Source organism: Thalassophryne amazonica, chromosome 8 (genome assembly GCF_902500255.1).
Source record: "Thalassophryne amazonica chromosome 8, fThaAma1.1, whole genome shotgun sequence".
Lineage (NCBI taxonomy): Eukaryota > Metazoa > Chordata > Actinopteri > Batrachoidiformes > Batrachoididae > Thalassophryne > Thalassophryne amazonica.
This window is the reverse complement of record NC_047110.1, coordinates 109,380,477-109,452,565: the sequence shown is the minus strand read 5'-3', so window position 1 is coordinate 109,452,565 and position 72,089 is coordinate 109,380,477. Positions and strand designations below refer to the sequence as shown.

Here is a 72,089-nt window from a genome sequence, read left to right as displayed (position 1 = left end):
CAGCAATATCAGTACTATTAAAGTCGATGTCCATGGAGGAAAAAACTGTACAACGTGTTGCTCCAGGGAGTGAGTTTCTTCTGCGTGTCCTCTACGAACAGGCTGAGCGTATGTCCGATTCTTAATGTTCAGTCCTGAAACAATTACTTCCTCCATCCTCATTTGTTTATCCAATAAAAATTGGAATTCTGAACGGTTAGGGAAAAAAGGCTTTCCCTTACAGGCAGTAACTACACCGACCGACCTCGGGGGGATCGTCCCCGATGTTACATCGCCGCTGGATAGTGGCTGAACAGGCCGCCGCCACCACCTTCATTCTCCAGTGCCTCCGATGCTCGTCAGCCTGTTGTCGAGGCCCATCTGCCCCGCGGCTGCTGCTGGAAACTCCGTTGGCACTAATTACTTAATTACATAATTACTTAAATCGTTATATTCTTAGGTTGGTATATTTTTAGGCTGTTATTTGCCTAAACGTGCATATTGAACTGGGCAGAAATAGTTTGTACTTTGTAAGGACAATATTACAATAAAACCGGGTGAAATTAACATAAGTAAAATGGGTACAACATAAAATACTTTGCACGCCACTCTGGTAAGTTAGCAAAAGTTTAAATGACAACTATCAGCTGAACCAACTATCAAAGGTGAACCATTTCCAACACAAAATCCAAGTGTAAATTTAATAGCAACCCCTGAGGGGATAGCAACCTTCAAGGAAGGCAACTGGTCGATCCCTACTTCTCAAATGCCCTCATCTACAGTCACCGGCCACTTTATTAGGTATGATTGTTCAATTGCTTGTTAACCCAATCAGCTAATCAAATGGCAATGCATTTAGGCATCTAGATGTGCTGAAGACGACTCGCTGAATTGCAAACTGAGCATCAGAATGGGGAAGAAAGGGGATTTAAGTGACTTTGAAGGTGGTGTGGTTGTTGGTGCCAGACAGGCTTATTTCAGAAACTGCTGATCTACTGGGATTTTCACACACAACCATCTCTAGGTTTTACAGCGAATGGTCCAAAAAGGAGATGATGTCCAGTGAGTGGCAGATGTGTGGATGAAAATACCTGGTTAATGTCAGAGGAGAATGGACAGACTGGTTGAATGGGTGACTGTTTGATGTCATCATGTCAATATGGACCAACATCTTTGAGGAATGTTTCCAACACCTTGTTGAATCTATACCATGAAGAATTAAAGCAGTTCTGAAGGCAAAAAGGGGTCTAACCCGGTACTAGCAAGGTGTACCTAATAAAGTGGCCAGTGCTTGTATGTTGTGTTAGTCCATGTAAAAAGAACACATTAAGAACTACACGATGTAATTTTAAGGTTTGGAAAAACATAGTTTCATATCATTGAGGTCTACTGCAGGTACCCACATATTTCATTTTCAGATATTTTTGAAAATGCTAATTTTCTAACAAACAGAAAAGGTGAGCAGAGCACTCACAAGTCTGATTACCAACAATGTTTTAATAACTAAGTAAAAAATAATTAACTTGTCCTTTAAATCAATTATTTTGCTGTACGCACACACAATCACAAAATCCCCTAACAGAATTCTGACTGACAGGGGCCACTATCATGAAACTAAACCCACTGAGTACTCTGAGAAACGCTGCAGATGCGACATCTGTACTACTGTCTATTGAGATTCTGTCTACTTATAAGAATAAAAGACTTTTAGTGATTGGTATGTATTAGGCGTGGCACAAACCGGGTGGACACAAATGCAATCTCACATGACTGATAGAATTCAAAAGGTTTAATAAGAGAAACAGGCGGGAGGTCGGTACATGGGGAATTCCGCAGCGAAGCAAAGGTATCAGAATGGTGAGAGGCTGAGACATAGTTCAACAACAGGCACAGGTCAAAAACATGGTGTATGGGCAAGGCAGGAACAAGGTCAAAAAAACGAGGCAGAGTCAAAATACAGGTAAGCAAAAACTGAGCGAGGAACAGGGCTGGAAAGTGTACAAAGACAACAATCTGGCGAGGGACTGTGAGAGTGTGAAGGTTTAAATGCTGGTGGACTAATCAGTGTGAAACAAGGAACAGGTGGTGTTAAGGAGGTGCATGTGTGAAGTAATCTAGAAAGGGGGTGTGGCTAGTGGGCAAAGATTAAACACAGTGCAAGCTAGTGAAGGATGGAAAACACAGAGTGGAGTGATGTAATAGACAAAGACATGTGAGCTGGTGCCAAAAGTGTGAGGGAAGATACGAGACAGGTGCAGTGAAGTGAATCAAATCAGGTGGGCATGAGGGCAAACTGAGAACAGAGGTCAAACGGAACAGAGACTATGAACAGAGCATGAACAGCAACTGAGAACAGAATAAAATACTACAGTGAACAAGATCTGAACTAAGCATGAACATGAGAACAAAAAGCGAACCATCAGATAATAAACACAAGATAAATTACATAAGAACTGAATAGGAAAATAAACACTAAGACAAAACTGAACTGGAACTGACTGTGACTGAAGAATACAACCAGATGACAAAACAAAGACTAATAATTAACAGAAAACAAAACCCGATAACCACCCGATAATAACAAAACCGCATAACTGATAACACAACTGAGATTAGAAACACAGAATAAACAAACCCAGTGAGTACAGAATAAATGATAACCAAAGAATGAATCAGTGCCGAAAGTGTAACACAAAGAAAAGCAATGAATAACTGAATGACTAACTAAATGATAAGGTAAAGAATGAAAACAGTAACTAAATAGTAAACAAAGCAAAGCAATAAACACAACCAAACAGACTAACATGATAAAGTGCAAACTAATGAAAGGAAAAACCAGAAAGTCCACACAAAGAACGAAGCCCTGACCCTGAGCCGGGGCTGAGCATGACAGTATGTTAGGTTTGAGAAGTAAAGATGGACCACAGTTGGTCTGCAATCAACCAAAGTACAGTTCTCAAACCTCAACCTGTCTCAGACTGTAAAATGTGAAGATCACATAGATTTCTCAAAGCTTCTGATGGAGAAAGGCCTCTCAGTGGAGATTCCTGTTTACATTTCTGACGAACCGGCTTGGGCTGTTGATCTAAACGTTTTACCCCAAACAGAAGGATGCTGTTGCAGTTAGAAGCTGCTTTCTTCAGCCTGTGTGGTGCAGACAAAACATCAGGGGAATGTTTGTTTGTCAGTGGACAGAAAATGGACGGAAGTCACATGAATATCCCAAGACCTGTGTGACCTGTTTTGACTGGAAGTCTTAAGAAGCCCTCGAGCAAGAAAGTCGTGTTTAACTTTTTGATCTTTACAAAACACTGATTTTAAACATTTGTGTTAAGTCAGAAGCTAAATGTTCCTGACAAAAACTGGACAGTAACAAGATCAGACTGTCTACAAATCTGATCAAACGTTAATCTAATTCAATTGGAAAAAGCAGAGTTTCAAAGGGAACTGGTCACAGTCCAGTTGCAGATGAAGACTCTGGACAAGGGCCTGCAGGAGAATCACCAGGGCATCAGGAACCAAAACGACAGCCCCAGCTGATGACAGTGATATTGAGGGTTTCCTCAAGTCCATCTTTGGCTTTGAGGACAATGGAGATACACTGAAAGGAGTTGGCTGAGGTGGTTTGGTCCTTCTGTTGTAACAGACTTTGGACTAAATCTCAGGGTATTTCAGCAGATACCCTCATGGATAAGTTCAACTTTGTATTGCGCAACCTGTTGGATTTGGTTGCACCAGCCAATCGTAATTACAGATTTATTTGATACTGTGGCAATACTAACCCGGCACCAGTAGTCTGGTGGATACAAGTCTCACAGGAGATGATTTTATGGTTTTTAACAAATAAGACTGATAATAGCGGGTTACCACAGTGTTTTGAGGACGTGTTGTGTGGTTATGATGACTGTTCTGATAGTTGTGTTAATGGCAGACAGGCATTGACTGATTTTGTGCCTGTTTCTGTTGCTGATCTTTCCAGGATAGTCATGAATGCCACAAGTGCTACCTGTATTCTTGATCTGTTGCCAGCTTTGGTATATTTTAGCAGCTGTTTTTCTTAATATGGGTTAATCTGACACTCTCCACGGGAGTATTTTTCCAGCCACCTTTTAATCCAGCAGTTGTTAAACCTCTTCTTAAGAAACTGGGCCTGAACTGAGAGAGTCTAGAAAATTACACTGGCCAACACGATTTTTCTTGCATGGAGTTTTTCAATGGATTTTGAGTAATTCGGAGGTGCAGAATCTGAATCAGGTGTTAGTTTTTGCCAATCACATCACATTTTTGAGATATGAAAACATTTCTCGTATCAAGCATTGAAGCCAAAGCTGCAGTCTCGCACACCTCTTCAGTGCCATAAACAATATTATGGCTCTTTGTTCACATTTCACAAACCTGGTTTAAAAATGATGCTTTTGAAGCTGCTTTGTGCGATTAGTAGTGTAAAACCCATGAGTGAATGAACAACCTTTGCATAATCCATCAATACGAAACATGCAGATTGCAAAAAATGTGATGTGATAGAGGAAATCTGAGCTCAGATTCAGATTCAGCACCCCAAAATTACCCTAAATCAGCTCTCAAAGTCCATGCAAGAATTTATTTATTTATTTATTTTGACCAGTGTTATAGACCTGTGTCTACGTTATCATTTGTAATAAAAAAAATTTTGAGCTTATGGTTTCAAATCAAATGTTAAAATGTCTGAAAACAACTTATTTGAGCCACAACAGCCTGCTTTCATAGTGTTTCACTCTGCTGAAACTGCACTCTCTGAAGTGGCAAATGATCTGTTCATTAATATGGACTCAAACTCTGCTATGGTGTTATTGTTGCTGGACCTCAGTTTCCTATGGAGGCTACAGGATTATTTGGGTTTCTGGGAAAGTGATCTCCTGATTGAGGTCATGTTTTTAGGGTCAGTCCCAGTGTGTTTTCCAAAAATATGTCATCTGGATTTGCCACTGTTATGCATGGAGTCCCTCAGGGTTTGGTTCTTGGCCCATTGTTATTTTCAGTTGTATTTGCCAGTGTTTGTCGGAGATGGGTCTAATTTTGCTATGATCAACACTGAGGCCTGTGTGGTTGAGGTGAGGAGTTGATCTCAACTAATCGACTTTTCAACTTAAACAAAACAGAAAAGATGGTCACTGAGGAAGCGAAGTTGAGAAACCTGTTGGATCGGTTCACTATTTCATTTCGCAATTGCTGATTTGGCACAGTGGGCATGTCGGTGTTACTCTTTATGAGTCTTTATCGTTTGATGCACATCATTTTGTCATTGATTTGTAAGGTTTTGCATGGCAGTGTGCCATCCTGGCCGATTTGATTTGGCCATATGTGCCGGTGCATGCCTTGTGATTGGGGGGGGGGGGGCTGGCCTGTGTGTGTTCCTATGGTTACCAAGAAATCAGCTGCTGGCTGATAGTAGGTAGTCGAGTTTTATTGACATTTTCACATCCACACTAAAAACCCACTTTTTCTCAGCTGCCTGCACTTGTTGATGGTGGGAAATATTTATTGTTAAGTGCAAGATTGTTTTGTTTTTTAATGAATTTTCCTAACTATTAAAATTTTTATGAACGAGTCCTGGTGCATATTTGTGAAGCACATTGTGGGTGTTAAAGTGCTATATAAATTAAATTATACTCTACCAGATAGAGTGTTTTTGAGAGCAATAACTGGGTTAAATGTCTTTGCCTTTGGACATTTTTTTGCACGGTTTAAACAATGACAGATCAGACCTGAAGTATTACATTTTTTTAAATAGCAGCAAGAAAATCAGGTTATCAGCATACGGATTAGTTTATGTGGTTAAAACAACTTTGTTAATGTTTCCTTCTGCTTAACGAGACATGGAGGTTAGATACATGTTAATTACTTTCTAATACCACAGTTAACTTGCTTTAAAAACTGTTTTATCTCATATGTGGGAGTTTGTTTACAGCCACACGGAGCTCCAACAGGCTTAAAACAGTTTAAAAATGTTTGATTCATGATGTTTTTCATTCAGAATTTAACATTCAATGGACAGATTTAAAAACGAAATGGTCTTGGAGCCAATAAGATTTTTTTAAAGGGGTCGCCTTGTGCAAAATCACCTTTTGCAGAACATCTCATGACAAGTCTCACAATTCCAAGTGTTTTCACAGACGTTCTCCTGATTTAAGATGAATTTATGTCACAGCTTGTTTAACATCGCTGTGACATATGTAACAGAAATAACTCAGGTCATCTCATTTTACCCGAGAATATTACACACAAATCTATACAGCACATTTCCATCTGAAACTCACTTGGGGCCTTTGGGCAAGATCCTTAATCCTCAGTTGCTCCCACTGTGAATAAATGGGTTCATTTATCGTGAGGCCATTTCATTTCAATTAACATTTTGCTTGTAAATATTCCTGGATGCAACTTTCTTCCACAGCTTTCCACCTGTAATTTATGTAGCCAGAGGGAAAATCTTTCTGTTGTATGCTGCCATCTAGTGGAGGTATTGCGGTATGAGTTAATCAGCTAACAGAAAATTGAAATGATTGTCTTGCTTAATGTATTTACAGAATGGGTCTCCTTAATTATCAGAAAAATTGCCCCTCCTGAGAAGTTTCTCAAGAGTTGCCACTACTTCTAGCAGAGATGCCAGTCTTTGCCTGGGTGAAACACTCACGAACCTCTCTTGTTCAGTCTTTTAAAAATGCCGAGAGATTGTAAGAAAGCTCCAACTTGTGCTGTTTCCAGTGTTGTTTTGTGTATTTTTATGCTAGTGTGTCACTTTCTGTATTGTATTGGCTTAGAATAATTTATAGCATAAGTTATACCAGGTTTTGGAATAATTGCAGCTGTGCAGGAGTGGTGAACTTCAGCGGCTCCGATTGGACAGACAGACGGTGCATACGTCAGCCTTGTCGTCTCGTCATAACAGAAGTGGCATAAAATTAAAAATGAAGACGTGTAAATCTCGTCTCGTTTTAACCTGAAGGCACATGGAAGATGAAAACATAGTAAAACGTGCAGTTGTGTGGACACACTGAACCAACAATCCTTGACCTTCTGCGAGCTCAGGGCTCTCCAGTCGGTCCGTTCAAGTCCATACAATCAGGGGAAGCCCAGGACAGACTGACTGGTGTTTGTCCCCTGCAGAACAGGACAATAAACACCCCCAGAGGTATGCCTGTATTGGCTTTGATTTGAATCAAGCGGAGGTCCAACCGTATAAACACCACACCCTTCTGACCCCAGGTGTCTCCAAACATCAAAAGGTTCAAAGGTATCACAGAGACAGGACCGGACACTGTCTTTATTTTTAAAGGAGTTCCTCTCCTGCTTCAAGCAGGACTTTGGTCAACTGGAAGAACAATGGTGACCGATTCATCTTCTCAACGGTTTGTACAAGAGCAGCTTTGAGAGATTACAGTTTTGTACTCCTGGACTGAGTTGGGTAGGTTTGTGGAAACCTACGGCTTCAGTGAGGACAGGTTTACAGATGATGCTATGATCTTTGTGGAATCAATGGAAACCCTAATTGCAGTGCCTGAGAAGCTGAGCGATGACTTGAAGTGTCAGATTAGCTCAGTTCCATGACTGAGCTAATCTGTTCTGATTAGTTCAGGGACAAATGGAAAATGTGCAGTGCTTTGGGTCCCAAGGTCCAGGATTGGGAATCACTGACCTAATGCAATCCGGCAGCCAGGAGACATTCACACTGCAGCAATAAAGGCTGCAAAGTAACTAATCCCTTAAATCAATGGGCATGCGAACGCAGAAGGCAAAATCCCAGGAGTTAAACTAACTCGAGTGAACATGAGGAACTTCATAACAAGAACACAAAACAGTGACTACCGAATGGCACAGAGGGAAACTACCAAAAAAAAACACCCAAGATGAAAATACTAAATGTCTCAGAGAAAATTACTACAAATGACTCAGAATAAGTCACACAGAAAATCAAAACAGAACCAAAGCCAAAAACAAGGTCTGCAAAAATGGTTGTGAGACTTGGATGTTAACCAGTGACCCATAGCAATGACTGGCGGCCAAAACGGCCATCTTATTGACTCACAATACAACGTGACGACAACTATGAAATGTGTAACCAGGTACATATCACAAACATGAAAGTCGTATACACAGAGCTGCCAAGCGAGTAAACGAAAAGAAAATTTATACACCTCAGTGATTTTACAGTAGACACCTGATACTTATACTGCAAAGATGTATCATTTGTGGAATAGAAGTTACATTTCTTTGTTTTTGTAATTCACAATGCGGTTTATTTATGTTTGGGGGCAGTGACATGAATGTCAGGAAATTTATTTGCTGATAATTTAACACATTATTGGTTTATTTTTATTCCACGTTCCAACAGCCAGGAGCTGAGACTGTGGAGTGGGCCGCCGGGCCACCCGCCCTCGACTGCCACCCAATCCTCTCTGCACCCAATCCCCATGGCCCCCCTCTGAAATAAATATTTTTATTGGTAATTTTTGAGTTGTGACATTTCGCCGGTGAACATAAAATGGTCAACAAACACCTGAATAATTTACTACCTCGAAATGGTTAAACATGAGGTTTTATATCTCAGCACAGCCGATAAATTCCACCGCGCGGACAATAAAATATCGTACTTTCTAGAAGGAAAGAAAGAAAGCACGTAAATCACAGCTTCAACATTCTGTAACTTTATTATTCATCACTTAGAAATATGTCCAAGTCAGATTTACATCGACATCTCCGTTTTGAACATTAAAACACGTGGACGTACAGCTGGATGAGGCAAATGAGAAAGGCATTATGGGAAAGACGAAGAGTTTAACAGAGCCCCGTGAGGCAGGAATGTCTGCTTCCCACCAGAAAAATAAACCCATAAAATATGACACTTTAATGTGCAACAAGACATTCAGTTAGAATGAGCTCCAGAAGACAGAGATAAAGCACAACAACGACGACATTATACAACAGTTTCCAGTTTGTAAAAACCAGAAAAATCTCATCCATGATGCAAAAGAGATTTTAAAAGTCACAAGATTTCTTCCACCCGTCATTACCATCAAATTCAAAAGAATCCAATTACACAACATCATCATTCCTGCAGAGTTCCAACTATAATCTGAACAAAGGATCTGAAAGGAGGAAGCTGCCAACGGAGACATGAAAGTCATGAAATTTCCAAATGATCTTCTGAATTAAGCAGCTTCATCAGTAACACCACTTCCTCAGTGGTGTTACATTTGTAACATTAACACTTTGTAACACTTTGTAATCTTCAGATTTTAAATTGTTTTTGCATGAAGCTGTAGCAAACTATTTTACACCCTTTCTAATATTAATATACATATATAGACAGGCGTGCACACAACTGGTACTCATGGTGCTTGTGTGTGCTAAAAAAAAAAAAAAAAAAAAAAAAAAAAAAAAATCAATGATGCGCAGCAGAAAACACAAAGGAAGCCCCGCACAGGAGGAAAGCAATGACAGATTGCAGGAAAAGTGTTTCCCTCTGCCTGCTGTGCATCAATGAGTTTTAGCACACGAGTACCAGTTATGTGCACCCCTGTGTATAGAGAGTGAGTTGCTAAACAGTGACTGCAGCTGGAATTAAAAAACAAATAATATAAAATTCAAGTGTCAGATTTTCCCCACACTCAAAAAAAATTTAAAATAAAAAGCATGAAAAATGTGAAGGCAGACAGTTGTGCAAAGGAATCAAGGCAACAAACATCCGTCATAATCTGATTCATTACATGTAAAGAAAAAAAAAAAAAATCCCAACACCAAAATTCACTATAAATCCTCAGAATCACTCACATATTTCAACACTTACTCGCCAGCTACAACAACATACTTGAGATGAAAACAACATACAAAGTCACTGTGTAACCTGTTGGCAATCTGAGAGTAATTACATCAAAAATCAAGTAGACAAATTATTAACCCATTTTTAAGGCGTCAGTAACTTGCAATCTGATGAATGTGTGATTGGTGAAGCAACAGTCAAAATAATGTGTCTTTGTGCTCCGCTTCAACAGCGAGGGGAGGTACTGTGGAGCTGGAGGGCGGGCTACATCTGATCTCTGCATGGGGGGAGGGGCCAGGGCTTTGGAAAAGGGGGCGGGGTATATGGGCAGGTGCATAGTTATTGAAGGATTACAAAAACAAGTGCGACCTTTCAGCCCCGTCATGACCTAACTGTATACACAGACGGGTGCTAACAATATACACGGACACTTTGATGTTGGTTCCAACACGCTGTAGTTACAAAAAATAAATAAATAAAAAATTTAAATAATAATAATAAAGATTTTATAACTGTCCATTTAGGACTTTTTTTCCCATTTCAGATGACTAAAGCACCATAGAATCTGTCTTCTGCCTCATTTTCCTTCCACGTATACACACAGAGGTTTGTTTGTTTGTTTGTGGTGATGCAACGTAGCGTGTGCTGGTATTTTACCAACATCCTCAGTGGTTCCTTGGTATCATTTCTGTATCGTATTACAAATGTTACTGTTAGGGTTTCTGGAAATCCATGAAAAGTGAGGTGATCCTCTAGTGGTTAAAGCGTTGGGCTTTAATCACTAGAGGAGCCTCGGTTCAAATCCCAGCCTGACCGGAAAATCACTAAGGGCCCTTGGGCAAGGTCCTTAATCCCGTATTTGGTCTCAGTGCGTGTTGAGCACAATGTATGGCAGCAGCCTCACATTGGGCTGAATGTGAGCCATTATTTGTAAAGCGCTTTGAGTGGCTGATGTAGATGGAAAAGCGCTATATAAATCCATTTAAGTGAAACAAAGATGGGAAAATATCCCATTTGAGACTGACAGGGAACACGGCAGGATGTCGCTCATCTTTTGCAGATTGTTGTTTAGCAAAACAATAACACTGAATGTGTATTTTGCCGACAATCATCTTCTAGCAAATAAAGAGATAAACATAGAAGACAGACTAATCAATAACCCAAATCAATACGCTGATTGAATCTCATTGGCTGAGACGCGTTGGCCTTTGTTCCGTTTCAAACGACTGATTGTATCGACTTCATTCCAAAGAATGATCAATGAACAGAAGAAATGACCTAATGCAAAACAGACTTTTCATACAGAGATGAAAAGAGAAAAAAGTTAAGGTACCTTACATTTATGAAAAATAACTTGCTTATTTTAATCAGACACTTTACGAGGGTGCATTAATTACCGCAGTAATGAACATTAATTAACGTAACACCATTAATAAATATTTACTAAACACACTCTTAATGCACTGTTAAATAATGTAGTAATAAGCATTAATTATAGTTAATTACATGAATTAAAGGTCATTAAGACTTAACTGTGCTTAGTAATTATTAATGGTGTTCATGTTAATGTGTATTAATTAAAGGGCATTAAGACTTAGTGTTTAATGAATACTTAAGTTGTTCATGTTTGTTAATGATTACTGCATTAATTTACAATTAGGACCGTTTAAGTGTGTTCATGTTAAGGTATTAATTCATTTAATAATTCTTAAAGATACTGAACAACATTACTAAATGATTAATAAGGTGCTAACTCTGAATTAACTTTTAGTTAATACTTATGACAGACAGAATTAACAAATGTTAACGTACCCCTGAGTGAAATTACGAATCATGATCAATCTCTATCTAAGTCAGCATTTGTTCCATGTTGGTGATGAAAGTTTCTGGGTAGAGAGCATCACTACTTACGCTGTACATCGCCTACAGTTGCGTTTCAGCATGGTGGGCGCGCTAAATAGTTACCATGGTTAGTCTGGGTGATCACCACAACCATCAAACACAGTCAACATCAACACAATAATGCTAATAATAACCGCGAACGTGCAGCCACATACACACAACCCCGGTTAACATTTTAATACTGCCGTTGGCGAACAACACCGGAACAGCAGCACACTCCTCCCTGAAAACCTTTATCATGGTATGTAGATTTGTAGTCAAACTCTAAATGTTAGATGTTGAAAAGCAGAACGGAAGGAAGATTTTAAAATAATTATCTCAGCCTGTAGCGTAGTATTACTGCAAAAAATTGAACAAAAACGCATATTTGTCACGTATAAATGACCCAAATTAAGATGTTCACAACGTGGTACAAAAAGTTGATTTTGATACTTGTATCGTGGGGTCTGTATTGAATCGTATCGATTTTTGATATTCGTATCGTGATGCTAGGAAAAGTCAACTACTGCCATGCAGAAATCATCTCTTGCAGGCCCCCCCTCAAATGACTCATAAATATACGCATCAAGATAGTTAACATCAATGATAATTGCAGTTCAGAATAATTTCTTTCTTTAACATCCACAGATTTCTTTCTACATGATTAGTGTGAATATCCTAATGATTTATTGTGTTATGTATTGAACTGAGATAGGCGGATCGTATCGTTGTTCCACCCTGAGTATGAAACCATCTGCAGCACCTGCCTGCAGACAAGGATTAAACAAACAAACAAACAAACCTGAGAACCAGATCAGACTCTGCCTTGCAGGGAAAAAAGTTTAAAAGGAAAAAAAAATCCCAATACCCAGTAACATGTTTTACAAATGTTGTTCAACCCTTGACATTATCTGTGAAAAACAGCTGTACTGTACTGATATTTTCCACAAATACTGGAAATAATTAAAAATGTAAAAATGTAGATGTTTTGCCACATATAAAAAAATTTAGATTTTCTGTTCCAAAGGAATGAAATAGTTTTCAGTACAATATTTGTGTTGCGGTCACCAGGTGTGTGTGTGTGTGTGGGTCGGGCAGTGTCAGTGAGCGTGCTGGTCGCCTGCAGCTGGTGGCGCCTCCTGCAGGAAGGGAGTGAAAGACGATCGAACTGTGCGACCTCGCAGAGGCTGCTGCACACGGAAGTTGTTCACCATACTCTTCTGCACTTCCTCCTCCGCCGAGGTGAAGAGGAGGCTCCGGAAGACCGCCAGCTGAGGTGGACACAGAAAGAGAGAGAGAGAGAGGAGTCAACGGGCTGCGAGCTTTAAAGGCAGCAACCCGTATCACTTTGGAAACACAAAGACATGAACAACAATGAAGTCCTATCACCATCAGTCCCATCAGTTTATTTCTGTGTAGGCTCTCAGTTGTCCAGGTGGTTTTCCATAGTAGAGCAGTCGAAGATTCAAGCTTCTCTACTCCCATCAGTTTAGATTAAATTAGATAGAATTTCACTGATCTGTTGGAAAGACTCCCTCAGGGAAATTGAGGCTCCAGCAGCATTGTGTAGCTGCACACAGGGTAAGAAGCACACAGAGTATCAAAAGTGAAAGTAAAAAAAAAAAAACGACAGGCGTAAAAAAAAGCAGCTAATTTATCTCTATCTATCTATCTATCTATCAGAACTCAGATCTGTGGTGACGGCAGAGATTCATTTGGATTGAAGCTCTATGTAAATGTTGTCAAATTAGTCTGATGCCTTCAAAAAGGTCTAAAATATTATTCGACAGCCTGAAATGATCGTGAAGAACGCCACCTTCCGGCATCATGAACCTGTTTTGCCACTTAAGAAACCTGATGGGTGCACACTTATTTAAAGAAACAGCTTCTCACTGTGGTCCTGCTGATTTACAGCTGCTGCATATTTTTATTTTTCTCTGCTCTGCACAACTTTTATTCGCTAACTCAGGCGTTTCAAGCCAAAACAAAGACAATATTTTCCCCATTTCTTGACTGGTTGGAGTCACATAATGCAAATAATCTAGGTTGTGCAGAAGCAACAGCAGAATTGCAATTTTGTTCTACTTTTTATATAATTACAATAGAGATTTCTGAAATGCTGTGCTGAATATGCAACAGAAGCCCTCTAGTGGCAGGGCAGAGAATTACATTAGTACAACATTCAAATCAGAGCTTCATAAACAACCTTTTTGTTTTAATCAGGACTGCGCATGAATTTTTGTAAAACACTATGTGGTTTCTGGTTGTACAAGAGTGAACATAAAATTCCCCTAACTTCAATGTTTCTGAAAAATTTTCGAAATGGTAAAACTACTGAAGATTTTTTTTTTTTAACTTTCTTTGTTTTGTTTTTAAACAGCTATAAAACAACATTCAGAATTTTATTTATTTAAAAAACCCCACACACAAAACAAGGGAAAATATTTCAAGTCACAATCATTTGCTCCAGTGTTGTCTTTTCAGTGTCATTAGACGCGTCTCCTCTCAGTTCTCAGTGCCGCTGCTCTTATTTCTTTATATCGTCCATTTCTCCCATTTATCTTCCAGCTGGGCTTTCTGTAGTCTCACCATATATGTCAGTCTCTCCACCAGATATAATCTCTTCAATAAATTGTTGTGTAGTTTTTTGGTGCCATTTCCTTATTATTTATTTTTTTACATGACACTGTCAAAATTTTCACCAAATATTTCCCTTTTCCTTGTATGTATTTGGCTGAAAAGTTACGCAAGTACAGTATAATAGCATTCAATGACAAATTATATCCCAAGTTTTTGTTGTTGTTTTCCCAGTAATTATTATTTTTGAACATTTCCAGAATAGATGACTATGATTAACATCTACTGATCCAGTCTCTCCAGCATGTTAGCAGTTAGTTAAAATACTATTTGCCCCTAATGAAGACGTGAAGCAGGTTTTTCCACGTTTGAGAACCAGTGGTTTTTTGGTGGTTTGTCCATGTTTAGCCAAGTCATTACTCCTTATTTCAGTAGTTAATTCCTTTTCCCACTTTGTCTTTATGTGTTCTGTTGAATGTTTAGTGTTAATTATAAGTGCATGCTAAAATTTAGATACGATCCCTGAGGGAATTTCCCTGAGGGACTCTTCCCAAGGCATCAATAAAGTTCTATCTAATCTAATCATCTTTCACTGTGTTCTCTTCCATGCAGGGAATCTTCTTTATTTCCCTGTTATAATAATCTCTTACTTGCAAATAATGTAAGAAATCATATTTGCAAAGACCAAATTTGTCTTTCATCTCTTCAAAACTCATTAGTTCCTCTTCCTTTTCCAACACTTTCCATGTCGTGATTCCTTTTATTAACCACTGCTTAAATCCCAGCTCTTGTTGAACAGGTTTGAAACTGGTATCATATACTATCCATTTTAATGTGTTAATATATTTCTGTTGTTTATATTTTTTATAACTTTGTACCATATTTCTAGTGTGAAACTTGTTACTGCATTTTGTGATATATGCAGCATTAATCAGAGTCATGAATCAGACTACGCTTTAGAAAATATAAACAGAATATTCTATAAACAACACAAAACCATAATGAAATACAGTCTTATTTGGAATCTGTTTATTAAAAGCCAAGTGGCCTCTGTGTACTTTGATCACATAGAAACCGGGGAGAGCTGACATTTGCCGTTTGGTATGTTTATGTATTTTGGGTCATGGATGAACGCCGTGAAAACCAAAGGTTGATAGAACTAATATTTTTGGAGAAATCAGAGATACTAGGTAACAACAGTGAACAATGGACGTTGATCTTTCCCTTAATCAGTCCCTGTAACCAGACAAGCTCTGAACAAAGGAAATATCTCAACCTCGCCAGTGTAAAACACAACTAATGTTGTTGAAACTAAATGTGCCAAATAAATAAATACAATTATTCACAAAACTTTCTCATTTTAAATTCCTGCACTTTCAGTTCAAATCATTGTAGAAATTTTGCATAATTTTTACCACCTTGAAAAATGTCCAGCTACCTATTTTATAAACATGGCCCAATCTAGAGCCCGTGGATCCCCATGGACAATGCGCTGTAAGATCAATAATTGGATTATTGCTGTCTAGTCATTGATCGCGTTAAGCGAAGATTTACCTGGTCATGGCTGACTTCTATGTGCTGCTTCATAATGATCCAGGTGACGGACTCCGTCAGAGGAGGCGTGGTCAAAGAACCGTGGTAGGTCCAGTAGTCGTCTTTGTTGGTGGGTAATAGACAGGCCGGGTCAAATCTGTTAAACTCAACCACACTGCCCTAAAGAACACACAAACAGCACAACACACCTGTCACATCACAGTTTTAGATTTTTTTTTTTTTGGGGGGGGGGAGCAGTGTTAAACAAACCACTTAAAATTTAGAATTCCTTAGTAAAGTTTGTAATGTAAATATGACAAATGCACAATGCAGCTAGCACTTTTTTTTTTAAACCAAAAGTCTCCTCCGGGGTATGTGAGCAACACCTGGGTGTGACATTTCTAGACATGGATGAGCATTTCACCTCTGACAATCGAGGTTTGTAGATGACAGGTCCATGAATTCAACAATGTAACAACAACAGGTTGGTGGGGGGGATAGGCGGACACATCCGCACACCAATTTTTGTCTACAACATGAATTTAAACCACATTAAATAATTACAATTTAGGAAACTATGAATTATCGCAGTTATAAAATCATCTAGTGATTGTTGAGTGTGTGTAGAAAATGTCTGAAAATAGCAAAAACTACATAACAGACTGTCCAAATTCACCAACTTTGCTTAATGTTGAAATACAGTTGTTTAAAGTTCACAATGTGTTGGATGGAACTGAGAATTCCCGACTTACGACTAGGAAAAACGTAATAAAGTGATAAGAAAACATTACACTACCAACTGACTCATTTTGCCAAACCAAGAAGTAACATTTAATTGTAGCTAATACAAGCAAATGTGTGAGATGCATCCAGATTTTATCCAGAGTTTTCCCTAACGGGAATGCTGTTTACCACAGTGTCATCACTTTCTTTCAGATTTAACTTTAGATTTGTTTTCACTTTATTAACCCTTGTTATCAGACATCACTGGTGATAAGAAGTGATGCCACACTGTGCAAATCTACAGTCGTGTGTCCACGTGGACCTGAACAATCAGGAGCATCTGATGTAAAAATTATCTCTGGGAAGAAAAAATATCCCCCATATGCAATAAAATGCCGACGGATCGATGCTACAAGAACAGTGTCATCATAACTGTGAAACAAACGGTGAGAAAAAGTGTTCAGCTACAACAAAGTCTGAATCCGGTGTCGCCAACCAAACGGTCCCCCTGCCTTCACTGCACGTGTCATTAGCCGCGGTTCACCGATCATCACCTCGTTTCTGCTTCAAACTGCTTCCAGTCATCATCTATCTCAGTGACAGATATCTGAAGCTTTTGGTACAACAAATTATTCCACATAAATTCAGCATTATGTCATAATAAAAGATGGAGGACGCGATCGGAGCACCGCGGCTACACGAGCTGCTGCTGCTGCGTTCACTGCGCCTACCGTCATTTCAAAGTGTCGGTAGCGACTCCACCAATTATCGCATCGTTTCTGCTTTAAACTGACTTTAGAATGATTAAGAGGTTTTACTTTGTCATCTGATGGTTAATAATCACATTCATTCCTTTGGGTGAAGAGAGTCAGACTCAGATGAGCTGCTGTGGCCCCCAAATGATGGATACACAGTGAAAGCAGGGCAGACCAATTTTAGGGGGGAAACTGTTCGGGGTCTAAATGCTGTGAGGAGTAGAGGGCGGTGCTCTATGATGTCATCCAACAGGGACACAACAATGCACCACATTAATGCACCCCCCCCCCCCCAAAAAAAACCCCAATAATAAATAAAAATGAATAAAAGTACCAGTATGCCAAGGCATGTACCAGGACAATTCCACGGTAACAGAATGACAAAATCTAGCCATATTTTATCTCATTATTCCAAATTTGCAGATTGTAATTCTGTTACCAAAGAATCACTCACCTGTGAATCCATCATTTATAATGAAGACACAGATTTTTGATACACCAGATGATCTTGTCACATGTATGACAGAGATCAGGAGCAGGTGTAGTTGAAGTGATTTTTTGTAATGCTGAAATGAGCTTGTTTCAGTTTTGGTATGGACTAAATTTTAATCGATACCGAGCAAAATAATAAAATACCTCAACACACTGTAGAAGAGTGAGATTATGAATCTACCTGGAGCAACGCCTGTGTTTTCTGATTACAGGAAGAAACCTGCAGCAGATTGGACTCAGTGTGAGTGTGTGTGTGTGTGTGTGTGTGTGTGTGTGTGTGTGTGTGTGTGTGTGGGGTGAGCGACCATCTGCTTTTAGTCAGGTTCCCGTATCTAATGACTCACAGGTTTGTTAAACTATACATTTTTAGAAAGATTATGAAATGAGGGATACAAAAAAAGAGTTCCAATCAAATGTCAGATTTCTAAATGTTAGAAATGCATGATTTTTTTTTTTTTTTTAGGGCATGCATAGCTTTTGCCTACCAGTATTAATGTATAAAAATTTAAATTTTCTGAGTTCTACAGTTCTTGAATTAAGATACAAAAGCTTGTCGGAAGGAAGATATTTCTCCTGGCAAACATAAGCTTTCCAAAAAAAAAATGTATACTTTATCAAGTTGCAGATAAAACCTTAACGAAATTACACAAGGACATGACTGTTTGGATGATCTAACAAAAAGAACTGTGTGTGCGCGCTCCCACCTTGTGTCGGATGGCAGGCAGTGCATCAACCAGCTTCTGCAGGCCGTTGTGTCTCTTTCCCACCTGCATGAGGATCGGACAGAATCAGGAAAGCAGCCACAGTGCAAAGCTTCATGCACCACTCGTACTATGTAACAACACAGCTTCAGTCACACAAATGGTGGTTATCACACAGTTCTTACTTCCTGCTGGGATACTGTCACGAGTTATTGTTTGTTAGCAGAGTTACGACAGTTGTGTCAACCTTTGAGTACCAAAACCGAGGATCAGGGAGTGGGTCTGTGATGAACAGACTTTCAAGAAGAATCCCGCCCATGAAAACATTGGTAATCCCGTGCTATCTCCTGCTAAATCTGGAACTTTGATGTACATGCTGGTTGTGTTCCCGGAAAATTTTTTTTCAACATACTTAAAATCTTCGATGTTCGTGCCAAAATGCCAGCAAGAGTTGAGCTCCACTACAGCTCCGTCACCACCGCCAGTACACCAGTCCCAGTACGTTCCCCCTCCACAGGAGGCTTGATTGGATGCAAAGCCTCCTCTGAATCTCTTGGGCATCAAGAAATACATAGACATGTGAAGGAATGTGCAGAACCCGTCTCAACAACTCACCCGCAGCAAATAATGCAAATCACAGAGTTGTGTTGAGTTTACACGGAGTATGTCACAAACACTGAGTCGACAATCTACATTACTGCTACTACGGTACCAATGCAACCAACACCGAATGGCGACAGCTGAACTGTGTTCAATAGTAAGTCAGTGGACTGTCGCCAAATGTTGAGTTTCGCCAGTACAGCGTCAGCCTCCGCTGGGCTAAGTCGACCTCTTCGAAGACAGGAAATTTGGACCCCTGGGACAAATCATCTCCACCATTTTACAGAGATTTCCGAGAACCTGCTACGTCGACCACTTCATGTCATAGTGTGAATGGACCCTAACAAACCAGCGAGACACCGCGTCCTTGAAAGAGGGAACTGAGTGTAAGTGGAAGCAGGATCTGTGTGGAACTGTGCCGTCTAAAGAAGAGTGTGTACCTTTAGAAAAACACCGATAACAGCCAGACCGTTGTCCTCCATCACTGCCTCCTTGAACAGGTTGTACTTGTCAGCGTTCCAGTGGACCAAGTGGAGCTGAACACACACACACACACACACACTTCAGCTCGTTATCGTGCATGCTTGTATATGCAGGTGCTCAATTGTTTAAACTCTTACACAGTGACTTCTTTAATATCTTTAACCTTTCTGTTCTCCCTCCATTCATGCCATTACTCCTTTTTCCCCCTTTCAAAATAAGAGTCTTCTCCCTCTAACTGAGAATATACATTTGGAATTCAGTACATTTTAAATTTTGCATTATACATATTTTATGATTAGCATAGACCAGGTGGTGGGTGCATTTCTCCATGTAGAACTGGAGATGTGTCAGGAAGGACCTTTGGTGTCAAATGTGCCAATTCCCAAAGTGGATATGTACTGGATCCGCTGTGGACCCCCAACAACTGGAACCAGCCAAAAGACAAACACCGTATCTACTAATATAAGCAACAGTTTGGTCGTCATCGCATCCAAGAGTCTGTACTCAAGGTTCTTGAAATGGACCCATAATGCCATCTGGTGGAAAATTATCATTAATGCAGGTTACAATAGAATTTGGCTCTAGTATTTCATAATGAGCAGAACGGTACATTATGGAATGCAGGAAATGAGACTGAAAGCTAATTCAGTGTGAATGTACAACAGAATGGCTCCATTAACAGTTTTTTCAGAGTTCATTTTGAAAAACAAAAGAAATATCATGAAAGAAGCACCGATTTAATGTGAAGATATGTTAGGCACCCAGTGCATCCAATAAGTTTGAAATAATACAATTATTCTGACAAAATGTCTTAAAATTTATTCTTAAGCCCCTGAAAATTCAGTAAGGTATGTCTTCTAATATATTCTAATTCTAAAGTAGAACTCTACTAGTGTATACTAAAGGTATATCTAAAAAAAAAAAAAAAAAAAAAAAAAAAAAAAAAAAGAAGAGTAGAGTAGAACCACTTAGGTGCCTGGTCTTGAGAACCAGGGATGGTAGGTTCAAAGTCTTTTTTATCTCATGGAAACTCTCCCTACCCACCCAAGAAATTGGACATCATGTATATAAGTGATATTTACACAATAAGGGTAATAAACAACATATACTAGAAATATAATACTACATAATATTATAGGAGTTAGCTTCTAAAACCTAAATATTCATACAGGAGAAGATTGTATTATTTGTATACCTAGTCTGTAGACTAGTAGTAAAATTTAATTATAGCTAGTAGGCTAAGTTATAAATATGGTTAATTTATTATAGAAACAGAAGCTATGATGTAATAGGTTTTAGGTGTCCATCTCAAGTTCACCCTACTATCTTACTATAGGAAGACAAAATACATATTCTATATGCTATCTAATGGAAACCCCAAAATAGGATACTATATGTTGATATCTATTAAATAACCCATAAACTGAAGAATATTAAAAATCTACACCATGTAAAATAAATTGTAAATCACAAAAATAAGCTTCCTATAGCTAGATGAGCTACCGTTAAATTAGCTGTTAATAAGCCAACCGTACCTTGCTAGCCAACAAGATTAAACAAAGCCGGTAACTAGCATATAAAGTACAATAGCGTAGTTTAACCGTACAATAACGGTATTAACAATTACATATAAAAACAAATGTAAACAAAAGTGTATATTAACGTTAGCTTCCCAAACAGAACAGAACCTACTATGAACCGAACTGCCAAGCATTTCCAGGGTGCTTTCTGTTACATGATTTCACAACACGGTTAGCCCAGTTTTCAGAACACGTTCATGCTTTTTGACTTTGAGCTACTGTTAGGCAGTCATTATTTAACATTAATTCAAATATCGGTAAAAACAACGGTTTTACTTCATCTTCTTCCAATAATGTACAGGGGACTTTATCACACATGGGTCAAATCCCGTACTGCCTGTAAGGACGACCCTTAGCTGATAAAAATGGCCTATAGATTTAAATAAATAAATACATATTCTATGCCACCTATTGGAAGGCTATTTAGCCAAAACAATTCATAGATTAGAAAAAAAAAGACGACGACTGCATGGACTATGGACTTTTGAGGACTGTGATGAAATGACAGTCATTTCCGCACAGTACAATACTGCCCTCCTGTGGGTATAACAAGCACCAACTTCAACTAAAGTTTATTATTATTATTTTCTCGCACATTCACTCCGGCAGACTCGAGTTCACATCTTCTTAATAATGACTCTGTGATTAATGAAGTCACACACGTTTTTCCAGCCAGGCTCCCTCTTCTCACAGCCACTTAAACTTGTAAACTCCTACAGAGTTGTTCTGGTGTCTTTGTGGCTTCTCTCATTAATACACCACTGGTTTTGAGGACAGTCCACTCCAGACCACTTGACCATATAACCTTTTAATTCTGAATTATTGATGAAGCAGAGCCTCAAACTCAAAAAGGTTATTGCCTCCATCCCTGACTTGTCTAAATCCAAGTAATACTTATGCAATCCATTAGGTTGTGTGCTTGTTTTTAATTTTGTGAATACATTGCAGTAATTTGTCTCCACTTTGAGATTTTAAGCATGGTGGTGCAGCGGTTTTCACTTCTGCATCCCAGAAATCCCCTGGCGTTGTGTTTAAAAAACAACCCACTGAGCTACTGCAGCACAGACGGGAAAAATGATCCTGCTGACTGATGGGAACCATGACGTCACCATGTTCCCAGCACCACCCACCAGCATCTTGTTCAGTGGGAGTTCTTCTGAAGCGCTACAGCGAGTGCACTAGTTTAAAGGAGCAGAATGAAAAGCAGATGTTTTGTAGTCCAGCGCGGAGCGAGAAAAATAAAAAGATAAAGAAAACTAAAACTTGAGCCTCAAATCCCAACAGCTGACATAAACGCAGTGGTTTCATTTGGTTTACAAAGTTCACAGCAGCAGATGTCTGACAGCAGCTGTGCATGCATGACAGGAAGAAAAACACAACGATGCAGCGTGTAATAAAGTCAGTCCTCCTGCACACTGTACTTTACCGCCTAAAACCACAGCAGGGTTTTCTACACTACCAACTTTGTGCAGACAAAGTGAGAGTCTGCTGGGCTCAAAATTTCAGCTCTGCAGCTTCCCACTTTTTTCTTTTTTTTGCTGCTGGCAGTAAGTGAAATGTGTAAAGGTACTGCTTTCTTTCTTTTTTTTGAGTGCATTTTACAATAAAACCATTTTAATCAATCAATCAATCAATCAATTTTTTTATATAGCGCCAAATCACAACAAACAGTTGCCCCAAGGCGCTTTATATTGTAAGGCAAGGCCATACAATAATTATGTAAAACCCCAACGGTCAAAACGACCCCCTGTGAGCAAGCACTTGGCTACAGTGGGAAGGAAAAACTCCCTTTTAACAGGAAGAAACCTCCAGCAGAACCAGGCTCAGGGAGGGGCAGTCTTCTGCTGGGACTGGTTGGGGCTGAGGGAGAGAACCAGGAAAAAGACATGCTGTGGAAGAGAGCAGAGATCAATCACTAATGATTAAATGCAGAGTGGTGCATAGAGAGCAAAAAGAGAAAGAAACACTCAGTGCATCATGGGAACCCCCCAGCAGTCTAAGTCTATAGCAGCATAACTAAGGGATGGTTCAGGGTCACCTGATCCAGCCCTAACTATAAGCTTTAGCAAAAAGGAAAGTTTTAAGCCTAATCTTAAAAGTAGAGAGGGTGTCTGTCTCCCTGATCTGAACTGGGAGCTGGTTCCACAGGAGAGGAGCCTGAAAGCTGAAGGCTCTGCCTCCCATTCTACTCTTACAAACCCTAGGAACTACAAGTAAGCCTGCAGTCTGAGAGCGAAGCGCTATATTGGGGTGATATGGTACTACGAGGTCCCTAAGATAAGATGGGACCTGATTATTCAAAACCTTATAAGTAAGAAGAAGAATTTTAAATTCTATTCTAGAATTAACAGGAAGCCAATGAAGAGAGGCCAACATGGGTGAGATATGCTCTCTCCTTCTAGTCCCCGTCAGTACTCTAGCTGCAGCATTTTGAATTAACTGAAGGCTTTTAGGGAACTTTTAGGACAACCTGATAATAATGAATTACAATAGTCCAGCCTAGAGGAAATAAATGCATGAATTAGTTTTTCAGCATCACTCTGAGACAAGACCTTTCTGATTTTAGAGATATTGCGTAAATGCAAAAAAGCAGTCCTACATATTGTTAATATGTGCTTTGAATGACATATCCTGATCAAAAATGACTCCAAGATTTCTCACAGTATTACTAGAGGTCAGGGTAATGCCATCCAGAGTAAGGATCTGGTTAGACACCATGTTTCTAAGATTTGTGGGGCCAAGTACATAACTTCAGTTTTATCTGAGTTTAAAAGCAGGAAATTAGAGGTCATCCATGTCTTTATGTCTGTAAGACAATCCTGCAGTTTAGCTAATTGGTGTGTGTCCTCTGGCTTCATGGATAGATAAAGCTGGGTATCATCTGCGTAACAATGAAAATTTAAGCAATACCGTCTAATAATACTGCCTAAGGGAAGCATGTATAAAGTGAATAAAATTGGTCCTAGCACAGAACCTTGTGGAACTCCATAATTAACTTTAGTCTGTGAAGACGATTCCCCATTTACATGAACAAATTGTAATCTATTAGACAAATATGATTCAAACCACCGCAGCGCAGTGCCTTTAATACCTATGGCATGCTCTAATCTCTGTAATAAAATTTTATGGTCAACAGTATCAAAAGCAGCACTGAGGTCTAACAGAACAAGCACAGAGATGAGTCCACTGTCCGAGGCCATAAGAAGATCATTTGTAACCTTCACTAATGCTGTTTCTGTACTATGATGAATTCTAAAACCTAACTGAAACTCTTCAAATAGACCATTCCTCTGCAGATTATCAGTTAGCTGTTTTACAACTACCCTTTCAAGAATTTTTGAGAGAAAAGGAAGGTTGGAGATTGGCCTATAATTAGCTAAGATAGCTGGGTCAAGTGATGGCTTTTTAAGTAATGGTTTAATTACTGCCACCTTAAAAGCCTGTGGAACATAGCCAACTAACAAAGATAGATTGATCATATTTAAGATCGAAGCATTAAATAATGGTAGGGCTTCCTTGAGCAGCCTGGTAGGAATGGGGTCTAATAAACATGTTGATGGTTTGGATGAAGTAACTAATGAAAATAACTCAGACAGAACAATCGGAGAGAAAGAGTCTAACCAAATACCGGCATCACTGAAAGCAGCCAAAGATAACGATACGTCTTTGGGATGGTTATGAGTAATTTTTTCTCTAATAGTTAAAATTTTGTTAGCAAAGAAAGTCATGAAGTCATTACTAGTTAAAGTTAATGGAATATTCAGCTCAATAGAGCTCTGACTCTTTGTCAGCCTGGCTACAGTGCTGAAAAGAAACCTGGGGTTGTTCTTATTTTCTTCAATTAGTGATGAGTAGAAAGATGTCCTAGCTTTACGGAGGGCTTTTTTATAGAGCAACAGACTCTTTTTCCAGGCTAAGTGAAGATCTTCTAAATTAGTGAGACGCCATTTCCTCTCCAACTTACGGGTTATCTGCTTTAAGCTACGAGTTTGTGAGTTATACCACGGAGTCAGACACTTCTGATTTAAAGCTCTCTTTTTCAGAGGAGCTACAGCATCCAAAGTTGTCTTCAATGAGGATGTAAAACTATTGACGAGATACTCTATCTCCCTTACAGAGTTTAGGTAGCTACTCTGCACTGTGTTGGTATATGGCATTAGAGAACATAAAGAAGGAATCATATCCTTAAACCTAGTTACAGCGCTTTCTGAAAGACTTCTAGTGTAATGAAACTTATTCCCCACTGCTGGGTAGTCCATCAGAGTAAATGTAAATGTTATTAAGAAATGATCAGACAGAAGGGAGTTTTCAGGGAATACTGTTAAGTCTTCTATTTCCATACCATAAGTCAGAACAAGATCTAAGATATGATTAAAGTGGTGGGTGGACTCATTTACTTTTTGAGCAAAGCCAATAGAGTCTAATAATAGATTAAATGCAGTGTTGAGACTGTCATTCTCAGCATCTGTGTGGATGTTAAAATCGCCCACTATAATTATCTTATCTGAGCTAAGCACTAAGTCAGACAAAAGGTCTGAAAATTCACAGAGAAACTCACAGTAACGACCAGGTGGACGATAGATAATAACAAATAAAACTGGTTTTGGGACTTCCAATTTGGATGGACAAGACTAAGAGTCAAGCTTTCAAATGAATTAAAGCTCTGTCTGGGTTTTTGATTAATTAATAAGCTGGAATGGAAGATTGCTACTAATCCTCCGCCTCGGCCCGTGCTACGAGCATTCTGACAGTTAGTGTGACTCGGGGGTGTTGACTCATTTAAACTAACATATTCATCCTGCTGTAACCAGGTTTCTGTAAGGCAGAATAAATCAATATGTTGATCAATTATTATATCATTTACCAACAGGGACTTAGAAGAGAGAGACCTAATGTTTAATAGACCACATTTAACTGTTTTAGTCTGTGGTGCAGTTGAAGGTGCTATATTATTTTTTCTTTTTGAATTTTTATGCTTAAATAGATTTTTGCTGGTTATTGGTAGTCTGGGAGCAGGCACCGTCTCTACGGGGATGGGGTAATGAGGGGATGGCAGGGGGAGAGAAGCTGCAGAGAGGTGTGTAAGACTACAACTCTGCTTCCTGGTCCCAACCCTGGATAGTCACGGTTTGGAGGATTTAAGAAAACTGGCCAGATTTCTAGAAATGAGAGCTGTTCCATCCAAAGTGGGATGGATGCCGTCTCTCCTAACAAGACCAGGTTTTTCCCAGAAGCTTTGCCAATTATCTATGAAGCCCACCTCATTTTTTGGACACCACTCAGACAGCCAGCAATTCAAGGAGAACATGCGGCTAAACATGTCACTCCCGGTCTGATTGGGGAGGGGCCCAGAGAAAACTACAGAGTCCGACATTGTTTAATTTAATGCCAAAGCAGCAGCAGTGTATTACCATGCAGGAGTGGCATTTCAGCGTGGAACATCACAGTTAATAGAATCATGCAAGAAATGCATTATTATACAAATAATGAATGTTTACGAATGTAATGGTAGGAATATTTCATGAGGTGAAAGATGGAATGTTCCATCGTTCACCTCATGAAATATTCTTACCATTACACGAATGACAAACGCATTCATTATTTGTTTTATATAACGCCTAAAACAGATCCTTGTCATTTGATATTTTATTAATTTATAAACAAAAGGTAAGGCACTTACGTGTTGGTGTGTGTCACTGGTCCTTTGAGGTCAAGAGGTTCCAAACAGTCCAACATGATCTTTAGTAGTCCAGTAGTCCAATCTAATCCAAAATTGTTCTCAGTCAACTTGCAAAAACAATCATAGTTCAAAAACAATCCTGATGTAGTCCAACTTCTTTGTGTACAGAATGACATCTGCTTTCCTCAGTCCAACAAAAAAATCCCGACAAAAAATGGCTGAACACTTCATCTGACAGCCCTTGTACTTTACCTACAAATGTCAATTTAAATTTATTTTGTTTATATCGCACCAAATCACATCCAAGTTGCCTCAAGGCACTTCACACAGGTAAGGTATAACCTTACCAACCCCCAGAGCAAGCACGCAGGTGACAGTGGTAAAGAAAAACTCCCTCTGATGATACTGAGGAAGAAACCTCAAGCAGACCTGACTTAAAGGGGTGACCCTCTGCTTAGGCCATTCTACAAGTTAGAAGGTTTTTGCAAAGTTTTACAAAGCTGAGGAAACAGAAAATAGGAAATCAAACAACAACAACAACAACAAAAAGATTAATTTGATGAGAAGTTCACACAGGTGTTTGCACCACAGGCAGGTGTCATCCAGGCTTCCTCATGCCATCAGTGGGCCTGCTCATGCGACAACATTCATTCCAAATGCAGACTGCACAGCTACAGACCTGGTATCTCACAGGCAGTCCAGCACCCTGCGATTTGTAGCGCAGTCAGTCCTGAAATCCAAAGCGACATTATGCGTACCTCGGACAGAGAGAAAAAGAGCAATTTCAATTTCTTTTCATTTATTAGCACCAAATCACAACAAGGTTGCCTCAAGGCGCTTCACACAAGTAAGGTCTAACCTTACCAAGCCCCAGAGAAACAGTGGTAAGGAAAAACTCCCTCTGAGGAAGAAACCTCAAGCAGACCAGACTCAAAGGGGTGACCCTCTGCTTGGGCCATGCAACAGACACAAATTACAAAAGAATTCACAAAACAGGCATACAGGAAATGTTGCCGAAACAGAATCAGTCAGCCAGAAAAACTATACCTAGGATATAATTCGCCAGCAGTAAATAGGCAGGAAAGCAGAGAAAATACTAAGGTGATCACACTGCGGTAGACCAGAAAATAAACATTTCAGCAGTCCAATCTAGAAGAAACGAACCATGAATCAGGGTCTCAGCATCAGCCATAGACAGGATGAGATGAAGCTTTGCTATATTTAGGTACGACAAACCCTGGTTCATTCCTAAACTCAGACAGTTGAGGACGCAGAAGGAGGAGGCTTTCAAGAGGTCCGACAAGGTCCGATATGAAGAGTCAAAGTACACGTTTGGGAAGGCGGTCATGCAAGCTAAACGGCTGTACTCTAAGGAACTCCAACATCAGTTCTCAGCCAATGACTCCTCAGACAAATCACCACCTACAAACCAAACCTCCCTCACTCTGCCAAGGACCCTCATCATTAGTGTGAACGTGCCCAGTGGTTGCGGGGTGCAATAGCGCAAAACGTATAGTTCCAAAACTGCACGATAAATGAAAAACAATGGCAAATGGTACAAATAATCCATGTCACATGACATACAAACAACCAATCAAATGACAAGGATCTATTCAGTCATTATATAAAAATCACATGATGCTGTGGCACCGTACCTCAGCAGGGAACAGCTTCCTGTCCACAGTGTGCTCCGAGCCCCAGGCGTTGCTCTCACCCCAGTGGAAGTGAAACTGACTCAGCCTGAATTCATCCTGGAGGGGGCCCCCTTTCAAAGCTGCACCACAAAGAAGAACAGGTTAGTCCATCATCGCAGCTCAGAGACTTTCACCAATCCAGCTCAGACACGGGGGCAACGTGTGCGCCGAGGAACAGGACGTTCAGGCAGACACGCTGACCAAGTCAAGAAATTACAGGTAGAAAACAAACAAACAAACAAATATCCATCCATTCAAAAGCTGAATCTGGACTCTGAGGCCGGAAACACAGTAAGTGTCACACTCGCATCATGGTTGTGCTATGTGATGATGTCATTTAGGCATTCACGTTAAACAGCTTAAACCTTGCAGACTGCCCAGCATCGAGGACATGTCCCAGAAACAGCCCAGAGGCATGGACGGTTCCCCTCTGGAGAACAGAGCAGGTGACTGTTTATTCAGGATTTGTGGAGATTTTCATGTCATACTGGCAACATTAAATAATTAACACCTTTTACTGGATTTTTGATGACTACGAAAGAAGTCAGACCTGTGAAAAATATAAATATGATTTATTTATTTATTTAATAATAATAAAAACATTTCAGTGACAGGGGAAAAAAGTCATGACTGCTGCCTGGTTAAATTTTTACGCTTTCCAAAAATTTCATCAAATAAACAAATAAAGTCAAACAAATAAATAAAGTCACAAGATCTGGATTGTAGAAATAATCAAAAAGGACAAAGCTGACGGTGAGTCAATATGTACCGACTTAAGTTTTTAAGTTTATATAATCATTAAACGTTTGACACGAGGTGCTTTCATGTATTTGGTGTCAGATGGACGGGCGTATCTGCTGAGTCAATATAAAATAAATTAATAAAATAAAGCAGGTTGCCACCCGATGAAAAACACACAAGCATTACTGCTGCGTGTGATGCGTGTGTCTGTGACTTTTTCAGTGCGTTCCAGGCGGTAATGTCACAGTCAGGCCAAGATCACACGTTTTTGTTGTCTGACTCAGTCTGTCTCAATAAGTGCACATCAAAGCTTCAAATTTTGAACGTTGAATTTTGAAGATCTGAAACATTTGTAATGTTGAATCATTATGTCCACTATACTTAAGAGTTATGACCGGTTAGAACAGCGGAATTATTACACATCTTACTGCGGTTGGGAAATAAGTCACATGACAGTCAGTAGCTCGGGTGATTGTTCTGGATTATAGATCGGTAATTTTCAGAATAATCCCCTGTGTGTGAAACAAAACATAAAAAAAGGCGCATTCTCTTTAACCCCTAATTTTAAACAGAAATCATTCACTGTTCCTGTATGATGTGTTACTTACTAGATTTGTCTGTCGTGTCGTCATACTCAACCAGGAAGGAGTAACCATTATTCCAGATTTGCTGGCAGGTCTGTGGGTCGTAATCCATAACCAGAGGCTTCAGCATTGAATCGAAAACACTCTTCCGCACAATAATATCAATGGGAGACTGGCGGTCGCCACCTGGTACCTCCAGGGGTCCCTGCCACATGGGATGCACTGAGGACGAGGAGGATCAGGAGGAAGGGGAGGTTAGAAGAAGTCCAAAAGGAAAAGTCAGATTAAAATTATTACATGGCCAGAAATCCGCTGCTGCCTGTGATACATATCAAAACACACACACACGGCACCTACTTTTCATGTTGTACTCTGCTGCCTCCTGCATTTTTAAACAGTCCATTTTGAAAACACACACACACACACTAAAATAAGAAATCAAACCCAAGTTACGCCCACACTGTCCGTCTGAGGCTGTGTGAAGGAGCTGAGTGAAACAGTAGCACGTGCGCAACAACAGTTCCTTCAACCCACACTTCTATTTTCTAAAAGGAAATGACAAAATATGAGACGTGGTTGGCTTTACGGAGAGCGACTTGCGGAATGTACTGGCACACCTCCAGGTTCCCCTCCACTGCAGGAAAAACGGACCGGGACCTCTGACCGCTCAAACCATCGACCCGGTTTGATGTCTGCAAACAAACTCTCGCCCTCCTGCTTTACGTTGGCTTCCCTTTAAAATCTACTCTTAAAAGTCAGACGTTCAGAGTCCAATTCTAAAACCTCAGGTTTAGCCGAAACATAAACCATCTCCTTTCCAAATTCAGCCACCCCACAAAAGACGTCATGCTACAATAATATGCAGGAATATCCTGTTGTCCGGGCAACAGACACAACGGTCTATTGTTCTCTGCTGGTGCAGCACCTGACTTCAGGTTTCTTTTGCAGAGGTACAATGAACAGGTCCGACTGGGAAAAGATCATCTTCAGATTTCACCAGCTCCTCCGTTAATGCAACAATGTTAAAAACCAAGTGACCATGACAGAAGCAGACTGGTGAGGGAAGCCACCAAGATAGCTATAATTGAGGAAATCATGCAAACGGTGTTGCACCACCAGTTCTATACCTTCACAGTGCAGGTGAGGCATTTCATGTGCAAACGTTGTACAGTTTCTCCAATCACGGCCACAAAGCTTTTAACGTCTACAGACTTTTCGTAGCTGTACTGGCGGCTTACTTCCTACTAAATAAATCGACTATTTTGATATTGTAGTAATCATTTTGAGGAATTTTTTTTTTAATCCAAATGCCTTGATTTCAGCTATTATAATATTTTCTGGATTTATTTTATGAGATGTTTTACTTCTATCTAGCAGGAAAGTGAATATCTTAGGCTCTCTCTCTCTCTCATATATATATACATACACACACACACGAGGTCTGTTAGGAAAGTATCTGACCTTTTTATTTTTTTGCAAAAACCTGATGGATTTAAATCACGTGTGCTTGCATCATCCAACCTTGAACCTTCGTGCGCATACGTGAACTTTTTCACACCTGTTGATTGCGTCATTTGCTGGTAAGCAGCCTTGCTCTCGGCAGATTTTCATTGCAAGGAAAATGGCGGAATGACTGGAGCAGCGCTTCTGCATCAAATTTTGCCAGAAACTGGGCGACAGCCAGGTGGAAACCATTTGGAAGATTCAGACGGCTTTCGGTGACTTTTCAGTCGTGTGACTATTCAAGAAATTGTGGAAGAGGTGGGCATAATTTTTCAGAGTCCAGCATGTCCTGAGACTTCAACACGAAGGTGCTTTTGCTCCGCCGTCGGCTTCGGCACGAATTTCATCGCCACTCTTTTCATGGCCAAATCCTCTGTCACAGTGGAATGTGCCGAAAAAGTGCTGATGTCCACCTCTTCTGCAATTTCTCGGATAGTCACACGACGGTCCCGCATCACCACAGCGTTCATTTTAGCATGTTGATGGCCGACCGGAGCGTGGCTCACTCTCCACCGTTGTGCGGCTGTCTGTAAACCGGTTGTACTGCTCCTTAATCTGTGTGATGCCCATAGGATCACCACCGAAAGCCTTCTGAATAATCCGAATGGTTTCCACCGGAGGAATTCCACGCAGAATTCCTCTGCACGTCTGTCTCAATGTGCCGAAAACGTGCTGATGTCCATGTCTTTTCACAATTCCTGTGCTAGTCAGACGACGTCCCGGATGAAACACAGCGTCCAGTTTGGAAATGAACGGCACATTCCACTGTTACAGGAGTTTTTGTCATGGAAAGAGGAGCGGAGGCTTCGCGCATCGCAGCGGTGCCGCATGACGCACAGCAACGCCGTGATGAAGCCTCACAGGACATGTTCTGGCATGTCCAGATACATCCACAATTTCTCGGATAATCACTTGATGGAAAAACCACCGACAGCTGTCTGAACGCCATCTCAAAGCCGTCCTGTGACACCAAAACGGAGGTGGTTTTGTCTCGCTCCAGTAGCGAATCCATCGTGACGCGCGAAGCCTCTGCTCGGCTTTCCATGACAAAATCTCTTGTTAAAAGTGAAATCTGACGGAAAATGGTTGATGTCCAGCTCTTGTGATAACCAGAGAAATGGCACACGATGGTCATGGATCCAGACAGCCATCCGTTTAGAAATGAAATGGTCGCTCAGCCTGTCGATGGTGGCTTCGGAGCGCTGCGCCCCACAGCCGCAGGGGGCCGTCCTTAAAGCGACAGTAACAATCCTTATTCTCTACCAAGCCCGTAACATTTTCACCGAAAGCCAGATAAATTTTTCTAATGTTTCCAGCTGCCAGTCTCTAACAGTTTCTGAAAAAATTCTGATGGAAAAAAAAGCCCAAATCATTCCGCCATTTCCTGACAATGAAAATCCACAGAGGGGGCTGGACCACTCCTCACTCAAAGCCTGCTCACAGGCGAATGACGCAACCGACAGGCGTGGAAAAACTCACGCATGCGCACGAGGGTTCAAGCTTGTCTGACGCAATCACACGTGATTCAAATCCATATGGTTTTTGAAAAAAATAATAAGGTTGAATACTTTTCTAATAGACCTTGTAAATAAATATATATATATATATATATATATATATACACTCAACAAAAATATAAACGCAACACTTTTGGTTTTGCTCCCATTTTGTATGAGATTAACTCAATGATCTAAAACTTTTTCCACATACACAATATCACCATTTCCCTCAAATACTGTGCACAAACCAGTCGAAATCTGTGATAGTGAGCACTTCTCCTTTGCTGAGATAATCCATCCCACCTCACAGGTGTGCCATATCAAGATGCTGATTAGACACCATGATTAGTGCACAGGTGTGCCTTAGACTGCCCACAATAAAAGGCCACTCTGAAAGGTGCAGTTTTGTTTTATTGGGGGGGGGATACCAGTCAGTATCTGGTGTGACCACCATTTGCCTCATGCAGTGCAACACATCTCCTTCGCATCATCCGTGAAGAGAACACCTCTCCAACGTGCCAAACGGCAGCAAATGTGAGCATTTGCCCACTCAGATCGGTTACGACGACGAACTGGAGTCAGGTCGAGACACCGATGAGGATGACGAGTATGCAGATGAGCTTCCCTGAGACAGTTTCTGACAGTTTGTGCAGAAATTCTTTGGTTATGCAAACCGATTGTTCCAGCAGCTGTCCGAGTGGCTGGTCTCAGACGATCTTGGAGGTGAACATGCTGGATGTGGAGGTCCTGGGCTGGTGTGGTTACACGTGGTCTGCGGTTGTGAGGCTGGTTGGATGTACTGCCAAATTCTCTGAAACGCCTTTGGAGACGGCTTATGGTAGAGAAATGAACATTCAATACACGAGCAACAGTTCTGGTTGACATTCCTGCTGTCAGCATGCCAATTGCACGCTCCTTCAAATCTTGCGACATCTGTGGCATTGTGCTGTGTGATAAAACTGCACCTTTCAGAGTGGCCTTTTATTGTGGGCAGTCTAAGGCACACCTCTGCACTAATCATGGTGTCTAATCAGCATCTTGATATGGCACACCTGTGAGGTGGGATGGATTATCTCAGCAAAGAAGAAGTGCTCACTATCACAGATTTAGACTGGTTTGTGAACAATATTTGAGAGAAATGGTGATATTGTATATGTGGAAAAAGTTTTACATCTTTGAGTTCATCTCATACAAAATGGGAGCAAAACCAAAAGTGTTGCATTTATATTTTTGTTGAGTGTATATATACATACATACATACACACACACACGTACATATTCTATTTCTACCTCATTTCTTATGTCTTGTACTGTTTCAAGTATTATTATTATTATTATTATTGCTTATCCTTGCACACGCTGTTTGATGAACATTTTCCTCTAAGATTTAAGTTTCCTTTAAACTTAAATCTTGGCTTAAATCAAACCAAAACTGTACCCACCAGTAAGCATATGAGAGTGAATGAATGAGATGAGTGAGATGAGAGTTTGAATTGCACTGTTGTATTTATTACAGATGTTCAAATGTAAATTAAGATGTTTTTAGGTCGTGTTAGAGTAGAGAAGCCTAACCAGGGACGGGAGTTGTAAATTAGCACTTGTTGCTATACTCTGTATGCATCACATCAGCTACAAGCTTTGATTTGTAGCTATGTCTGATTGTATTGTCCCTGTCAAATAAACTAATAAATAAATAAATACTTGCACCCACCTTGTGTGTTTTCTTAAGAGCTGATGTAACATGTGAATTTCTCCTCTGTCAGATCAATAAAGTTTATCTTATCCTCGACAGTTGAGCATGTCACCCCCACCCCCCCCCAAAAAAATAATCTGATTTGGATTTAGCATCAGAAATGGTCATAAAATTTTAAACTGGAACAGTAAATTCACTAATGGCTCCGAGCACAAATGTGAAGGAAGCGGACACCCACAACAAAAAATGTTGCTGTTGTTCTTGATGATTAATCATGTGCACTAAGCACTGTGAAACATAATAATAAACAGCACAGACCAGAAACAGTCCACCTGTCCTCCACCAGCAATCGTCCCCTGGAAACCTGGACTGATAAAGTTGACTGACTGCTACTCACTTCCGCTGCAGTTTCATTTGTATGCATACTGCCTTTTGCACGTGTTGACCTGTCTGGCATTTTTGAAAGGATGCTGCACGCTTCCAGTTTGGAAAGCAGGTTCTATTTCATCTTCCTGACCACCAGAGGCGGTGCATAACCACTGAATGGTCACATATGTGTGAAAGCAGGTTGAGATTAAATATAAAAAAGTCACATGTGACCGTCAGGTGACCTACATGATCCTATATAAGTCACGTGACACCGGAAGCTCAGTCCCTTAAACCTTCTCGCAAGCAAACGAGGATTCTGAGGGACCAAGTGCTCTGGCGGTCATCCAGGATTCATAGAACCGTAGTTACATGCATAACTTTTGTTCTAACCAAATGTCTGGCTTGCCTGACATCCTTGAGAATTACTTCTCTAAGGGATAAGTGAGGCATCAATTTTTCTTGAAATGCATAAAAAGAACTAGATTGTGGGTACAAGCGGCCAAAATGAGTTTCCTGGGGTGGCTGGGGTCTCCCTTAGAGATAAGGTGAGAAGCTCTTGAAGAGCTCAGAGTTGAGCCGCTGCTCCTTCATGTTGAAAGGAGTCAGGCAGCGGAGGTGCTTCAGGCATCTGGTAAGGATGCCCCCTGGGCTCCTCCCTACGGAGGTGTTCCAGCCAGGTACGTCCAGGTGAGAGGAGACCCCGGGGAAGACTCCGGGAAAGTGGAGAGATTATATCTCCACACTCGCCTGGGAACATCTCATTATCTCCCAGTCAGAGGTGGTTGATGTGGCCCTGGAAAGGGAAGTTTGGGGTCCCCTGCTGGAGCCGTTGCCCCCGCGACCCGATCCCAGATAAGTGGTTGAAGATGTATGTAGGTATGCATAAGTTTGGAACCTATAATGACTTTGTGCACGTCTGGAAGTCTTTTGCAGTAGCAGAATTCCAATATGGTCCTGGGCCAATTCTGGATTTTTTTTTTTTACCTTTGTAGACTATGTGAAACAGATAAAGGAGAAGGTGGCGAGTTGGAAAAGAGGCACTGTGGATAATAACATACAGAATAAGTCAAGCGTATTTTTCACAGATGATGTTATTGATGCATGGTGTTGAACACTAAGTTTTCATACTTTGTACTAGTCTGCGCTGTGCGGCTGTTAAAACACCCTGAATGCTGCACAGCCACACGCTTTTTTACGAGCCGCCCCTGAAGTAAACACAGTCAGTGAAGACCAGAAAATGACTTTTCGGATCGTAGTTGCTAATACAAATCCAGTCATTCGTCAGTTTTCTTTTTATGGTTTGTGTGCCCAAAATCTTCATAAAGGTAATAAAGATGTTAGCTTACTCACTTTGTGACAACACATATTTGCTCGAACACGCCGCGAGGTTACATCTTCTGGAGGGAATTATCCGCTGACTTCTGACGAGTTGTCGGTGAAACTGGGCGGCCAGCGGCCTGATTACCGACGACAGATTCACCATATTTACCCTAAAAACTGCGTCTATAAACGGCCGCTGTTTTTTTTTTTCTCCACAAAGTCAGACGGTGCTCTCGGCCGAACTGTTGCACGTGTGTACAGCGGCCTGGAGGCGGAGCTTCGACGTCACATGCGTTCACACACCTTCTTTTCGATCAATTATTCCCTTTAAAAAAGAAATACATTAATATGCGCAGAAATCGAATGAATCAATCCTATAAAAATCTTGTTTACGAGGTGGTCCAGACAGCCATCCAATCAGAGGCTTGCTTTAAGGGGCGTCGTGATGACGTCATGTGCGTGGCACAGGAAGTGAACTTTTTTCTTTCAAACCTAAAATTTAGAGTAAATTTCCTGTTTAGAGACAAAATATGAAACTGTAGTATAGTTTCCATTCACAGGTGAATTCAGTCTTTATATAAGAAACTAAGAATTACCTTGAATATTTATATGGTGTTATGATGCTCTGAAATTTCATTTATATTCATTTATGCTTGTTTTTGTTTTAATATTTATTTTAAATTTTACAACTCTCATATCGTGTTCTGGGATAGATTGTAATCGAATGCAAATTAAGTCATGTGAATTGAAAAATAACTTTTAGTTTTGTAACCATTTTAACATCCTCACTGACTGTTGCTAATCTAATTTTGCTCAAGTTAACTGAGACCAAAGCACATATAAGGCTTATGAATAGTTAATAATGCACAACAGCTAATTATAAATTAAACACTTCGAATCAGAATCGCAGCAGGATGTTAGAGAAAACTGAATGTAGTAAACCACTAATCTGCAGTTTCCACTTCTGAGATCTAGCCAAGCCTGCATTTTGAGAACAAGGCACACAGGACGGCACATAAGGCTTTCTGAGCGCTGGAAGACAAAGTATTTGACAATTAAGTAATTTACAGAACAAAACTGTAGTCTCTTCTCATAAGCCAACAAACGAAGACAGCTCTAAAAGCAAACTTTTCCAGTCTTGATTAAACTGTAGCAACTTTGTTTTGAATTATTTGAAGATTTGCAGTTTCTGAGTGGCAGATAAAAAATAAGTTAATATTCAATTATAGAAACAAAAACGAACAATTTTCACTGCACTGGACATGAAATTACCAGCATCTTTTGCAGAACTGTAAAGTCTGTTTATTTTTATAATATCAATAGCCATTTTGAAGTATATAAACGTGTCCATTTCACTGTAAAGCAAGACATGTAATAGGAATAATGTCCAAATGACGGTGCAGGTTGGCGTAATCTAATTACGTCCACCAAGCAGGGGTGGTGGCCAAGTGGTTAACGCACTTGGTTTCAATGCAGAAGGTTCCGGGTTCAAATCCCACCCCTGCCACATTTCTCCAAGTAATGTGGAGTTGCGTAAGGAAGGGCATCTGGCGTAAAACCTGTGCCAATTCAACATGCAGATCCACCTTGGATTTGCTGTGGCGACCAAAACAAGGGAGCAGCCGAAGGGACTTACTTACCAAGGATGCAATAAAATCATAGGTGCTTGTTTGTCTGTTAGCAGGATTGTCAAAACTACTACACGGATTTTGCCAAAACTTTCAGCACAGATAAATATTAGGACATGGAAGACTCCATTAAATTTTGGAGTGGATCAGGATCAAGATCCTGATTCTGGATCATTTCTTATATTTTCACCAAGGATCATCTCAAACCTGCTTCATGGATCTTGACAAAATTTAAGTCACATGTCCTTGTTGTAGAAAAGAAGACCCTGTTAGTGTTGGACGTTGGGAGTGATCCGGATCAATATACAGGTTCTGCAGCAGAAACATACAACACCACAATGTAAAATCAAGATCAGGAAGACACTATTTTTTTTTCAGCATTTTGAATTAAATATCAGATTACAATTTTTTGATTAGTCGCACCACTCTGGATCAATATGCAATTATTACATTGTGTTGTGGAATCCAGATCCAGGTAAAGTCCAAGTCATGATGTGAATCACATATCTTTTATTTTGAGTCCTTGTCAACCTTTTGTGGACATCAGAAATCTCAGATTGATCTCGTTACAAATATAACTTTCTGGTCATATCTGGCCCTGTAGGGTGGTGGGAGTTCCGTCATATTGTACTGGTACGACATTGTGATGTCACTTTTGCGCTCGTTAGTCCCTCAGAATGGCTGCCACCCCCTGTCAGCAAAAGTGGGAACAATTAAAATTTATAAATGCATACACAGCTCCATACTGCAAGTTAAATACCAGCATTTTCCAACAGATTTGTTGAAAATGCACTAAAGAGTCAATGAAGATGTCGCTGGAATTGTCATATTTATTGTCTTCACCAAAAGGGCTCAAAAGGCCATTTTACAAATGAAATCACAATGAAATTAGAAAATTGCGGACACTGGAACAAGGGTGTGACTGGAGACAACATGGCGCTCAACAGCCACCTTCAATGGTTCCGCACCAAAAGCAACTCATGAGGGGAAAAAAAAAAATAATAATAATAAAATCTCCCAAGGCTTCAATGAAAAGAACAGGACAAGTGACCCACTTCAACATCTGCAGCTTGAACACGACTCGTTCTGGTAAAACCATGACTTCACTTCTGCTTCAAACACTTCCGTCTTCAACCATGTCATGTCAAACTGATCAAACACAATCCAGCAAACAATCCCACACACACGTATGAAAAGCTACCGTACAGACAGTGCACATTCACTTAAGACACCTTCGTTCCGTGGCTCATGCTGTTTTTGTTTTTTTCATCTGGACACACCGTGACCTTCTTAAGAAGAGCATGGCTGCATAGTTGCAGCCAAAGTATGTTGGTTCTAGAAAAGAGGTAGCAAACTAACGGCCACCAGGGCACAATCTGTCTAAACTCTGCAGAAGAGCACCTACAGGCAGTAACCCGGACGAGACCCCAACTTGCTCCAGACTGCTGGCTCCACGAGTTTATCTGAGATCAACAAAATTCATAAACTGTTTTGGTTTTTAACTCCTTTTGTGACCTGACAAAGCAAACACGACACCCTGGATGAAATACAGTACATTTATATATAAAAAATAAAGAACAAAGCACTTGTTTTTACTGTCAAGAAATGCACTTTAAAGGAACCACATATAGTCCAAAACTTTTAAACTGCATATTGTATTTACAGCATCATGAGCAAAAGTACGAAAGCACGAACACTGAAAGAGGAAGTGACCAACAAGGGACCAGAGCAATAAACTGTTCTTAATAAAAGGTGTTTTATTCAAGCCTACTGTGTCAAAATGACGAGTGCTCAAAGAGTTCAGGGAGGAGAGAGGCTAGTCCAGAGCGATGATATCCTCATCATCATCAGTGGCAGCACCTGCTGTATTTGACTGGTCCACCCTCGGGCGCTTCATAGAGGTTTCACCCGTTTCTGTATCTGAGTGCTTCCTCTTAGTGGTGCTGGTCACTGCTGCAGAACACGATGACTCGGACTCCTCGTCAGAGTCCACAAGCATGATGTCGTCATCTTCTGCTGAAGCTGAAAGATCGACAACAGCATATATTAACTTATGTAACGGTGTATCTTAAGTAGGGATGTGTATTGATAAGATTTTATCGATATTGATGCCATTATCGATACCTCTTGTGAATTTTCTGTGTACTAAAAGTAGGCTTTACAGGTCAACATTTTATTGAGTCTTAAAGTAAATAAATATGAAATTGGTCACTGGAGCCTTGATCTCTGGACATAAATAGAAATAAACAAAATCTGTAGTTTTTGTCAGAAGCATTTCCTTTCAGACATTTTGGCATGAATGTCTCTCCATACCCCTGTGCTGAGCTCAGCCGGCTGCTGCATGTCAGGGCAGGACGTCTCATTCTGGGAGGGAAAAAAACCTTTTGATCTATTGCAGTTTATTGTTTGTATTACAACGTTTGGAAAGATGTGTCATCTGATTTAAACGACGATTCGCTTTGAAGTTTTTAATTCCGACCGGACTCTAACTTGACTCGGCAGAGAGCCTTGCAGCGTATGGAACTGTGTGAACGGAACGGAGGATGATTCTCATTTCTTTCTCGCAACAAGAGTCCCAGTTAGGGACTTCAATCTGCACAAAAGTGACTCATGATTGACATTTTAATGGCTTTGAGAGGGGTTAAGAAGCAGATTTGCCACTTCTGAAAAGCAATGAAGCAAAAAACCACCGAAGCAGCAGGTCGGACACTGCTTTATATCGGAGTCACGCTGCAGAAGCGGTTGATTACAGACTCAGTGCAGGGTCTGTAATCAACATAGAGAAATGATCACTTTTCTGAAAAACACCCTCAAAAACAACGGCCGCTCTGTAGGACATAAGGGAATCATTAAGCAAAAAAAGCTATTGATGTCGGTGGATCAAATCATTTCTTAACGATTCTTCCCAATACCCAACCCTAATCTTAATTGTATACAGGATGACTTTGGTGCGAGGTCTCTTTGGAGGATTCTGCAGGAATGACCGTGTCAAGCAAACTGTTACTTTGGACTCAGACGAGAAGCCTGCGGACACACATACACACACGTTGACCTGGCTGTGGCAAAAATGTGGTCTGTCTTTGTGGTTGCCCACTAGGACCAGGGAAGACCTGCAACTAGTGTGTGTTCACAGATCTGACCTCATAGCCGGCCTGAAGGACTATTCAATGGTTTTTATTTTCTTCTGATTATGCTAGATTGCAAAAAAACAACTCTGTCGCACCTTCCACCCCCCAACACACACACACACATACACACACACACACACAGAAGGAATGTACATGAAGTATTAGTGTGACTACTACATGCACAGCTAAATGCCACAGACATGTCGTCTGTGTGAGAGTAGCCTGAGACAGGGAAATTGTCAAAAACCCACCTTATGATGTCACAAAGGTCTACAGCTAATCTGTCAAACAATTGGTGCCCCCAATTGGTCTGCAGAGGTATGACAGGCTGAAATGTGTGGATGTTTGACAAACTATTTGAAAAGAACAGTGTGTGAAATCTTGATGTAGCCTGGTGGGAAATCGGGGTTATAGAGGGAGGTTAGGTACCGTGTGAACAATTTCCTTCAGATGTAAATACGTATTTGTATTAAATTAGAATCATTCACTTTGATAGTAATGTTTCTCAAGATGTTATTTCACAGCGTATGGTGTACTGCTTTCGTGACAATATTTGATTGACATATTATAGAAATTATGTGATGTGTGTGGTGAGTTGCAGGTGTACCAGCTGGTTGGTTGGAGGACGAGGTGTGAGTGTGTGGCGACGAGTGATTTATGGAGATGGGTTTTGTGTTTGGCACAGACACCGCTGGACTGACAGTATTGCACACCGGGCATTTGCCCGCTAGCATGATGGCCTACGGATTTTTTTTTTTTTTACGAATATATAATATAATAATAATTTAAACATAACGCTATAGGTGGATACCGGTATATAAACCCTCCTATTGGTGCATAAACCGGTAGATCACCCTTTAGTCATGATTGATTGTGCCCTGGACCAATGAGGTGAGGGGCAGGCCAATTATCCCTCCATCTCAGGCCTCGGTTGGGCTACACAGTGCGCCAGTGCCAGACAGAGTGATAACGAGCGATATGGATGGTGGCAAGAAGAGGAAAGGTGGCGCTGAAAGAGCCAGGGATCAGAAGAGAGTAGCCCTTCAGGTAGATGCTGAAAAATGTCTTAAAATAACAGACGTTTGCTTCGCGTGGACGCGGAGCATCCACATCTGCAGCAGCCTCAGTAAGTGGCGGAGAAGAAGTTCAACAGGTGGACGAGGCGGGGACCACTACGGCCATGACGGTAAGTGACGGTTAACTTCAGCTATTAATTGATGAACAGGAACCTAACTTGTTCATAAATCAGACATCTGTGTGTGAGAGAGACATTCTGATCCTAAGTAAAGTGCTGTCTAACTGTTGAACTTCTATTATGTGAATCATCCCTTTTTATTTTATACTCTAAATTAAATGGATGAAACAAATCCTATTCTTTCCAAGTCCTGGCATAATTTTACATACCTAACATTTTACTTTAAACTGAGAGTCATTCTCTAGGTTGATTAGCAACACAAATTGGTAATAAAAGAAATCCTTGATGTTACTTGTAGCTTGTAGTGAGACAGACAACTGTCTCCATCTTGTGGCCTTTTTGTGTATTGCAGTTTCAAAAGTTCAACCTTTGTATCCAGTCATTGGTCCAGTCATCCAGTCATTTCTTGTTTTATATGATGAATTGTATCACACAAGTAATGATATATTATTTATAGTATACCTACAGTATTTATATAACAAATGTTTTTTATATAATTTCTATTTCTAAATTTAAGTAACAAGGCTGAATGAAATGACGGCTTATTATGTCTAAAAAGTAATGTGACCTACTGTCAATAGATCGTACTTTTGATAAGCCTATGATAACTGTATTTTGGGAGAACTTTTCATAATGCTTCTTACAGTGTTAAAATGTATGTGTCTCCTGGTGCACATTGATCGGTTAAGTGACCAAAAAAAAAAAAAAAAAAAAAAACCCACGCTGTCACAGCAGGCTTAATTTTTTTCCCCTTCGATACCTGGTGGTGGCCTGGTCTTGGTTAAAAATGCCCGGCCTGAAAAATTTCCCCAGTCCAGCCCTGGGCACAGACAGAAGAATGGGGACACGGAAGCGATGGGAGCTTCTTCACTGACGGTGGCATCAGAGCTTGGTGGTGGGCGAGTACCAAGGACGCTGGCCAGTTGCACTGTGTTGAAGGGAGGATGGATGGGTTCATGTATCATGAGATTTTGGAAACAGCCTCGTTTCTTCAGTAAGAGCATTGAAGATGGGTCATGGCTGGGTCTTCCAGCATGACAATGACCCCAAACACACAGCCAGGGCAACTAAGAAGGAGCTCCGTAAGAAGCATTTCAAGGTCCTGGAGTGGTCTGGCCAGTCTCCAGACCTGAACTCAACAGAAAATCTTTGGAGGGAGCTGAAACTCCAAACCTGAAAGATCTGGAGAAGATCTGTATGCTGAAGTGGACCAAAGTCCCTGCTGCAGTGTGCAAACTTGGTCAAGAACTACAGGAAATGTCTGACCTCTGTGATACAAATTTCAAATGAATATAACCAATTATAATGTCTCTATCCTGATTTTTCACATACATGTATATTTGTGTTATTTTACTTTCTAAGTTAACCACTGAACTACCCACACGGTAAAATTACATTTTGCTGACTTGAGGAGTGTGACAACGTAAATCTGCAAGAGAGTAAATCTTGTTTACTGAGTACATTTTAATTAACAGATCGGCCTTGAGCAGGAACGTTGCGCCCTGTTCAAACCAGCTGAAGCGGGTCCTGTTTAGTCTTTGTTTAAGAATAATAACACCATATCTATGTGAGAACAGACTGTATGACTCCAAGATGTTTGTGTTGTTTTCTGCATCTGCCTGTATGCATTTTTGCTTCAATAAATGCAGGAGATGAGTAGGCGGTCCCTTCAGAGCTGACTGGCAAGTGAAGAGGGGTCATGCCGCCGGGCTCTCTCCTGATCAGGAAAGAAATTCAGTGTTTCCGTGTGGTCATTCTCTGTGATAATTTGAGCTCTCTTTTACCAGGTTCAACTCTGAACTGCAAACAAAGGTTTCTGTACCAAATGCATTTGTTCCGCAATTCTGATTGGTTAATCTTGTGAGATTTCAGACCATAAAATATCGAGTAGATGGTGGCAAAATATTCGACTTTCACAAACTCTGCGCCCTGACCGCGTTGCTGCGTAGGTGTCATAATGGCGCTGTCAGCTGCGAGCGACAGAAACTGGCGGAGCGACATGCCGAAATAAGTGGATGTAACCCTCTGGGGCCGACTACATCGTATACGACGGCTAAGACTAAGCTTTACTAAATTATAAATAACTTTTTAATGATATGAGATAGAAACTTATTTTTTTTTTGCTGAAAAGTTAGTTCCGCGGACTTTCGAGCCAGCCATTGGCCATCTTTGTACTCCTCATAGAAGCTGTGTGATGACGTGCGCAATGTGAGTGTCCAATCGGAATTAATTCACTGTCACATGGTTTTCCAAAATCCAATCGTAGGGTAGATTTACCTCACGTGAAAAGCCAAAGATAGTTTTCAGGAATGATATGTTACTAGTTGGCCCATTTGAATAACCCCCTGGGTGCTCCAATGAGTACATACTCATTGTGCCCTGCGCCATTATGCACAGCGATCAGTGAAAGCAGGAGCACACAGACAGCCTTTGATGACAATCTCACGTGCTCAAAGAGTGTGTAACTATCAGGATTGCTCCACTAGTTTGCATGTGAATGTTACTGGATAACTCTGTTGCTTTCTCTGCGTAAAGCACTGTTTACCATATCAATGGACAACAAAACGCACAGACCATTTTGTACATATTGTTCAAAATGTGCATTTGTGTTTATTGTTTGAACCTTTTTATTGTTCAGTCTTTCACACAAGACCTCAAATTACCTTTATAAAGTGTCAAAACAGTTGTTTATTATAGTTTGCTGTGTGTTTTGAATAAATGTGTGTGGAAAATTATTTTTCACTTTATTTTTTCCTTGCCTATTTTTGATTGTAAACCTTTATTACACTTATAAAACACAACAAAAACATATATGTTCTGAAAGCACAGGTTGTCCTGAAAAAAAAAAAGATATAAAACTTGATTGTGGGATGCAGGGAGAGCTGTTAACAGCAATAATAAAACATTATAAAACATAAACAAACATAATAAAACTCGGACCCCAGAGGGTTAATGTATTTAACTGGATTGATTGATGGATATACCGTGGATTTAATGCAATGCAGCTGATGAGATGGAGGAATCTGTGGGTCTGCTCACAGAATTTCCAGTTTGGCATGATGACGCTGTTGCTATGGCAAGCTTCGCCAACAGAATTACTTACAGAAAAATAAACCGTGCAAACGGAATTGGATTAGACTGAGAATAAGTCTGTTGTGTCTGATGATTTGTGGATGTTCATGCTGGATTACAGTCACAGAGTGTCTCTCACAGTTGAAGTGTATCTACGATAAAAATTACAGCCCTCTCCATTCTTTGTAGAAAAACTTGCAAACGCAACAGTGGATCAAATACTTATTTGCCTCACTGTACACACACACACACACACACACACACACACACACACACACACACACACACACACACACACACACACACACACACAAGCTCTTGGCAAACTTCTACTGGATCTGCATTAATGGTAAATGTCCACCAGGTAGACATATTCCATTTCACAAACCATGGGACACCACAATGACCATTCTGTTGCTTATAGTAGTAGACACAAAATAACAAAAACAAAAACACCTAAAAATTAATTAAAGTACCTGTTAAGTCAACCGCTGATCGAAACATGTCCAAAGACATCTTATTTGGCCCAAAATGGGTTTCATAGCTCTGCTCTTTTTAAGTGGGAAGGAGTAAGAGAACATTTAAAGCACAGAAATCTGGAATAAATCCAATTTCATCAAACATAATGCAGATCGGAACACACAAATGCATTAGGTTAACCAGCAAACACGACTAAACAAATCACTGTCAGTGCAAAAACCTACTGACCTTTCGACGAGGTGGAAGGTTGGGTAGAGTCCTTGTTCCCATTGGTGATGCTGTTAACCTCTTCCGGTTTACTCTGAGGGGGCGGAGCTTTATCTGGTGCATCACCAATAACCTCAAACTCCATGTCCCTCTCGAGTTCCTCACTAAGAACAAAAGTCCAAATACACAAATGCAATATGCATTTTTTTTTTTGAGGGGGGGTGCTCACTGAAAGATCATCATAAAAACAATCTGGGCACCCTGTATCCAGCAGTGCAGGAAATATATCACGTTAATACCTGCATATAAATACAGTACATACACGTGTAGGACATTTATGAGGAGGGTGTAGTCTTGGAGGAAATCGTCAGCTTGGAGACGACTGCAGTTACGGATCCCGAAGTTAGCAAGAAATTTGCTGTTGTTGGCTGTAAAAAGTCAAGATAAAGATTAAACGCAGATGGAAACAAGGACCCAGCTGTGATTTTAAGCATTATGATGTAGAGGCAAAAACACAAACTTGTCCTGCAAATCTCTATGCTGTGCATTTCATTACATTTCTGCTGTGGTAAAAATTTTCCAGCACTCAGCGATTTTCCACTGGCCGCAGTGTGGAATCACAGATGCTGGCTTTTGAACTTAGCGCTGGTAACAATCTCGATAGTCTTTTTCCTCTTTTGTCTGGAGGACACGACATCCATGATTTCCAAAAACAATTTGAAATGTGAACTCATCAGACCAGAGCACACTTTTCCACTTTGCGTCTGTCCATTTCAAATGAGCTCGGGCCCAGAGAAGGCGGCGGCGTTTCTGGATGTTGTTGATGTTTGGCTTTCGCTTTGCATGGTAGAGTTTTAACTTGCACTTGCAGATGTAGTGACGAACTGTGTTAACTGACAATGGTTTTCTGAAGTGTTCCTGAGCCCACGCGGTAAGATCCGTTACACAATGATGTCGGTTTTTAATGTAGTGCCACCTGAGGGATTGATGAGCACGGGCATTCAATGTTGGTTTTTGGCATTGCTGCTTACGTGTCCAAAGTTCTCCAGATTCTCTGAATCTTCTGATTATATTATGGACTGTAGATGATGGAATCCCTAAATTCCTTGCAACTGAACATTGAGAAACATTGTTCTTAAGCTGTTGGACTATTTTTTTCACGCATTTGTTCACAAGTGGTGATCCTCACCCCATCTTTGCTTGTGAACGGCCGAGCCTTTTGGGGATGCTCCTTTTATACCCAATCATGACACTCACAATTAGTGTCCTCAGTTCCCAAATACTTATTGTGTTGTTAGAAGGAAAGGTGATGTAACACAGTGGTAAACATACCACTGTCCCAGCTTTTTTGAAACGTGTTGCAGGCATCGATTTCAAAATAAACAAATATTTGCACAAAAACAATAAAGTTTATCAGCTTGAACATTAAATATCTTGTCTTTGTGGTGTATTCAATTGAATATAGGTTGAAGAGGATTTGCAAATCATTGTATTCTGTTTTTATTTACATTTCACACAACGTCCCAACTTCACTGGAATTGGGGTTGTATAAATAATTATATAAATATACTCAACAACCAATCAAAGTACATCACATCAGTTTTGGATTGGCAGTCACCATATCAAATCACTCATCATAAAACAGACCTCCCGCCACTTTTGGCCCCACCTATCGTGTGGCATAGTGCCCACTTGTCTCTTAAAGCTGTAAAACATCCAATGAGTTAAAAATTAAAATGAAGGGGGGCTGGTCCCTTTGTCTCTGTCTCTTGTAGCTAACATGACCAAGGAGTGATGTGGGTCCCAGCCATGCTTGACAGGATTGTAAACAATGCTATTGGAGCACCCACTGCTGGACACAATATGCAATGACACATTTCCAACAGTCAGTGTTTTTCACAACTGCAAGTTGTACTTATCAGAAAAAAAAAAAATCCTTCTTTCTGACAAATTTACGTATCATAAAACTCAAGAAATGCAAAACTCTCAAAATTGAAATTTCATGCATTAACACTGGGAGGCTGAAGCTGTGCGTGCAAATAATAATTTATGACATTTATAAATGATTTTTTTTTTTTAACAGAATTTTGGGTTTCAAGTATGAAATGTACCAGAAGCCCTGAAGTGCTCACATTGCCTGCTAGATGGCGATAAAAGCTGCTCAAATGCGCAAGGTCTACACTGTTTATTCATCTGAGAAGTTAACTTTTGGAAAAAATAAGACGGACTGACAGTAAAAATAAATAAATAAATAAACTAATTAATTCATTAATTAATAAATCAACTCACAGTTGTGTCCCTTCCCCTTATGTGCAACTTGTTCTATAGTTTTTCAGTAAATTAAAAGCGTTCGTTTGAGTGTGTGTGTGTGGTTTGGTGTAGTGTTCATATTAGGGGAGGTGATGGTCTAGTGGTTAAGCGTTGGGCTTGAGAACAGAGGATCCTCAGTTCAAATCCCAGCATGACCGGAAAAAATCACCAAGGGCCCTTGGGAAAGGTCTTTAATCCCCTAGTTGCTCCTGGTGTGTAGTGAGTTGCTTGTATGGCAGCACCCTCACATCGATGTGCGTGTTTGTGTGAATGTGAGCCATCATTGTAAAGCACTTTCAGCATCTGATTCAGATGGAAAAGTGCTATATAAATGCAGTCGATTTACCATTTATCGGCTAAAATAACACAGATACCAACATGTTCATGAAAAGCTTGTATCAGCCGAGAGTATCAGCCAACCAATATTTCGGTTGGGCTCCAGTCAACAGCATCAGTTTTAGGATTTACTGATGCTTCTCGTCAGCACCATCTGCTGTCTTATTTGGAGAAATCAGCTTTGCACTTTTTTAAAAACTAGTCCTCCTGCTCTTCTTGTACATTTCCTTTGGCCCATCTTTTCTTTTCCATCCTGCTTCCTGTTCTCTACTCTTATGTTTTCTCCCACTTGAAATCCGTTTCTCAGCACCCACAAACTTTGACTCGTCCCATTCGACCTTTACATTTAACTTTAACCCTAACAAACATAAAAATAAATACAATACACACATTATGCTGGGATGCCTCCTGTAAACTTACTGTTTTGTTCCCTTCCTCATTACCTTCTGTCTCTCCTTCCTCTGAGGAGATAAGAATGGTGCCTTTTCCATCTTCTATCTGAACATCTGGAGCCACCATACCAAACCTCTCCTTCAGGATCTGAACAAAGAGAAAATACGCAAACCATGAACATCTGCCACAAAGCCCCGTCAACAACAAACATTAAGAGACGATTATCACTGCATGTCACATAACCTTGTCCTGTAGTGAGAGGACCGTCGTTTTGTGTACGTTGAGCTTAACGGTGGCTTCAGGTTTGCTGGCACATACGTAGCAGTTCGGACTCGGCCGGTCCAGAATGCACGGGACCAGCAGCTTGTTTCTACAGTTGGGATGCTTGTTCAAGTAGATCTGTGCATGAAATCAAAAACAAACATACAAAAGGATTCATCACAAAATAGCCGGTAAAATTTTTTGATTTCCAGTACGCCATAAACCAGTGCCTAATGAGAAGATCACATACAGCTCAACTAAAACCTTTTACACTCCATTTTCCCCAAATGTACAAAATCCATTTTATAAATGTGTAAGTCTTTTATAATATCTGCTTTATTTACATATAAACTGAAAATGAGTTACAAGTTAAGGGCTCAACACCAAACCCTTTTTTTTAATACATCAGTTTTGGATTCATTTCTTCTTGGTCAACAGACTTTTAGGTCATGTGAAGGAGCGCTCTGCTAAAGTTTCTGTGTAGGCTCTCAGTTGTCCAGGTGGTTTCCATAGAAGAGAAGCTTGAATCTTCGACTGGACTGGGTTGCTTGACGTGAGGACGTTTCGCTTCAAATCACAGAAGCTTCCTCAGCTAAAATTCTTGCTCTGGTAGTCTGACTTCTGTCTTGACTCTTGTAGAGAAGAATAAACCAGAAGCCAACAAAAGCTGGAGTTTTTTAACCTAACCAGACCACTCCTACCGAGAGGCCGACTGCTATAGGCTAGTGACTAAATAATAGCTCTAATTAGCACCTATTGTGCTCTAGTTAGCACTCTCCTAATGACAGGACGGAAGCCTCCCCTGATGGCTCCCTTGAGGACTCTCTCCTGATGACGTGACTGACTCATTACCATGAACAAAAGACTGAAACTGCTTTGACCTGAGTACCACATTGTAAACACGGGACAAAGCGTGTCTTAAGACTGGGTTTCAACTGTTTTACAAAGAATGCTTCCTTGACACCTCTCTCAAACCATTTCTTCTCTCTGGCTAAGATTTTAACTTCCTTGTCCTCAAACGTGTGGTTAGTGTCTTTCAGGTGGAGATGAACTGCAGACTGAGGTCCACTGGCGACCTCTCTGCGGTGCTGGTATAGCCTCTTGTGTAAAAGTTGCTTCGTCTCACCTATGTAGTGTTCATTACAGTTTTCCTGACATCTGATATGATACACTACATTGCTCTGTTTGTAACTAGGGATCCTGTCCTTAGGGTGAACTAATTTCTGTCTCAAAGTGTTGACTGGTTTAAAGTAAACTGGGATTTTGTGCTGTCTGAAGATCTCTGTAGTTTTTTCCCCTACTCCTGTTAAATAAGCGAGAGACACTCCTCTTCGTCTTGTCTCCGTCTCCTGTCTATTTGGTCTCTTTGTTTTCTGGGACTTCTGCACTTTGTCCAGGGACCAACGTGGGTACCCACATACTGTGAGGGCTTTCCATACAAGTTGTTGCTCTTTAGCCCTTCCCTCTGCAGTTGTGGACACCTGTAGGGCTCTGTGTTGAAGAGTCCTGATCACCCCGAGCTTGTGTTCAAGGGGGTGGTTTGAGCCAAAGAGCAGATATTGGTCAGTGTGAGTGGGTTTTCTGTAAACCTCTGTCTGGAGCTGCCTGTTCTCTCCAATTGTAACATCACAGTCCAAGAAGGCTAAATGGTTGTTTCTGGCATTCTCACGTGTGAACTTGATATTGGAGTCCACCGAATTGATGTGTTCTGTAAAGTCCTTGACTTCCTGTTGCTTGATTTTATATGTCGATGACACATGGGTTAAAATCAAGCAACAGGAGGTCAAGGACTTTACAGAACACATCAATTCGGTGGACTCCAATATCAAGTTCACACGTGAGAATGCCAGAAACAACCATTTAGCCTTCTTGGACTGTGATGTTACAATTGGAGAGAACAGGCAGATCCAGACAGGGGTTTACAGAAAACCCACTCACACTGACCAATATCTGCTCTTTGGTTCAAACCACCTCCTTGAACACAAGCTCGGGGTGATCAGGACTCTTCAACACAGAGCCCTACAGGTGCCCACAACTGCAGAGGGAAGGGCTAAAAGCAACAACTTGTACGGAAAGCTCTCACAGTATGTGGGTACCCACGATGGTCCCTGGACAAAGTGCAGAAGTCCCAGAAAACAAAGAGACCAGATAGACAGGAGACGGAGACAAGAAAAAGAGGAGTGTCTCTCCCTTATTTAGCAGGAGTAGGGGAAAAACTACAGAGGATCTTCAGACAGCACAAAATCCCAGTTTACTTTAAACCAGTCAACACCTTGAGACAGAAATTAGTTCACCCTAAGGACAGGATCCCTAGTTACAAACAGAGCAATGTAGTGTATCATATCAGATGTCAGGAAAACTGTAATGAACACTACATAGGTGAGACGAAGCAACTTTTACACAAGAGGCTATACCAGCACCGCAGAGAGGTCGCCAGTGGACCTCAGTCTGCAGTTCATCTCCACCTGAAAGACACTAACCACACGTTTGAGGACAAGGAAGTTAAAATCTTAGCCAGAGAGAAGAAATGGTTTGAGAGAGGTGTCAAGGAAGCATTCTTTGTAAAACAGCTGAAACCCAGCCTTAACCGCGGAGCGGGTCTCAGACACGCTTTGTCCCCTGTTTACAATGTGGTACTCAGGTCAAAGCAGTTTCAGTCTTTTGTTCATGGTAATGAGTCATTCACCTCATCAGGAGAGTCGTCAAGGGAGCCATCAGGGGAGGCTTCCGTCCTGTCATTAGGAGAGTGCTAACTAGAGCACAATAGGTGCGAATTAGAGCTATTGTTTAGTCACTAGCCTATAGCAGTCAGCCTCTCGGTAGGTGGGGTCTGGTTAGGTTAAAAAACTCCAGCTTTTGCTGGCTTCTGGTTTATTCTTCTCTACAAGAGTCAAGACAGAAGTCAGACTACCAGAGCAAAAATTTTAGCTGAGGAAGCTTCTGTGATTTGAAGCGAAACGTCCTCACGTCAAGCAACCCAGTCCAGTCGAAGATTCAAGCTTCTCTGCTCTGCTAAAGAGCACATTGCTATCTGATGTCTTCATCAATTCCTCAGTTGCGATCGATGGGCGGGGAAAAATATAATGAAATGGGTCAACTTTATTTTGAAGTCAACTGAAGAAGACACGTTGAGTAGTGCAAGTTTCTTGTAAGTGGTGTAGTAATGGGTATGGAGAGGTAACTGAACAAACCGTGCGACAGGATTCCAGTTCCCCTGACAGGATCTTGAGTCCTTCCAGCACAATGAGTCCGGCAATGACAGCGTTTGTTGTAGCAATAGCTGGAATGATGTTACCTGCCATAGCTGAACAGAAGAAATTAAATAAACAAATGCAAACATGATTTGCCACAATTAATGGAGGGTAGACTTGAAATACAACTCAGTAACGCAAGTGACAATTCCATTTTCATTCATTCACTCTCAGCCGCTTATCCAGGTTGCAGTGGCAGCAGAGCAAGCAGCTCATCCCACACTTCCCTATCCTCGGCCAAGTCCTGTAACTCTTTCCTGGGGATCCCAAGGCCTCTCTCAGCACCCCCGGTTGGACATGCCTGGAAGACCTCCTTAGGGCAGTGGTGTCCAAAGTATTCCAGAAAAGGCCAAGAGGGGGCAGGTTTTCTTTGTAGCCAGCAGGTATTACCTTGGAGTCACACTTGATTCTACCTTGGCTTTAAGAACCAGGTCAAAAAGGTGGTGAACTCCATTAAATTTAACATGTATAATTTGAAGCACAGCCTGACGATGAACGCAGCCAGGACATTCCTACACTCGATGATCTTCAGTCACATTGAATACTGTCTATCCAGCTGGTCCTTCACATGTGCCTCAACACTCAAGCCCCTTGAATCTTTGTATAAGACATTGCTAAAAATATCTGATAAGAAACTGCTATCATATTATTGCAACATCTTAGATAAACATGGTTTCTTAAGTTTTGAAAACTCTAACTAAATTTTAAAAAAGCTTGCTTAGTTCTCAAAACGCTTAATGACCTAGCTCCGTCCCTCATGGGTTACTTCATCAAATGCACACGTGCATAGCTGTCTGTGTGTGTGTACAATGTTTGTGCAAGATGTCGGACTTGGGAGGCTGGACGAATTTGGATGACAGTCAAACAGAACGCTGACAGTACGGGAATTACGCAAATGAGGAACTGCCAAGACAGAAAGCAAAACGGAATATGGACAAATTAAAGTTGTCGTTGGGATTTGTACAGGAACAAAGCTGGACAACAGTTAACTGATGTCTCTGAAAGTCAACGTAAGTCCAGATTTCTTGTTTCGTTTTGGCTTCAGTGTCCTTCGCTTGTGCCGTGTGTGACCGGGGCTTTAGAACGACATTCACACCACTGCAGCACTCCTTCCTTGTGGGTTAACATCAACGACAACAAAATTACTTTCCAATACAGCGTGGAATTTGTCTCCAGTGGCCATTTCACTCCCTGGAAATCTGATAGCTGATCAGGCATTTCTAATGACGCCAAACACGCGAGCAAGAGACTCACTAACTGAATGTCTGTTTCAAGATGGTGACACATCTTGAAAATTGTCCATTGTGTACATTTACGTTTTGATTTTTATTTCTTTTAAAAAGAAAATGTTGATTTATGTACAAACAGTAAAATTTTAAAAGCAACTCTAAAAGAAACAGGAAGCCAATGCAAAGAATAAAGGACTGGTGTGATGTGCTGACGTTGCGGTGTAGTAAAAAAAAAAAACGGGCCGCCGCATTTTGCACCAGTTAGTTGAAGGTGACTGAGACAGCCCTGGGAAACTCCAAAATAAAGTGTATTACAATAGTCTATTCTCAAGCTTATAAAAGCATGAATAGATTGCTCAAGGTCTATGTGATTTAAAAAAGGCTTTAATTTGGTTAAAAGACGCAGTTGATAAAAACTTGCTCTAACCACACTGTCAATCTGTTTATCAAATCTTCAAGTGCCATCAAATATTACTCCAAGGTTTCTCACAGCAGATTTAAAGTGAGGCGACAACAAGCCAAAATCAGAAGTTACTGAGTCACCAAACAAAATAAAATCAGTTTTATCCTCATTTAGATGGAAAAACTTCTGTGCTAATCACAGTTTTACGTCACCAATGCAGTCCATCAGACGTTTGATGCCATCGCCTCTGAAGACACAGGCAGATAAATTTGCAGATCATCTGCATAGCAATGAAATGCTAGATTATGTCTGGCAAAAATGGACCCGAGTGGCAGCATATATAGCGAGAACAAAATGGGGCCCATGATGGAGCCCTGTGGCACTCCACATGACAGCGAGGCAACAGAGGAGGACAGGTCACCAATCATGACTGATAAACTTGTTTGTTAAATAGAATTCAAACCACCTAAGTACAGTGCCACAAATGCCAACATGATGTTTTAGGCAGGACAGAAGAATAAAACCATCAACAGTATCAAATGCAGCTGTTAAATCAAGAAGCACTAAAACAACAGGGTGCTTAGCATCCACAGACAGAGCAACATCATTGTTTACTTTTAACAGTGCAGATTCTGTGCTATGCCTTGATCTGAACCCTGACTGAAATTTTTCAAAAAATAGAGTTGCAATCTAAAAGCATTTGTAGCTGTGTAAAAACAACTTTCTCAAGAACGGGTCTGAAGTTAGATAAAACAGAAGAGTCAAGATTATTTTTTTAAAGCAAGGGTCTAACTACAGCATGTTTGAAGGCATCAGGGACGCATCCTGACATAAGAGATGTGTTAATTATAACACAGAGAGAAGGCCCAACAGTGGCAAACACGTCTTTCAATAATTTTGCTGGAACAATGTCCAATGGGCAATTTGTGGCTCTCATACATTTAACAATGTCTGTGAGTGAGGAAAGACAGCAGGGGTGTCGGGGGGGGGGGGGGGGGGGGGGGAATCGATTCACGTCCAAATCGCGATTCTTAATCGATCCAAAATGTCCAAGAATCGATTTTTAAAAAGCATTTTTTTTTTTTACATTTTATTGCTTACTCGCTGCGTGTACTGTTTGTCGGGCAACGGCTTCCGTACTACAGCATCCCCGCAAGGGGGGGTCCGGCATGCTTTAAACACTCGTGAGCTGCATGGCAGACGAAGAGCTAATTCAGCCAGCATCGTCTTTGCTGAAGGCAAATGTTTGGGCGTATCTTGGATTTTATTATTTGCTGCATAAGAAGGTGCATGACATGATTTATGCAGTGTGCAAAATCTGCAAAATGAAAGTCAAGTACTTCGGAAACACTTCAAATCTGCAAGCCCACATGCGACGCCATCACCCAGAGCTAAAAGAGGGGAGCAGCGGTATCTGCCGACTACTGACCAGCGCTTCGCTAAACTGCCAGCCAACTCTGAACGAGCAAAGCAGATAAGTAAATTTACATCTAGAATCACTTGATTAACCTTGTGAAGCTGCATTTTCTTAAACATAAACATTTTTAAGTAATATAACTATTTCTCAGAGCTCTTTCAATCAAAAATCGATTCTGAATCGAATCGTCACCCCAAGAATCTGAATCGAATTGAATCGTGAGTTGTTGTACAATTCATATCCCTAAAAGACAGACAGGTGAGAAATGGTCAAACACTGCAGAGTGTAAGATGGTACCAGACTGGTCTGGGCTGATACTGCAGCTGCTCATTGCTCTCACAGACGTCACCTTTCCAACAAAGAAGTTTAAAAAGTCCTCACAGGTTGAAACAGTGGCGTCACCCAAAGAGGTACGAGGATTTTTTTTGGTACGAGGAGTTAATTGTATTAAAGAGCACACAAGGGCAATTTCCATCAGTGGAAATAATATTTGACAGATATCGGGATTTAGCCTCTTTCACAGCTCTTTCACATACTGAGCGAGACTGTTCCTCAGTATCTCCAGTGAAACATGTAGTTTGTCCTTTTTCCAGCGTTGTTCTGCCTGTCTGTAGTGCTGTCTGAGGGTCCTGGTAGAGTCACTTAACCAAGGGTCAGCCCTTGGTTTAGAAGACCTGCATCTGAAAGGCGCAACTGTGTCAAGAATCTCAGTGCAGGTGGAGTAAAATGACGACAGAAGGTTATCCGGGCATTCAGGAACATTATCTTCATCATATGCTGACAACTCCAAAGACGTGAATGCAGCAGCAAACTCCCCAGCAGTTGAAGAGGTAATAATCCGACGTCGGAAGGCTAGGGCAGGAGGCTTACTGACAGGTGGTGGAGCAAGAACTTCAAAAATGACGGGCAGATGATCTGAGATGGAAGTGTCTGATCAATCAATCAATCAATCAATTTTTTTATATAGCGCCAAATCACAACAAACAGTTGCCCCAAGGCGCTTTATATTGTAAGGCAAGGCCATACAATAATTATGTAAAACCCCAACGGTCAAAACGATCCCCTGTGAGCAAGCACTTGGCTACAGTGGGAAGGAAAAACTCCCTTTTAACAGGAAGAAACCTCCAGCAGAACCAGGCTCAGGGAGGGGCAGTCTTCTGCTGGGACTGGTTGGGGCTGAGGGAGAGAACCAGGAAAAAGACATGCTGTGGAGGGGAGCAGAGATCAATCACTAATGATTAAATGCAGAGTGGTGCATACAGAGCAAAAAGAGAAAGAAACAGTGCATCATGGGAACCCCCCAGCAGTCTACGTCTATAGCAGCATAACTAAGGGATGGTTCAGGGTCACCTGATCCAGCCCTAACTATAAGCTTTAGCAAAAAGGAAAGTTTTAAGCCTAATCTTAAAAGTAGAGAGGGTGTCTGTCTCCCTGATCTGAATTGGGAGCTGGTTCCACAGGAGAGGAGCCTGAAAGCTGAAGGCTCTGCCTCCCATTCTACTCTTACAAACCCTAGGAACTACAAGTAAACCTGCAGTCTGAGAGCGAAGCGCTCTATTGGGGTGATATGGTACTACGAGGTCCCTAAGATAAGATGGGACCTGATTATTCAAAACCTTATAAGTAAGAAGAAGAATTTTAAATTCTATTCTAGAATTAACAGGAAGCCAATGAAGAGAGGCCAATATGGGTGAGATATGCTCTCTCCTTCTAGTCCCCGTCAGTACTCTAGCTGCAGCATTTTGAATTAACTGAAGGCTTTTTAGGGAACTTTTAGGACAACCTGATAATAATGAATTACAATAGTCCAGCCTAGAGGAAATAAATGCATGAATTAGTTTTTCAGCATCACTCTGAGACAAGACCTTTCTGATTTTAGAGATATTGCGTAAATGCAAAAAAGCAGTCCTACATATTTGTTTAATATGCGCTTTGAATGACATATCCTGATCAAAAATGACTCCAAGATTTCTCACAGTATTACTAGAGGTCAGGGTAATGCCATCCAGAGTAAGAATCTGGTTAGACACCATGTTTCTAAGATTTGTGGGGCCAAGTACAATAACTTCAGTTTTATCTGAGTTTAAAAGCAGGAAATTAGAGGTCATCCATGTCTTTATGTCTGTAAGACAATCCTGCAGTTTAGCTAATTGGTGTGTGTCCTCTGGCTTCATGGATAGATAAAGCTGGGTATCATCTGCGTAACAATGAAAATTTAAGCAATACCATCTAATAATACTGCCTAAGGGAAGCATGTATAAAGTGAATAAAATTGGTCCTAGCACAGAACCTTGTGGAACTCCATAATTAACTTTAGTCTGTGAAGAAGATTCCCCATTTACATGAACAAATTGTAATCTATTAGACAAATATGATTCAAACCACCGCAGCGCAGTGCCTTTAATACCTATGGCATGCTCTAATCTCTAATAAAATTTTATGGTCAACAGTATCAAAAGCAGCACTGAGGTCTAACAGAACAAGCACAGAGATGAGTCCACTGTCCGAGGCCATAAGAAGATCATTTGTAACCTTCACTAATGCTGTTTCTGTACTATGATGAATTCTAAAACCTGACTGAAACTCTTCAAATAGACCATTCCTCTGCAGATGATCAGTTAGCTGTTTTACAACTACCCTTTCAAGAATTTTTGAGAGAAAAGGAAGGTTGGAGATTGGCCTATAATTAGCTAAGATAGCTGGGTCAAGTGATGGCTTTTTAAGTAATGGTTTAATTACTGCCACCTTAAAAGCCTGTGGTACATAGCCAACTAACAAAGAAAGATTGATCATATTTAAGATCGAAGCATTAAATAATGGTAGGGCTTCCTTGAGCAGCCTGGTAGGAATGGGGTCTAATAAACATGTTGATGGTTTGGATGAAGTAACTAATGAGAATAACTCAGACAGAACAATCAGAGAGAAAGAGTCTAACCAAATACCGGCATCACTGAAAGCAGCCAAAGATAACGATACATCTTTGGGATGGTTATGAGTAATTTTTTCTCTAATAGTTAAAATTTTGTTAGCAAAGAAAGTCATGAAGTCATTACTAGTTAAAGTTAATGGAATACTCAGTTCAATAGAGCTCTGACTCTTTGTCAGCCTGGCTACAGTGCTGAAAAGAAACCTGGGGTTGTTCTTATTTTCTTCAATTAGTGATGAGTAGAAAGATGTCCTAGCTTTACGGAGGGCTTTTTTATAGCGCAACAGATTCTTTTTCCAGGCTAAGTGAAGATCTTCTAAATTAGTGAGACGCCATTTCCTCTCCAACTTACGGGTTATCTGCTTTAAGCTACGAGTTTGTGAGTTATACCACGGAGTCAGACACTTCTGATTTAAAGCTCTCTTTTTCAGAGGAGCTACAGCATCCAAAGTTGTCTTCAATGAGGATGTAAAACTATTGACGAGATACTCTATCTCCCTTACAGAGTTTAGGTAGCTACTCTGCACTGTGTTGGTATATGGCATTAGAGAACATAAAGAAGGAATCATATCCTTAAACCTAGTTACAGCGCTTTCTGAAAGACTTCTAGTGTAATGAAACTTACTCCCCACTGCTGGGTAGTCCATCAGAGTAAATGTAAATGTTATTAAGAAATGATCAGACAGAAGGGAGTTTTCAGGGAATACTGTTAAGTCTTCTATTTCCATACCATAAGTCAGAACAAGATCTAAGATATGATTAAAGTGGTGGGTGGACTCATTTACTTTTTGAGCAAAGCCAATAGAGTCTAATAATAGATTAAATGCAGTGTTGAGGCTGTCATTCTCAGCATCTGTGTGGATGTTAAAATCGCCCACTATAATTATCTTATCTGAGCTAAGCACTAAGTCAGACAAAAGGTCTGAAAATTCACAGAGAAACTCACAGTAACGACCAGGTGGACGATAGATAATAACAAATAAAACTGGTTTTTGGGACTTCCAATTTGGATGGACAAGACTAAGAGACAAGCTTTCAAATGAATTAAAGCTCTGTCTGGGTTTTGGATTAATTAATAAACTGGAATGGAAGATTGCTGCTAATCCTCCACCCCGGCCCGTGCTACGAGCATTCTGACAGTTAGTGTGACTCGGGGGTGTTGACTCATTTAAACTAACATATTCATCCTGCTGTAACCAGGTTTCTGTTAGGCAGAATAAATCAATATGTTGATCAATTATTATATCATTTACCAACAGGGACTTAGAAGAGAGAGACCTAATGTTTAATAGACCACATTTAACTGTTTTAGTCTGTGGTGCAGTTGAAGGTGCTATATTATTTTTTCTTTTTGAATTTTTATGCTTAAATAGATTTTTGCTGGTTATTGGTAGTCTGGGAGCAGGCACCGTCTCTACGGGGATGGGGTAATGAGGGGATGGCAGGGGGAGAGAAGCTGCAGAGAGGTGTGTAAGACTACAACTCTGCTTCCTGGTCCCAACCCTGGATAGTCACGGTTTGGAGGATTTAAGAAAATTGGCCAGATTTCTAGAAATGAGAGCTGCTCCATCCAAAGTGGGATGGATGCCGTCTCTCCTAACAAGACCAGGTTTTCCCCAGAAGCTTTGCCAATTATCTATGAAGCCCACCTCCAGGAGAGACACAGAGAGCCTGTGAGAAGTCACTACATCTAATAAGTGCTCAGTACATGTAGGGTGTTTATTCACCAGCTGAAATAGATCAAAAGATGTTTAAATTCACTGGCCAGCTTATCAGATGAACAACAAATATGAATGTTGAAATCCCCACAGATTATGAATGATCAAATCTGGGGGACACATCTGCAATAAATTCAGAAAGCTCCTGAATAAATGTTTTTGTTGTACTTAGGTGGACAGCAGAGCACAGCACATAAAACTGGACAGGCAAATTCTATTATGAACTGCTGTACCTCAAAAGAGGAATATTTATTTACAGGTAGGGGCTTACATGTAAAATATTCCTTGAATACTGTAGCGACTCCACCCACTCTGCTAGATGCTCTCAGTGTGCTGAGGAAGGGGCACTTAGGGGGGAGGAGCTCAGTGAACGCACTGACATCACCTGGTTTAGTCCACGATTCTGTCAACAGAAGGAAATCCAACTCACATGTCATGAAGAAATCATTCAAGATGAAAGTTCTATTCCCAAGAGACCTCGTACTAAAGAGAGCCACGTACAGTCAGTTTGCGTTGTACCACGCACAACAGGACGAAGATTTTCGAGGCCCCGTCTGCAGATGCTGACACACTGCGAACTGATGGGACACTCGTAGCTGGTGTTTGGGACAGCTGTTCTGAGCCAGCTGATCTCTGTGGAGCGCCGCACGATGAATCCATTTTTCCTCTGGGGAAACTGTGAGAGGCAACGACGATCATCCAATGAGGACTGTGCCAGGTAGGCTCTCAGTCTAACAAGTATTCCGCTTCGTTTCCCCCGCTTTCTATGGTGGCGCTTGCAGGACAAAGGGACAGGAGACGCCGCAAGTAGTGGGGCACAGACGCCAGGAAAGGTAGCAGTGTTTGTGATTGCCCGCTAAAGCCAAAGATTGTAGGATATGTCGTTGACCCTTGAATATTCAGGAGGATCTGGCGATCATGCACCAGTAGCGGCGACACATTCTTAACAAAAAGTAGCATTAGCAACAGTATTAGCAAAACACAGAACAGAGGAAGACGACCAGTCATGCACAGTGGCGCCATCTTTAAACACGACTTTACTATGTGTAAACAATGACTCATGATGACTTTAAAACTTCCTCCACAAATTAATAACCTTTCTAATTCATGTGGCATTATATTCAAAATGCTGTACTTTGTTTTGTTCACTTTAGAGTAACTGTGCCCAACCTGTTCTTGGAGGGTTCCTGCCCTGCATGTTTTCCTGTTCCACTCCCAGGACAAGACAGGAGAATACAAAATATATATTTAAAGTACAGCAGGGGTCACCAGCCCTGTTCCTGGAGAGCCCCTGTCCTGCAAGTTGTCCACGTCTACCTACTGAAGTCACACCTGTTTTTTTTTTTAAAGTGGTGTTTTCCAGCTCTTGACTGGCTGAGCACACCTGACAGAGTTGGAAAACATGCAGGGCAGGAGCCCTCCGGGAACAGGGTTGGGCACAACTGCCTTAGAGCCCAACAGTCCAGACATGATTCATAATATTCTGAAAGCCCTGGAGATGGCCGTTTCTTATAAACTAAAACAAAGTGGTGCAACATGATGTTGAACTTACACTTTACGTCAAAGCGACTCTTCATGTTCATGCTAAAGATGTGCATACGCAGGTTGGCTGCTGCAGTAACAAAGTCCATAGCAGGAGGGTCATCCTGACAAGCAGATGGATAAAACTCACATCAGCCACTTTACATTGTATCCCTGTTACAACTGACTGAGCAAGTTTGGTCGTCCTCAAGCTTAACGCTTCTACTGCATTAAAACTCCCCACTTTGAATAACTAAAGCTCCCTGTTCCCTTTACTGCTGATGAAATCTTCATTCACCAAACATTTATTTAAGAATAGATTTTTAAAGATTATTTACAAGCTTCACCTTCTCTCGTGTTTTGTGTTACCTTGTCCCAGACCAGCTCAGCTCCTTCTCCCTTTTCTTGCAGCTGTGAGCGGAGAGTCTCCACGCTGTGCTGGAACATCTGAGAGTATCCCCAAACTCCCAGAACCTGCTGGTCCTTTAACCCTGAACACGGGCTGTGCTCCTGAGGAGACACTGGGACACACAAATACAAAACAGTGGAACAAACACTAAGAGAACGCCACTCACGCACAAGCACACTGTGAGAATAGACTCAGCTACATATGAACACATCAAGTCGGCAGCAGAAGACGGAAAATGATCACCCCTGACCTCAAGGGAGAACTGACAGAATATGATGAATTCTAAAATATTAAGTTGTTTGTGGTCACTTTAATGAGGCCAAACGACAAAGGTTCTATATTTGTAGGTGAAACAGCCGAGATGCTTCGATGGCCCATGACCCAAACACCGGCTGGGGCGATGCAGGGAGTCTGAGTGACATCTAGCCTCGCTGAGTGTGACAGGCTGAATTTATTACACTGCTCAGATCAGAATGATTCAGAAGTCAAACTCAACATCGAACACAGAAAAACCTAAAATAGAGATATCAAGAAGAGTTCGTCTGCCTAATGTGATGTGGCACTTCAAAGAGAAAAACGTATTTAATTACCAGATCTGCAGTATGATACTTAAAAACAGAAAATGTATTGTGCACTGTTTATGATTTATGAGTCTTGAGAAGCATACTCAACTTTTCTCCCCATAAAAAAATAAAATAAAATCATGATACTTGCAAAATCTAGATAACCACTGACTTCTCCCTACCACATACAGGTACTTATGTTCTGCCGTAGGGGGCACACCATTTGTTTTTGCCTGATTTTTTTCTGGAATTCTCCAACAAGTAATTCGGGCTCTGGCTCCTTTATAACCCGTGGTGCATACAGAAAGCACAAAGTAGTAATAAATAGGTACTGTGAAACACAACCCCATCCCACAGATTTTACTTCTCCTGTGTTCACACACAGCAGCCATGCCGAATATCATTCTGCTGTCTGGCACTGCTCCGGTGTCATATGGCTTCATATGTAAACAAAGTCATTGTCCCCTTCGTTATTTCTAAGTTCTCTGATTTACACATGATGGTCAGTAAACATCCAACAGCCAGAGTCAAGTTTGTGTTGCTCGATTCATTTGTCCGTCTGCACTCATGTACTTCAAATCCCGTTTTCACATCCCAGCTCTCGTACTGAGATCGTGAACAGGGTTGTCCGCTATATACTATAGTCACAAACAGTCACTGCATTAACGCTAGCAGAAGTGTGTTTATCACGTAAAAAAAATAAAATAAAGGATGTTGACAATGGAGTGCATTCTCAGTTAATGTTTCCTTTTTGCTCCGTACCGCAAAAAGGAAAAAACTGAGAAAAGTGTATTGTCCCAGCTCTGGTAAAAGTGAAATTGTTAAGTGTATAGACGTACCGCTGTTCTCTAAATGCTGCCAGTCCAAAGGCAGCGGAGCTTTCCTCTTTTTCCACAGCTTGTCCATGGTCAACAGGTACATAATGTCATCTTTGAAAAGCTTGAGAGTAAACAAAATAAAAATTATGTTGTGATTATGTGGAAAAAGTGTTTTAATTTATTATACAAATAAAAATTGAAATGTAAGAATTCCACTTTCACCGAAAAAAGTTTAAAATTGCAGTCTGATAGGCACCTTAGTGAAGAGTTTAATGGGGTCATATCCCGTGGACCGAGCCCATTCCTTGGTAGATACGCGCCTGATGTCGCCGTCCTTTTCGGAAGCCGTAGCACAAGCTGCTGCCTCTTCAGGGTTCCCTTTACACAGAAGAACTGTTTCACACAGTGTCGGGCATTTGTGCAGTTTTAAATTTGTGACAAACCATTCTGTTTTGTGAGAAAAGGTGACAGAGTCACACTGCTGTTTGCAGCCGTCACAAACACAGTGAAAAGCCACACCAAACCCAACCGCCACTCACATGCAGCTTCAGGATCCGCGGTATCAGGAGACACTTCTTGGTCTGCATCCTCTTCTCCAAACAGCTGACTAGAAATAATACCAGCAAACACAGCATGGTTACCATGGAAACACACCACAACAGCATCTGTTGTTTTTGAAAAAACAATGTTTCTATATGTGCAGCAGCTGACAGACAGATTAGAGTTTAATAAATATATTTCTGTCTACTAAGCCCTACCCAGTTGTAGTTCATCTTAATGTCTCAGCTGTAGAGATTCTGAAAATACATCTGTTGAAAAAATGTCAGTTACATTGCAGATCTTCAATTTTGTTTTGGGTTGTTTTTTTTGTTTTTTTTAGGATTAGCCTTTTCACTGTGGCAGTTTGCACTCAATTGGTAAGTGACCCGCATATGCATAACCTACAGGGAACCTACAGATAATCTGTTTCCATTTCACCCTGTCCTCCGCATCTTCCTCTGGCACACCAACCGCCTACATGTCCATCACCCCATCCATAAACCTTTTTTCACCCACCTCTTGTCACCCTGCCTGGCAGCTCCATCCTCAGCATCCTTCTCTAGATATACCCCACAACCCTCCTCTGTCTCCAAACTGTCCTACCTGTGCTGTCCCTCTGATTATGTATGACTATGAGCAATGACTAATTCCCCTTCTCTCCAGAGCACACCTCCATCTCTCCAGGTTCATCTAAGTCTTCAATAACTACTACAGAAATTTAACATTTTCCAGAGTATAATTTGCACTTGTTACAAAATGCCTCTTGAAGAAGAAGCACCCATTTATGTCACACCTTTTTCAGCATTATCGGCTCTTTAGTTTGGGATTTTTGTGCATTTCTGTAGTGTAATACTTATTATTGGCATTTATTCTTTTATTATTAGTTTATTTTGTTTAGTACTTTGATTCCTGGAAAAGTGCTACAAAACAGTCATTCAAATTATTGTTTATATAACAAAAGGTGTGACTTTGCTGACTTTTTTGTATATAAATTTCTCTGGAGTATAAGTCACAGGACCTCCTAAATTAGTTTATTACTTATACTGGGGAAAAAAAGAACTGTAATTATGATGAGCCTTACTTGAAGAGATACTTTGCCCAGACGATGCAGTGGATGGGCTCTGATGGTGTGTTTCTGATTGTGCATCCTGGGAAGGTCTTCTGGGTGGGTTTAGGTTTGCATTCATAGCACTCTGTCAGGCCCTGGTAAAGGAGGAACCAGATGGACCAGATGAGACAAAATAAATGATAAAATAAACTATATGGGTATACTTATTCCAATTTTAAGGAAGACACAAGACAGCCACATTTATAATCTTCTTCTGACATGTCTTGCAAAATATCAAGAGAATATGCACAACAGACATGTTTTGCATATTCTCTTGATTCATATATTATGATGTTTATCACTAACAGCATGTAAGACATCAGCAGCCAGTGAAGTATTTTTGGTTGTTCTAAGTCCTGCGGCAGAAATCGGAATAAGCAGTAGACTGTGTTGTGTTTTTCAGAAGGCCCATGAAAACTGACATAATGCAGCATGCCACATTATAGGAAGTCATGCAGAAGACTGTTTGGGTCACCTAATTTGTGTGTGAACTGCAATCAAATTTTACAGATAGTAAAATAACAACTATACATTATTTATAAATGTACTCTGCGCTGCATTACTAGAACTGGTTTAAAACCTACTCACACATTCTGCTTGTTAAAACATTAATGTGCAAGTAAATTAGAGCCTGTAATGAATAGTTTTAAATCTTGATTTAAATACTACTGTTAGACCACCAGCTTTATAAAACTGTTTTACCTTCTTGATGACAGTGACTTGTCCCAGATAGCCCGCAGTGCCACTCTCCACCAGCGGGATATCAGCTGCCAAACACATTCTGTTTACATGGTTTCGAGCAGCTAAAAGGACAAAGTATTTAATTTCCATCATCATGATAATACGTTGGGACGCTGGGCTGAGACATGAATAACATCAATAATGTTAGGTGAGGATACCTCTGTTATCCAGAGCGTTCATCACTAGCTTGAAATTTCGGAAGAACTCCACATTGTACTCAGGACTGTTGGAACAAAATAATAATATTATATATATATATCAATCAATCAACTGCATTTCTACAGCGCTTTTCCATATAAGCAATTTATAATGATGCCTCCCGTGCCAAGCATTTTGGAGATTAGGTCCTCCTCGTGGCACCCTGTCACTGTCAACTAGGCTGTGATTGTATTCCTTGGGTAAAGTAATTACATTTATGATATAGTTAATGACTGGTCAGGGGATGGAACCTAAGACCATCAGGTAGCAAGGCTACCAGCACACCAAACATAAATAAATTAATAACACTAATAATATTTAGAATATCAAGTAAAGAAAGACTAACTCCATGATGCTGTCATGGTAAGCGGTGATATTTGCGGTGGGACAAAACAGCAAGGCACTCTCCTTGGCGACCTGGATAACAGCAGAAACACAGACATGTTCAAACATCACATAATTCTGTCTGCTATGTAGTGATAAAGAAAACACAGATGTTTCAAGACATCTGCTTTTGCAATTCCGTGTAGTTTCAGTATCATATTTTCTCAACATAAATAATGCCATGTCCATAAGAGACCACTGTAACCATACTGGGCTTGTTTTTGAAGCTGCAGTTGATTATTTTCTTACAAGTCTCAAAGCCTGGCAACACTGGTTCCAATTCCATTTCCATCTTGTTTACAAACCTCGGCTTTAGACTTTCCAACATGTTTCTTCTGAAAGAGGAACTGACGGTTCAGGTTGCTGACATCAATTGTGTCCAAGTCGATCTGTCAAAATCCAGAGGTTATTATTAACATGTGGCACAAGCAGGTCCAAAAATGCTTACGAAGAAAAGGAGCTTATATTGTCATTGTACAGAGATGAATACATACAATGAAGTTTGTCCTCTGCATTTAACCACCCTAACTATACGACACAACCATACCACTATGAGCAGTGGGCAGCCACAGTCCGGTGCCCGAGGACCAAGTCCACATGTAGAGACAATAAAACAATAAATGGCAGGTTGCCATTATTCTGACACTGTGAAATTACTTTATCCAGTGGCTTTGCATTTCGAAACATCACAACCTTTCATGGTGTGTGATTTTGTCTGAGATCAGTGAGGGACAATTTCTGAGGTCGTGGTCTGATCTCCCCCAGTCTGATCAGTCCCCTCTTGCATAGTGCACATGCATGCAACAATGGTGACACTCAGTGTTTACTACCAGTAAAATCAATCCCTCCTGGATTCAGTTCTTGCTTTGCTTAAGACGCTTGTGATCTCACTCTAGATATATAGTGAGCATCATCGCCATGATGGACAGAAGAAAACAGCACGAAAACAGGATAAATTGATCATCACATACATGAGGAGAGACTGTTCAGCCTAGCTATATGTATTAATACACTAAGTCTATGAGTGGGGAGTAGTGGGTAGCAAAATAATTACAAGTCTTACAAGACTATCAGAAGCTGGTGCCAATCTGTAATAATATACCCTTTAAGATACTTTAGAAATTATAAGTAGACAACAAAACAGTAAACACTGGCAACCGGTGGAAATTGGGCTACTGCTGGGCGAAGACGAAGAAGAAGAGGAGGAAAACGTTGCCACGAACAGCGGGAGAAGAGGAAAACTAGAAGGGTGGAAATGAGAGTGGGGACTTTGAATGTTGGTAGTATGACTGGTAAAGGGAGAGAGCTGGCTGATATGATGGAGGTAGACATATTGTGTGTGTAAGAGACCAAGTGGAAGGGAAGTAAGAGCAGGAGCATCGACGGTGGGTACAAGTTGTTGTACCATGGTGAGGGCAGGAAGAGAAATGGTGTTGGGGTCATTTTAAAGGAAGAGTATATTAAAAGTGTGCTGGAGGTTAAGCGAGTGTCTGACAGGGTAATGAGTGTGAAGTTGGAAATTGAAGGGGTGATGATGAATATCATCAGTGCATATGCCCCACAGGTAGGTTGTGAGATGAAGGAGAAAGAAGATTTCTGGAGTGTATTAGATGAGGTGGTGGAGAGTGTGCCCAAGCATGAAAGAGTGGTGATAGGAGCAGACTTCAATGGGCATGTTGGTGAAGGGAACAGAGGTGATGAGGAAGTAACGGGTAGATATGGTATCAAGGATAGGAATGGGGAAGGACAGATGGTAGTTGATTTTGCAAAAAGGATGGAAATGACTGTGGTGAATACCTACTTTAAGAAAAGGGAGGAGCACAGGGTAACATATAAGAGTGGAGGAAGGTGCACACAGGTGGACTACATTCTTTATAGGAGATGCAAGCTAAAAGAAATCACAGACTGTAAGGTGGTAGCAGGAGAGAGTGTCACTAGACAGCATAGGATGGTTGTTTGTAGGATGACTTTAGAGGTAAAGAAGAAGAAGAGAGTGAGAGCTCAAAGGATCAGATGGTGGAAGCTGAAGGAGGAAGACTTGTGTGAAATTTAGCGAGCAGGTGAGAGAAGCACTAGTTGGAGGGGAAGCAATTTTGGACAACTGGAAAGGTACTGCAGATGTGGTGAGGGAGACAGCTAGGGCAGTACTGGGTATGACATCTGGACAGTGGAAGGAAGACAAGGACACTTGGTGGTGGGATGAAGAGGTCCAGGAAAGCATAAGGAGAAAGAGGTTGGCGAAAAAGTTTTGGGATAGTCGGAGAGATGAAGAAAGTAGACAGGAGTACAAGGAGATGCGGCGTAAGGCGAGAAGAGAAGTGGCAAAAGCAAAGGAAAAGGCATATTGCGAGCTGTACAAGAAGTTGAATAGTAAGGAAGGAGAAAAGGACTTGTACTGATTGGCCAGACAAAGGGACAGAGCTGGAAAGGATGTGCAGCAGGTTAGGGTGGTAAAAGATGCACATGGTAATGTGCTGACAAGTGAGGAGTGTGTGCTGAGAAGGTGGAGGGAATATTTTGAAGAGTTGATGAATAAAGAAAATGAGCGAGAGAAAAGGCTGGATGATGTGGCGAGAGTAAATCAGGAAGTAAAAGAGATTAGCAAGGAAGAAGTGAGGGCTGCTATGAAGAGGATGAAGAGTGGAAAGGCAGTTGGTCCAGATGACATTCCAATGGAGGCATGGAAATGTCTAGGAGAGATGGCAGTAGAGTTTCTAACCAGATTGTTTAATAAAATCTTGGAAAGTGAGAGGATGCCTGAGGAGTGGAGACGAAGTGTGCTGGTTCCTATTTTCAAGAACAAGGGTGATGTGCAGAGAGGCAGTAACTACAGAGGCATAAAGCTGATCAGCCACAGCATGAAGTTATGGGAAAGAGCAGTAGAAGCTAGGCTTAGAAAACAGGTGAAGATCTGTGAGCAGCAATATGGTTTCATGCCGAGAAAGAGCACTACAGATGCAATGTTTGCTCTGAGAATACTGTTGGAAAAGTACAGAGAAGGACAGAAAGAGTTACATTGTGTTTTTGTGGACTTAGAAAAAGCTTATGATAGGGTGCTAAGGGAAGAGTTGTGGCATTGTATGAGGAAGTCTGGAGTGGCAGAGAAGTATGTTCGGGTAGTGCAGGACATGTACAAGAATAGTGTGACAGCGGTGAGATGCGCAGTCGGAATGACAGACTCATTCAAGGTGGAGGTGGGATTACACCAAGGATCAGCTCTGAGTCCTTTCTTGTTTGCAGTGGTGATGGACAGGTTGACAGATGAGATCAGACAGGAGTCCCCATGGACTATGATGTTTGCAGATGACATTGTGATCTGTAGTGAGAGTAGAGAGCAAGTTGAGTCTAGTCTGGAGAAGTGGAGATATGCTTTGGAGAGAAGGGGAATGAAAGTCAGTAGTAGCAAGACTGAGTACATGTGTGAACGAGAGGGAGCCCAGTGGAATAGTGCAGTTACAAGGAGTAGAAGTGGTGAAAGTAGATGAGTTTAAATATTTGGGGTCAACTGTTCAAAGTAATGGAGAGTGTGTTAGAGAGGTGAAGAAGAGAGTGCAGGCAGGGTGGAGTGGGTGGAGAAAGGTGGCAGGAGGGATTTGTGACCGAAGAATATCAGCAAGAGTGAAGGGGAAAGTTTACAAAACAGTAGTGAGACCAGCTATGTTGTATGGTTTAGAGACAGTGGCACTAACAAAAAGACAGGAGGCAGAGCTGGAGGTGGCAGAACTGAAGATGTTGAGATTCTCTTTGGGAGTGACAAGAATGGACAAGATTAGGAAGGAACATATCAGAGGGACAGCTCAGGTGGGACGGTTTGGAGACAAAGTCAGAGAGGCAAGATTGAGATGGTTTGGACATGTGCAGAGGAGGGACCCAGGGTATATAGGGAGAAGGATGCTGAGGATGGAGCCACCAGGCAGGAGGAGAAGAAGGAGACCAAAGAGGAGGTTCATGGATGTGCTGAGAGAGGACATGCAGGTGGTTGGTGTGACAGAGGAAGATACAGAGGACAGGGTGAGATGGAAACGATTGATCTGCTGTGGCGACCCCTAACGGGAACAGCCGAAAGACAAAGAAGAAGATAACATGACTAATTACTGGGGAGACCAATCACACTGCAGTGCGTGTCGACTAATCGTTCTGCTCCAAAAGGACACATTGAAGGCCACAGTGAAGGCAGGGAGACCGATCAGACCGCAACACCAGTTTGTAAGTTGTATTCTTTGTGGTTCTTTGTGTTGGAATCTGCAGTATGATCTCTTGACCCCAAGCACCTTATCCTTGCCAGATGAGTTGCTGCACAATGGAGCATTACAAAAACTACCTGTATGAACCACTTTCCTTAATTTCAGAGCATATAATTTGTGTGAATCACTCAAAAAAATAAAAAGGGCACCTTTTTGTTACCCACCAATGCTGTCATCCTTACCAGAAATGCCAGAAAGAATCACAGGGCATTGTGGGAAAATTACAGTGCATTTATGGAAATGAAAAAGCCACTGGATGTCATCCGCAAACAACATAACTGGACATAAGGTCTCACCTGGCATATTATTCAGTAAAAATAATGAAAATAACAGGTCCCAACACACTTCCTTGAGGTACTATTCAAGTTTTACCCTTCCCCCATTTAGACGCTATATTATTTATGCCGTTTTACTTCTGATCTGTTAAGAAACTTGAATCCAGTTGTCCACCTGGCCTGAAGTGTTAACTTTTCTAGATGTGTAACACTCACTGCAAAGAGGATTATCAAGTGCAAAAACGAAAATTGAGCATGAACCGGAAGCGTTAGGAAGCTCCTGACAGGGGCACTAAAACCTATAAACGGGTTTAATCCTGCTCTTCATATTCTCAAAGTTCAATGTGCAATAACACAATACCGGCTCATACAAAGCTAGCCAACTAGCTTAGCACCAATGGCGCCAAAATAGAATAATGTTCATATTTTAATTAATGCCGTGACTCGTCCAGGGAACAAAACCCCCGACAGATCACATACAAATACCCAGCACAGACTGAATAGATTTCAGGAGCCACGCTTCATTCCAGCGCCACGTCTCATGAATGAAGTCCGATCCCGCTCAGATGTGCTGCAGCACAAAGACTTAGCATGTTAGCCAACGAGCTAACATGCAAACAAACACACAGACACGCACCACTTCGATATTTTTGAAGCCGGCAAGAACGAGATTCTTCAGCAGCTCACAGCCGATTCCTCCCGCTCCAACCACCAGCACCTTGCAGGTGGACAGAGACTCAGCCAGCTGTTTTCGGAGCGGACCCACCAGCTCGACCATGTTGTTCTTCGACCAGCTAGCGGCTTGCGTCTTCTTCTGCTTCTTTTTGTCTTAATAACGGTTGTATGCAACCTAACGTGCACGTCGCCACCTACTGTACCGGAGTGGAGTATGCAAAGCATTATTAATGTTTCATAGTATTTATTAACTACTTTCGCTTTTTTAAACTAGTATTCTTAACTCTAGTCGATATATTTATACATATTACCAATGTTTAATCTATTAATAACTGTTTTGTATTGCTAGTACTTTTACTATTTACATTTTCAGGTATTCTTGTACGATGTTTGATTCATAGTGTGTCTTAATTTCGTTGTCTTGATGTCTTTTCACTTTTTGCTCTATAAGACAAATATTTTTGCAATATGTTTGC

The 72,089-nt window shown here is 40.9% G+C and overlaps 2 protein-coding genes across 5 annotated transcripts; both read right to left on the bottom strand.

Moving 5' to 3' along the window:
* Window positions 1–12,713: 12,713 nt before the first annotated feature.
* Window positions 12,714–36,571, bottom strand: ca5a (carbonic anhydrase Va). Of its 2 annotated transcripts, none has more exons than XM_034177240.1 (7): window positions 36,214–36,571; window positions 29,824–30,021; window positions 28,436–28,554; window positions 19,478–19,573; window positions 18,441–18,503; window positions 15,788–15,946; window positions 12,714–12,927 (listed from the first exon to the last, which is right to left on the bottom strand). In XM_034177240.1, the coding sequence occupies exons 1-7, from the start codon at window positions 36,344–36,346 to the stop codon at window positions 12,757–12,759; spliced, it is 939 nt and encodes a 312-aa protein (XP_034033131.1). In that variant the 5' UTR covers window positions 36,347–36,571; the 3' UTR covers window positions 12,714–12,756. The 2 variants fall into 2 exon arrangements, with proteins under 2 accessions (XP_034033131.1, XP_034033132.1); XM_034177241.1 differs by lacking the exon at window positions 36,214–36,571 and adding an exon at window positions 30,157–30,496.
* A 2,489-nt stretch (window positions 36,572–39,060) lies between these two features.
* Window positions 39,061–71,774, bottom strand: uba2 (ubiquitin-like modifier activating enzyme 2). 3 transcript variants are annotated; one of them, XM_034177237.1, is made up of 17 exons: window positions 71,576–71,716; window positions 66,725–66,808; window positions 66,382–66,452; window positions 65,996–66,060; window positions 65,799–65,899; window positions 65,070–65,191; window positions 63,988–64,055; window positions 63,705–63,826; window positions 63,470–63,569; window positions 62,028–62,179; window positions 61,690–61,783; window positions 52,385–52,497; window positions 49,176–49,331; window positions 48,983–49,079; window positions 46,216–46,321; window positions 45,915–46,057; window positions 39,061–39,833 (listed from the first exon to the last, which is right to left on the bottom strand). In XM_034177237.1, the coding sequence occupies exons 1-17, from the start codon at window positions 71,714–71,716 to the stop codon at window positions 39,628–39,630; spliced, it is 1,941 nt and encodes a 646-aa protein (XP_034033128.1). In that variant the 3' UTR covers window positions 39,061–39,627. The 3 variants fall into 3 exon arrangements, with proteins under 3 accessions (XP_034033128.1, XP_034033130.1, XP_034033129.1); XM_034177239.1 differs by lacking the exon at window positions 39,061–39,833 and having other exon boundaries at window positions 45,936–46,057; window positions 46,218–46,321; XM_034177238.1 differs by lacking the exon at window positions 39,061–39,833 and having other exon boundaries at window positions 46,010–46,057; window positions 48,960–49,079; window positions 71,576–71,774.
* Window positions 71,775–72,089: the final 315 nt, after the last annotated feature.

What these genes read in the sequence shown, in the direction of transcription:
- uba2 (XM_034177237.1), bottom strand. Translation starts at nt 71,716, where the DNA reads ATGGTCGAGCTGGTGGGTCCGCTCCGAAAACAGCTGGCTGAGTCTCTG. An exon ending in TCCTCTCACTACAGGACAAG is followed by an intron (nt 49,080 to 49,175) that starts GTTATGTGACAT and finishes CTCTTTGTTCAG; the next exon opens with ATCCTGAAGGAGAGGTTTGG. An exon ending in AGAGGAAGGAGAGACAGAAG is followed by an intron (nt 46,322 to 48,982) that starts GTAATGAGGAAG and finishes GACTTTTTACAG; the next exon opens with CCAACAACAGCAAATTTCTT.
- ca5a (XM_034177240.1), bottom strand. Translation starts at nt 36,346, where the DNA reads ATGGTGAATCTGTCGTCGGTAATCAGGCCGCTGGCCGCCCAGTTTCAC. An exon ending in CAAATATGTGTTGTCACAAA is followed by an intron (nt 30,022 to 36,213) that starts GTGAGTAAGCTA and finishes CCTCGTCCTCAG; the next exon opens with TGCATCCCATGTGGCAGGGA. An exon ending in GGAAGCTGTTCCCTGCTGAG is followed by an intron (nt 19,574 to 28,435) that starts GTACGGTGCCAC and finishes GTGTGTGTTCAG; the next exon opens with CTCCACTTGGTCCACTGGAA.